General features: G+C 65.5%; 3 protein-coding genes across 3 annotated transcripts in view; 2 read left to right on the top strand and 1 right to left on the bottom strand.

Annotated features, from left to right (window-relative positions):
• Nucleotides 1-11956: 11956 nt before the first annotated feature.
• LOC308511308 (serine/threonine-protein phosphatase 2A regulatory subunit B'' subunit beta-like) lies at nt 11957-48218 on the top strand. Its single transcript, XM_081081344.1, has 13 exons — nt 11957-12672; nt 24197-24382; nt 32804-32907; nt 33124-33226; nt 33936-34010; nt 37376-37462; nt 38462-38618; nt 40932-40980; nt 42565-42654; nt 44474-44649; nt 45852-45970; nt 46259-46365; nt 47458-48218. The coding sequence occupies exons 1-13, from the start codon at nt 12379-12381 to the stop codon at nt 47600-47602; spliced, it is 1692 nt and encodes a 563-aa protein (XP_080937470.1). The 5' UTR covers nt 11957-12378; the 3' UTR covers nt 47603-48218.
• A 4393-nt stretch (nt 48219-52611) lies between these two features.
• Nucleotides 52612-64035, top strand: LOC308511220 (putative GTP-binding protein 6; the record flags this gene model as incomplete). Its single annotated transcript, XM_081081232.1, has 10 exons — nt 52612-52981; nt 53628-53765; nt 54129-54199; nt 54704-54834; nt 55810-55880; nt 56907-57065; nt 60017-60225; nt 62506-62654; nt 63005-63157; nt 63791-64035. The coding sequence occupies 10 exons, from the start codon at nt 52612-52614 to the stop codon at nt 63912-63914; spliced, it is 1575 nt and encodes a 524-aa protein (XP_080937358.1). The 3' UTR covers nt 63915-64035.
• A 3748-nt stretch (nt 64036-67783) lies between these two features.
• LOC308535954 (PI-PLC X domain-containing protein 1-like) overlaps nt 67784-68085 on the bottom strand; it is a 9720-nt gene continuing 9418 nt past the window's right edge. The window contains exon 7 of the mRNA XM_081114976.1: nt 67784-68085. This exon is cut by the window's right edge and continues 570 nt beyond it. The gene's annotated coding sequence lies outside the window, so the exon portion shown is untranslated.

Here is a 68085-nt window from a genome sequence, read left to right as displayed (position 1 = left end):
CTTGGGGCGCCTGGCTCTCTCCAACTCCCCCTCTCCAACCCCAGGAGGGGCAGGGCCAAGTCCTGGCAGCCCCAGCTCTCCTGAGAACGTTCCAGAATTCGGATAACGTCTCCATGTGATAGGAGCGTCCGTCCCTAATATCTATGGGTGTGGAGATGACGAGAAAAAAAGAAAAGAAAAAAAAAAGCCAGACTTCTCTCCTTCCAACTCACCGCTATTCCGAGTCCATGTAGGTTAAACGCATGGCCTGGGGGTGAGGGTGGGTGTGTGTGGGGGCGGGTGTTGGCTTGACCACAAACAGGTGGGTCACCCCGGCTGCTCTGAGACGGGGAGGGGTTCATTTAGTCCTTGACCACAAGGACTCACGCTTCCCGGAACCACCAGCCTCCAGCCAGCCTCGCCCCCAGCTCAGAGGGGAAACTGAGTCCGCCTATAAAGGAAGGAATAGGCTGCCCTGGCTGGTGTGGCTCAGTGGGTAGAGCATCGGCCTGTGGACTGAAGGGTCCCGGGTTCGATTCCGGCCAAGGACATGTACCTGGGTTGTGGGCACATCCCCAGTGGGGGGTGTGCAGGAAGCAGCTGATCGATGTTTCTCTCTCATGGATGTTACTCTCTATCCCTCTCCCTTCCTCTCTGTAAAAAATCAATAAAATATATTTTTTTTTTTAAAAAAAAGGAATAGGCGTGAAGGGCCAGTATCCCCAGGGGTTCATCTAAAAAAATAGACTTTTGCCCCGGCCAGGGTGGCTCAGTGGTGAGCGTCGACCTAGGAACCAGGAGGTCAGGGTTCGATTCCCGGTCCAGGGCACCTGCCCGGGTTGTGGGCTCGATCCCCAGCGGGGGGCGTGCAGGAGGCGGCCGATGGATGATTCTCTCTCCTCGTGGATGTCTCTCTCGCGCTCTCTCTCTCTCTCTCTCTCTCTCTCTCTCTCTCGTACTCTCTGAAATAAATCTTTTTTTTTTTTTAAGCGTCACCTTTGCAGATATCAGTCTGGCTGGGGACCCCCCGCCCCCCAGCTCTCCACCCTGAAATCAGAGGTTTCCTGCGCCAAAAGGAGGAAATCTAAAGTAATAATAATAATAATAATAATAATAATAATAATAATGGCAACAGCAGGCAAGGCCTGTCCGCGTCTCCACCCGGAATAGCCACCCTGCCCCCCGCCCCCGGGGCGCCGCCTTCCGCCAGCTGCCGCCCCGAAATAGAGCCGCGGGGCGCGCGCCGCTATCGGGTGACGGCGCGGGGGTGTGTCCGACCAACGCCGGCCCCTCCGCGCTCCGTCCGGCCTCAGGGCGCTTTGGGGGCGTTGAAATCTGGGCCGTGTGTCCTGTGGCCGCAAATAGACTCTCCCGGGGGGTCGGTCCGGGGCGTCCAGGAGCCGCGGGCTGGGCAGCGGCTGGGCGCCCTGGGTGCGCGCGCGGATGGGGGCGCAGGGCGCGCGGATGGGGGCGCAGGGCGCGCGCGCGGATGGGGGCACCCTGGTTGCGCGCGCGGATGGGGGCGCCCTGGGTGCCCGCGCGGATGGGGGCGCCCTGGGTGCGCGCGCGGATGGGGGCGCCCTGGGTGCGCGCGCGGATGGGGGCACAGCGCGCGCGGATGGGGGCGCAGGGCGCGCGGATGGGGGCGCCCTGGGTGCCCGCGAGGATGGGGGCGGCGCGCGCGCGCGCAAAGCGACCTTGACCGACCTTGACCTTGACCTGCCCGGCCTGAGGATCCACAGCAAAGATTCCCTTTTTGTAAAAAATAATTTTAAAAAAAAAGCAAAACAGCCCTGACCGGTGTGGCTCAGTGGGTAGAGCGTCGGCCCGCGGACTGAAAGGTCCCGGGTTCGATTCCGGTCAAGGGCAGGTACCTGGGTTGCGGGCACATCCCCGGTGGGGGGCGTGCAGGAGGCAGCTGATCGATGTTTCTCTCTCATCGATGTTTCTAACTCTCTGTCCTTCTCCCTTCCTCTCTGTAAAAAAAAATCAGTAAAATATATATTTTTCTAAAAAGCAAAACAGCCGAAACCTGTTTGGCTCAGTGGATAGAGCGTCGGCCTGCGGACTGAAAGGTCCCGGGTTCGATTCCGGTCAAGGGCAGGTGCCTGGGTTGCGGGCACATCCCCAGTGGGAGATGTGCAGGAGGCAGCTGATCGATGTTTCTCTCTATCTCTCTCCCTTCCTCTCTGTAAAAAATCAATAAAATATATTTTTAAAAAAATAATAATAAAAAATAAATAAAAAGCGAAACAGACACCCTCTCTGTCCCTCTGCCCGCGGTGGCCGGCGCCACGATCTTATTCTAAAACTAAACGGACGGTCGCCACGGGTTCGCAACATGATCTACACACTTTCCTGGGGGCAACCATCCTTCTTGTTTTAATGTGTTTTTATAGATTTCAGAGGGAGGAAGGGAGAGAGAGAGAGAGACATCCACGATGAGAGAGAATCATGGACCGGCTGCCTCCTGCACGCCCTTTACTGGGGGGTCGAGCCGGCAACCCGGGAATCGAACCCAGGACCCTTCAGACCCAGGGCCGAGGCTCTAGCCACTGGACCACACCGGCCAGGGCTCATCATTGATGTTTCCATCTCTCTCTCTTCCTATTTTTTTTTAAGTTAAACACCAGAGTCTGGGTCTGTGGGTTCCAATTTCCAAATTCATTTCAGCCACTCACGGTGGGCCCGACAGACAGGGTTTGAGGCCCAACAACCCCGGTCCTGCACCCCCTCCCTTCCATGGGCAGCCGGGAGCCCCCCTTCCCTGCGATGTTCACCCCCCAAACAGCGGCGGGCTTTTTGCTCGGAGCGGCTGTTGCGTTTCCCCTGGTGTCACCTACATTCATTCCTCACCTGTGACCACCTTCTCTCTCTCTCTCTCTCTCTCTCTCTCTCTCTCTCTCTCTCTCTCTCTCTCTCTCTTCATCTCGGCGGCGATGGAGCTGTTAGGGGCGAGGTAATAAGATGCCGTAATGTGCATTTCCGCGCTTTATGGGCATATTGAACAGACTTCATTATTCCTCCCGATGCCAGAGCACCAACCATTTGATTACGGGGACCAGACGCATTTCCATACGCCATCCATCACCCCGGCCGGGCCCCTGAGCCGCTAAATATTCAGATTAAATCGGGGCCTTTTCCCGATGAATAAGGGATTGGATTCTGTCCTCTCTACGCGCCGTCTCCGGGGACAGGAAATTGAGTTGAAGGTGGCTGAAGGCAAGGAAGGGAATTTTATTACCCAAACACGGGATTGCTCTTCCTCCCCCTCCAAGCCCCAGACACCGCCCTGGGGGAGCCGGGGTCAGGGGGGGATTCAATTAGAGATGAACAGGGAAAAAAGGGGCATTTTTCAACGCACCTTTCATTTCGACAAACAAGTGGCAGCGAGGAGCAGCGGGGGACAAAGAGGCATTTGTCAAGGGTTTGACTGGCTCCCCGGGGGATCGGGGAGCAGCCAGGATGAGTTAAAGGCGTCGGCAGGGCCCCGGCCGGTGTGGCTCAGTGGTTGAGCCTCGATCCATGAACCAGGAGGTCAGGGTTCGATTCCTGGTCAGGGGCACCTGCCCGGGGGGTTGTGGGCTCCATCCCCAGTAGGGGGCGTGCAACAGGCGGCCGGTCCGTGATTCTCTCTCATCATGGATGTTTCTATCCCTCTCTCTCTCTGAAATCAATAAAAAAATATCCTATATAATAAAGAGCTAATATGCTAATTAGACCGGACACAGGCGGAACGACCTTCCGGAACGACCAGTGGGCAGGGGGTGGGGCTGCAAGGGCGAAGCCCCTTGAACAAGTTTTGTGCATTGGGCCTCTAGTGTATATATACATATATACATATATATTTTTTTTTGCCCTGGCTGGTGTGCTCAGTGGCTAGAGCGTCAGCCTGTGGACTGAAAGGTCCCGGGTTCGATTCCGGTCAAGAGCACATGTCTGGGTTGCTGGCTGGATCCCCAGTAGGGGGTGTGCAGGAGGCGGCCGATCCATGATTCTCTCTGATTGTGGATGTTTCTATCTCTCTCCCTCTCCCTTCCTCTCTGAAATCATTAAAAATTTATTTTTTAAAATAAACAATAAATTTAAATATATATATATTATTAAACCAGCCAATGAATGCATAAATACGTGGAACAACAAATCGATGTCTCTCTCTCTCTTATCCAATAAAAAAACAAGCAAGCAGCCCTGACCGGTGTGGCTCAGTGGATAGCGCGTCGGCCTGCGGACTGAAGGGTCCCGGGTTCGATTCCGGTCAAGGGCAGGCACCTTGGTTGCGGGCACGTCCCCAGTGGGGGGGGGGGGGGGTGTGCAGGAGGCAGCTGATCGGATGTTTCTCTCTTATCCATGTTTCTAGCTCTCTATCCGTCTCCCTTCCTCTCTGTAAAAAAAATCAATAAAATATATTTAAAAAAAAATAAGCAAGCAACTCCACTTAAATACCAGGGCGTCTACCAGGCAATCCACCCCCCGCCCCCTCAGTCATTCATTCCCTCCTGTTTGTTTTCTGTCTTAATCCCACGTGTAGCTGGGTAATTGCCCATCGAATGGCCTAATTGTTTAATTCCCCGTCTCCCTCCCCGTGACGCCACGGGACCTGGGCAACCACGAACTGTTTTATTCATCTCTGTCCTGGGGCGTGAGGAGCCCCAGTTCTAACGAGTGTAATTAGGCCGCGTGCCAGCAGCACAAACAGGCTGCGGGTCCGTTAAAAGAGGAAAGGCGGGCGGAGGCCGCGAGCCGATGGGAAGGACTCACAGCTGATACGAAGCTTGGAGAGCCCTGGCCGGTGTGGCTCAGTGGGTAGAGCGTCGGCCTGCGGACGGAAGGGTCCCGGGTTCGATTCCCCGGCAAGGGCACATGCCCGGGTTGCAGGCTTGATCCCCAATGCGGGGTTTGCAGGAGGCAACCAATGATTCTCTCAGCATTGATGTTTCTCTCTCTTCCTCTCTGAAATCAATCTATCTATATCTATCTATTATCTATCTATCTCTATCTATCATCTATCTACCTATCTATCATCTATCTACCTATCTATCATCTATGTATCTATCTATCATCTATCTATTATCTATCTACCTATCTATCTACCTATCATCTATCTATCTATCATCTATCTATCTGTCATCTATCTATCTATCTATCTATCTATCTATCTATCATCTATCTATCTATACACTGGAGGCCCAATGCACAAAATTCGTGCATGGGCAGGATCCCTAGTGGCTGCCGGCCGGGGCGTTCCTGTGCTCCACGCTGCCCCCTGGTGGTCAGCGTACGTCATGGCGAGTGATCCAACTCAGGGGAGGTCGAACTCCCAAGGGGACACTTTGCATATTAGGCTTTTATATAGAGAGACATTTTAAAAGCTTTCAGAGGGGAGCTGGATGGGGGAAAAAAGTGCAGCCTTTCAGGGTCACGAGAGGGACCTCTGAACACCCCAGGCCCCACCATCACAGTTTGAAAGGGGGACGCTGAGGACAGAACATAGGTGGACGTCTGAAACGGTGCATCACAAACAGTAAGAAGAAAAGAAAAAGAAAAAAACAACCCTGGCCTGGCCGGTGTGGCTCAGTGGATAGAGCGTCGGCCTGTGGACCAAAGGGTCCCGGGTTCGATTCTGGTCAAGGGCACGTACCTCGGTGGCAGGCTCCTCCCCGGCAGGGGCCTTGGTCTGGGCGTGTGCAGGAGGCAACCGACTTCTGTGTTTCTGGCTGCCTTTCCCTCTCTCTTCCACTCTCCCTAAAAATCAATGGAAAAGGGTTCAGATAAATCAACAAATAAACAAAGCATACCAGAATGGACTCTATCAAAATAAAGTTAGTTTTTTTTTGTCTTGTTTTTAAATATGTTTTTATTGATTTTTTAAAATATATTTGTATTGATTTCAGAGAGGAAGGGAGAGGGAGAGAGAAAAGCATCCATGATGAGAGAGAATCATGGACTGGCTGCCTCCTGCACGCCCCCTACTGGGGATCGAGCCCGCAACCCGGGCCTGTGCCCTCGACCGGGAATCGAACCCGGGACCCCCTGGTTCATAGGTCGAGGCTCAACCACTGAGCCACACCAGCTAAAATTATTTTTTTAAATGACCAGGCCCACCTGGCATTTTACTTAACATGCTTGGTTCCGGCTGCAGCTCAGCGATAGCCCATAAGCCATGGCCATAAAACGGTCTTAGCTGGAAAAAAAAAAAATCTTCAAAGACCCTGTGATTCATGGCTCTGTCGTCTCTCTAAACCCGGCACAGAGAACCACTCTGCTTAGGATCAGGAAAGCAGGCGCTGGGCCCTGGCGGTCGGGGGGCCGGCAGGAAGGGGGCGGGGTGCTGGGTTCACGGGAAGGAAATGTTTCGGCGACAATATTCCAATAACGGGATGCGTCTGCCGGTCACCTGCACGGGCCCAGGAAAAGAGCACATTCCTCCACTTTCTTGTAAAATAGATTATTACTGATTTCAGAGAGGAAGGGAGAGAGAAACATCCATGATGAGAGAGAATCATGGACCGGCCGCCTCCTGCACGCCCCCGGCTGGGGATGGAGCCCGCAACCCGGGCATGTGACCTCCGGGTTCATAGGTCGATGCTCAGCCCCTGAGCCACCCCAACTGGGTTCCTCCAATTTAAAATTGCATGAAAGATCCTAGCGGGTGTAGAGCATGGGCCTGTGGACCAAAGGGTCCCGGGTTCGATTCTGGTCAAGGGCACAGGCCCGGGTTGCAGGCTCGATCCCCAGTGGGGGGCGTGCAGGAGGTGGTTGATCAATGATTCTCTCATTATTGATGTTTCTATCTCTCCTTCCCTCTCTGAAATCAATAAAAATATATTTTAAAAAATAAAAAATAGCCTCACCAGTTTGGCTCAGTGGATGGAGCGTCCGCCTGTGGACTGAAGGGTTCTGGGTTCGATTCCCGGTCAAGGGCATGGACCTTGGTTGCGGGCACGTCCCCAGTGGGGGGTGTGCAGGAGGCAGCTGATTGATGTTTCTCTCTCATCAATGTTTCTAACTCTCTATCCCTCTCTCCTTCTCTCTGTAAAAAGTCAATAAAATATATTTAAAAAAAATAAAAATAAGATTGCATGAAAGGCAGGCCGACGGAGCCACAAACGAAACCCACATGTTGAACAGGGAGCCATCCGTCAGCAGTAAAGCCGGCAGAAATGGGAAACCAGGAAGATGGATTTCCTAAGGGGCACCCAGACCCACCCATCGGAAAAGGGGGCCATGGGCTACCCCGACTGGCCGAGCAGAGACCTTGCAAACTCGAGGGACCCAGAGCAAGCACGCAGGATGGTCTGGAATGGAAACCTTTCCATTAAAACCGGTTTCTAGTTCAGGTGGTCATGGCCCCCGCCAGCATCTCCCCGGACGAAGATCAGCTAACTCCGATTTCTCCTGAGCGGACTGTCGATTTGCATCCAGGAGAGGACACCCCTGAAATGTTGGGGTCACTTGTCACTCCCCTTTTTCCTGGCCCCTTCGGGGCAGAACCGATGCGCCAGGGCAGAGACCACAAATCCCCTCATTTTTGTTTTGGTTTTTTTTTTTAATGTGAAGACACTTTCTCTTTTTTTCACAGTTTATTTCTTTTTTATTGATTTCAGACAGGAAGGGAGAGAGAGAAACATCCATGAGGAGAGAGAATCATGGATCGGCCGCCTCCTGCACGCCCCCTACTGGGGATCGAGCCCACAACCCAGGCCTGTGCCCTGGACCGGGAATCGAACCCGGGACCCTTCAATCTGCAGGCCGACGCTCTATCCACTGAGCCACACCAGCCAGGGCTATTGCATTGTTAACTATCCTGCACCCACCTAACCAAAGGAAGTGTCAATCATTTTCCGTTTCATCCAATCCCAGAAGTCCCCCCCACCCCCCACTTTGCTTTCTCCCGCCTCACTAATCTGTCAGCAATGGAGTTCATGAAACCCACTAACATCTCCTCTTTGGATTGTAACGTATACAACAAGGTCGTGGCTCAGTGGTTAGCGTCGCCTTTGAACCAGGAGGTCACGGTTCGATTCCCGGTCGAGGGCACAGGCCCGGGTTGTGGGCTCGATCCCCAGGAGGGAGCGTGCAACAGGCAGCCGGTCCATGATTCTCTCTCATCATGGACGTTTCTATCTCTCCCTCTCCCTTCCTCTATGAAATCTATACACACACACACACACACACACACACATATATATATATACTGCCCTAGCCAGTTTCGCTGAGTGGATAGAGCATCAGCCTTCAGTCTGAAGGGTCCCGGGTTCGATTCCTGGTCAAGGGCACAGGCCCGGGTTGTGGGCTCGATCCCCAGTAGGGAGCATGCAACAGGCAGCCGGTCCATGATTCTCTCTCATCATGGATGTTTCTCTCTCTCCCTCTCCCTTCCTCTATGAAATCTATATATCTATAATAATAAAAGGGTATAATATGCTAATTAGACCAGACGCACTTCTGGATGTCATCCCGGACCTCCTTCCAGACGAAGCTGGGGCTGGAGGGAAGCCAGCCCAGGTCCCAGGTGCCAGAGGGAAGCCAGTGCCGGCAGCTGGGGGAGGGAAGGCCTACTCTTGCATGAATTTCATGCATTGGGCCTCTAGTATATATATATATACATATATATATATATATATATATATATATATATATATACACACACACACACACACACACACACACACACACACACACTGCCCTAGCCAGTTTCGCTGAGTGGATAGAGCATCAGCCTTCAGTCTGAAGGGTCCCGGGTTCGATTCTGGTCAAGGGCACATGCCCGGGTTGTGGGCTTGATCCCCAGTAGAGAGCGTGCAACAGGCAGCCGGTCCATGATTCTCTCATCATTGATGTTTGTATCTCTCCCTTCCTCTCTGAAATCAATAAAAATATACTAAACAATAAAACACGGTGGAAAACCGCCATTCTCCGGAGCATTATCTCAATCCGCTTCCCTGCTTCCGGCAACTGTCGACAGTTCGGCTGCAATAAACTCGCACAAATTCTTCACAGGTTTGCACGTTCCCTGCGTTACCGCAAGGGTCCAGCTAAGCTCCCACAGATGCAAAGGGCAGACGCCTGCTCCCGCTGGGGCGGGCGGGGCCCCCCAGGTCCACAGCCCCTCTTTGTACCAGCACAGACTGAAGGTGCTGTCTGTGTTCCGTCCGGCCGTTTATTTCTGTCTCCTGGGCTCGCCCCTCTGCGCCCGGGCGGATAAAGCTGTCTTGTGCAGGGGCCCCCCAAACCCTCTTCCCTCCAAACCGCGGATGAATGGGACTCTCACAGGCAGCTCGTTCCAGACGCAGCGTGAAAGGCGCGTTTGTTCTCCGACAAGAGGTCCGTCTGTGATAAAGTCGGGCAGACGCAGTGTGGGTGTCTGCTTTCCCCGCAGCGGCCGACAGCTTCGCACACACAGGCGTGTGCGTCCTGATTCGTGGGCAGGACGTCACCGGACCGCTGCCCCCGGCGCTGTCACTGCCCAAGAGAGGCGGGCACCCGCCCCCCTGGCTGTGACATACACACTGAGTTTGAGGTCGTTCTGTTTGCAAAATAAAAGCGTATTATTTTATTTTAAAATATCTATGTTTGTTGTTGATTTCAGAGAGGAAGGGGGGACGGCATGGAGGGACCTGGAGAGCATGGTGCTGAGGGAAATAAGCCGGCCAGAGAAAGACGCGCATCCCAACGAGTGGAATCTAATGAACAACATGAATTGACCAACAAAGTAAGACCCAAAGCAGGGAGGCATGGAACAGACCGACACGTGAGGTTGCGGGGACGAGAAGAGATAAACCAGAGAACTTATATCCTTACTAGAGGCCCGGTGCACGAAACTGGTGCACGGGTGGGGTCCCTAGGCCCCGGCTGGCGATCAGGGCCTATGGGGGCCTCCTGGCTGCCGGCCGGGGCCTTCCTTCGTTCCGCACCGCCCCCTGGAGTTCAGCGCACGTCCTAGCCAGCGATCGGTCTCCCGGTTGAACTCCCGTGGGGACAATTTGCATATTAGGCTTTTATATATATATAGACGAAAGGGCCTGGTGCATGAAATTCGTGCACAGGAGGGGGGGGGGTGTCCCTCAGCCGAGCGTGCACCCTCTCCAATCTGGGACCCCACGGGGGAGTCCAACTGCTAAACCGGCAGTCGGACATCCCTCTCATAATCCAGAACTGCTGGCTCCTAACCACTCGCCTGCCTGCCTGCCTGATAGCCCCCTAACCACTCGCCTGCCAGCCTGATTGATGCCTAACTGCCCTGCCAGCATAATCGTCCCTAACTGCCTTCCCCTGTGGGGCTGAGGGAACTGGGTGTCGCCATCTTGTGAGGGCGTGATGGTCAATTAGCATATTCCCCTCTGTATTAGATAGGAGGACATGCATAGCCCATGCACATGGGCAATAGGGTAGAGAACTGAGGGTTGGGAGGGGGAAGGGATTGGAGGGAGGTGGGGAAGGGGATGAAAATGGAAGATCTGTAAGACTATCACCAATAAAATATATATTTAAAAAAATGACTTTCATTGATCAGCTGCCGCCTGCACGCCCCACACTGGGGATGGAGCCCGAAACCCGGGCATGTGCCGGCACCAGGAATCGAACCGGGACCTCCTGGTTCACAGGTCGATGCTCAACCACTGAACCACACCAGCCGGGCCCAAACCATATGTAAATGAGTTACTCCGCGAGTCTGGCGACACGTTTTCCCTGCTGACAAGTAGCAGCGCCCAGCCCACTAGACCCCAAGTGACCGCCCAAAAGGGGCCAAACCAAGCAAACACTTTAGTAAAATTTTATTTAAAAAATCGAACTAAACTTAAAAAGATGAGGAAAGGGAACAGGTGCATCTGTGAGATGCGGATCGAAAGAAGCCACGCAGGGGCACAGAAAGGTCATTTCCTGAACCTCCCTCCATCGGAACACGTTTATTATTTTTGCAATTACACAGGCAGCTCAGTCTCATCCGAAGGGGCCGGCGTCTGAAACAGCTGCACGCCTCCACCCCATCGCTATTGGTTGAAAAACAAAATTAACGCATTCGAGGCTCCCGTGGTCAGAAGTTGCCCATTTGAGCTCAAAACTGCAGCCCTAGGCTCGCGCTCGCTCCCGACCCCGCAACGCGCATGCTCGCTCCCGTTCCCGGCGGGCACCCACCGCGCATCCCGCTGGCTCCCGGGGGCGCGCACTGCGCATGCCCATCCTCCCCCGCCCATCCCCTCGCAAAGTCCTCAGCTCGCTCCCGTTGGGCAAGCAATGCGCATGCTCGAGCCACCGGCCTCCGCCCCCTCCCACCGCGACCCAGGCGAGCACGCACCCACCGCGCATGCCCATGCTCACCCTCCCTTTCCGCGCCCACCGGCAGGCCTCCAGCTTGCGCTCTGTGGGCAACACAGTGCGCATGCTCGTTCCACCGTCCTCCTCCCCCCCTCCCCCTCCCAAGACGGAGAGCACGGAGTGCGCATGCCCATCCTCCCTTCCCCTTCGCATTTCGCCAGGCCTCCGGCTCCCTCAGTGGGTGCGCAGTGCGCATGCTCGATCCACCCGCCACCTCCCCCTCCCACCCAGACCCTGGCAAGCACGCACCGCGCATGCCCATTCTCCCCCTCGCACTCCAGCTCGCGGTCTGTGGGCACGCACCGCGCATGCTCGCACCTCCTAGGCTCCAGGGTTGCCTCGCCGGCGCGGGTCGCTCCCCTAAAAAAAGCCTAAAAGCCCCAAAACCTGGCGTGGGGCGTCCGCTATCCCCATCCGCGCCTCCACCCCAGCTCCTAAACGCCACCTGGCGCCACCAAAGCCCCCCGGCAACACCGGGACAGCTGGCTACCTCTGCAAACATGGAGGCGTGCGTGCCGGCGTGCAGCGACGTGATGACGCCACGCGCCGCGGTGACGCGCGACGTAGACGACGTTGTTTGGGAGCGCGCCCGGCGCGGCCGTTTTGAAGCTGCCCTGAGCCGCCGTCTGTCACGTCCTCCTCCGCCCGAAACCCCGAGTCTGTGCAGCCCCCCGAGGCGCGGGTGACCCCACCTCCCGGACCCCCGTCAGGCCGGCCGCCGCCTCCTCCAGAGCCCTGAGCCGGAGACTCGCAATCCCCGCCTAGCGCCCCTGCACCTCGGACCCGGGCCTGCGCCCCTGCACCTCGGACCCGGACCCGGGCCTGCGACCCCAGCCCGGCCTGCGCCCCTGCACCTCGGACCCGGGCCTGCGACCCTGCACCTCGGACCCGGACCCGGGCCTGCGACCCCAGCCCGGCCGGCGCCCCTGCACCGCGGAGCTCGGGTGCACGCCCCGCCGGGGCTCGGAGCCTCTCGGGCGGCCGGGTCTGCACCCCGAGGCCCCCTGCAGGCCGGACCCTGCGCCGGGCGTGAGGACACGGCCCCCGGGCCGCCGGGCCTGCACCCCGAGGCCCCCCGCGATGCCGCCCGGCAAAGTGCTGCAGCCGGTGCTGAAGATGAAGGTGGACGAGCTGTTCCTGTGCTGGCTCAGCGAGGCGGGCACGCAGGCCATGCTCCGCGACTGTCTGCGGAGGATCCAGGCGCCCGGCCGCGCCGACCTGGGCGGCGGCGACTCGGCGCAGCCCGCGCCCCCGACGGCGCCCCCGGCGCCCGGCCCGGCCCCCGCGTCCTCCGCGCTGCCCCTGGGCGCCGCCTCGAGCCCCAGGGTCGGGCCGCACGTCCGAGGGACCCGCCGATCCGCAGGGACCCGAGTGGTGAGTTCCGCTTCCGGCTCCTGGACGCCGGCGCCGGTGACTCCCGTCGCCTAGCAACGTGGGGGCGGTGCCCGGGAGGCCGGTGGGGATGTCCGACGTGCAAACACCATCCATTTATCCTCTTCTTTTCGCCCAAAAGCCACACATACTGGGAACACGTGGTCCCTGCCATGGCAGGTGTTCCTTGGTGGTTAGAGCGCCTGCCCCGCATCCAGGGGTCGCGGGGCCAATTCTAGGTCAAGGTCACGCACCTGCTCGGTCCGGTCCAGGGCAACCAATCAACGTGTCTCCCTTCCCCCTGCCCCGCCCCCTAAAAAGCAATAAATAGCCCTGACCGGTGTGGCTCAGTGGGTAGAGCGTCAGCCTGCGGACTGAAGGGTCCCGGGTTCGATTCTGGTCGAGGGCATGGACCTGGGTTGCGGGCACATCCCCAGTGGGGGGTGTGCAGGAGGCAGCTGATCGATGCTTCTCTCTCATTGATGTTTCTAACTATCTATTCTTTCCCCTTCCTCTTTGTAAAAAATCAATAAAATATATATATTTTTTAAAAAGCAATGGAAAAAATATATCCTCAGGTGAGGATGAACAGCAACAACGTCTTCTTACCCTCGACAGAGCCCCCCGTTGGCTGTAATTTGGGGGTTCGATTTGAGGGGTCTGCGTTGGTTTGAGTTGGTGACGTCTCAGCAGTTTAATGTGGATCGACTGCTGAACTTGGAGGTTTCAGCCCTGATTCGTCTCCAATCATTAGGGCTGGACAGCAGGGTCATAAGAAAAAGGGTGCTTCCTGCCAATTAAAAAGGTTTTTTTAATACATTTTTATCGCCCTGGCTGGTGTGGCTCAGTGGATAAAGCGCCGACCTGCGGACTGAAGGGCTCCGGGTTCGAGTCCAGTCAAGGGCACATACCTTGGTTGTGGGCACATCCCCAGTAGGGGGCGTGCAGGAGGCAGCCAGTCCATGATTCTCTCTTCTCATGGATGTTTCTATCTCTCCCTCTCCCTTCCTCTCTGATATCAAAAAAATGTATTTTTTAATATATATTTTATTGATTTTTTTAGAGAGGAAGGGAGAGTTAGAGAGAGATAGAAACACCCATGATGAGAGCGAATTATGGACCGGCTGCCTCCTGCACACCCCCGACTGGGGATGGAGCCTGCCACCCGGGCCTGTGCCCTTGACCGGAATCGAACCTGGGACCCTCCAGTCCACAGGCCGATGCTGTATCCACCGAGCCACACTGGCTACGGCAACATTTTACATTTTCAGTGGGAGCAGCACCAAGCTCATCACGACTGGAATCACTTCGTCTACGGGGTTCCCAGCCAGAATGAAGCAGTCGCTAAGGAGTCAGGGACAGGTGGACTCCGTCCAAGGATAAGTCCTTTGGCCGGAAGTGATTGGTGGGTTTCTGATACGCTCTCGTGGATCCAGGACGTTCTCTGGGAAGGACGTGTCCAGGGGGAAGCTGGCAGCAGCTTCAGAGACACCCTGGCTAGACCCTCAGATACAGGCTTTCCCTTCAAATCCATCCTTTGGCAAAGCAAATCCACCCTTTGGCAAAGCAAATTTTCCCACTAAAATAAGTTTAAGTTCTGTAACAAAAATAGATGTTATGCAAAGTTGTTGTGACAGTTAAGTATTTTATTGCACGTACGTACGTAGTAACAAACACCCAACACTTTCTCAACGTCAGAAATACTTATTTGCTTATCAATTTCCCTTATAATCGTTCTCCCACCGCTGCTTGTGGCAGCTTCATATACATATTCATAAAGCAGTTGTGACAACCTTGAGGAGTGATAGTCGCTACAAAATGGCTAATAGCATCCCTTAAACCGGCGGTTCTCAACCTGTGGGTCGCGACCCCTTTGGGGGTCGACCGGCCCTTTCATAGGGTTCGCCTAAGACCATCGGAAAACACATCTGTAATTACACGTTTTTGTGATGAATCACTGTGCTTTAATGATGTTCAATCTGTAACAATGAGATTGGGGGTCACCACAACATGAGGAGCTGTCTTAAAGGGTCGCGGCGTTAGGAAGGTTGAGAACCACTGCCTTAAACTCTCATGGGCGAAGGACCTGCCAAAACGTTTCTCACGCAGACCCTAACTTCTGAAGAAACCCCCGTGGGATTCACCGTCGGAGGATGATGAGGGACGCCTCGTCTGGCCAACGAGGGCACACACTCCCTGGGCTTGGCGGAGGCTAACGTTGTCCCAAACCAACCGCACACCCTCCATCACGTCTTCATCCACTTCCCGCAGCCACCTTCGGAGAAGTTGGCAAAAAAAAAAAAAAAAATATTTGAAGTAACTGAGGATTTGCAAAAGGGTGGATTTTCTTTGCAAAAGGGTGGATTTTCTTTGCAAAAGGGTGGATTTTCTTTGCAAAAGAGTGGGTTTTCTTTGCAAAAGAGTGGATTTTCTTTGCAAAAGGATCAATTTGAAGTGGAAAACCTGTACGCCCAGAAGGAGGCTGGCCTGGATTTCCGGGACGCCCAGCCAATGGGCCCACCCCTGACCTCGGGCCGGTCCCCTTTCTCCCAGCCCTGCCCAGCCTCAGCGTGGCCAGAGCTGGTACCAGAACCCTCCCTTGTCCACGGCAGTGGCTGTGTGAGCAGGGCCAGGTGGCGTCCCTCCTGGGGCCGCTAAGGGAGTTTCAGCGGCAGCGCCCACACCACCCAAAGGCACGGCCTTGCGTCTTGGGACCCGTGACGGAGCCCCTGGAGACCGGGCGTGCCTGCAGGCCAGCCCTGCGCAGAGACGGCAGCCTGGGTGCATGTGCGAGGAGGCGGCCAGGCCTCGCACATCCGGTGCATCTGGGCCCGACCGCTGCAGCCATCGGGCTGTAACGTTGGTGCTGGAGAGCGTGACCCCGGGAACGGGTGCCTGTGGTCAGCTCTGCGGCCTGCTGGGGCCGGTCTCCTGGGGAATCCCTCCTGATCGGAGCCGTTCCGGGAGCCATTCCACCGCGAGCCGGCCTGGCTGCACCCTCGATCTTTTTTTATTTCTTAATCTTTATTGTTGAAAGGATTACATAGGTCCCCTTTCCCCCCATCGGCCCCCTCCAGCCCCCCCACCAATCACTGTCTGCGTCCACATGGACCTGGGTGTGTGTGGAACGGGGGTGCTGGGTGTCTGGTCGTCCTTGCTGCCCCCTAACCCCCCCTCCGTGTCCCGAGTGCCTGGGGGGCCCTGGTCCAGTCCCCGTCCCCGTCCAGTGTCTCCTGCCCTGCAGCCTCGGGCTGGGCAGAGTGTGGACCAGCCAGTGTGTGTGTGTGTGTGTGTGTGTGTGTCTGTCTGTCTGTCTGTCAGGTGACAGTCGGAGGCCTCTGGGTTGTATCTCTGAGTGGGACTCGCTCTAACCTTGCTCAGTCCGTCTGTCCGTCCGTCTGTCTGTCTGTCTGGGGCCTCTGTCTGTCTGCTGGGCCTGGAGCTGCTGCACTTGCTGTGGGTTTGTGTGTGGCAGACGTTTCCGTGTCTCGTGGGCAGACGGACCCGGCGTGGAGCCGCCGGGTTCTGTGGTCTGTGTAAGTGGAAAAGAAAGAACAGCCGGCCGGACGCCCGAGCTGTGCCCCGGCGGGTGTGCGCTGCGCCCAGCGGGGTGGAGTCTCCCCGTCCTCAGCACTGGGTGGCGCAGCCTTGGGGTGAGCCATGGCCTCCGGGTGAGCCGTGGCGTCCGTGTGAGCCGTGGCCTCCGGGTGAGCCGTGGCCTCCGGGTGAGCCGTGGCGTCCGTGTGAGCCGTGGCCTCCGTGTGAGCCGTGGCCTCCGTGTGAGCCGTGGCGTCCGTGTGAGCCGTGGCGTCCGTGTGAGCCGTGGCCTCCGGGTGAGCCGTGGCGTCCGTATGAGCCGTGGCCTCCGGGTGAGCCGTGGCCTCCGGGTGAGCCGTGGCGTCCGTGTGAGCCGTGGCGTCCGGGTGAGCCGTGGCCTCCGGGTGAGCCGTGGCCTCCGGGTGAGCCGTGGCCTCTGGGTGAGCCGTGCTCCCAACGTGTGCGTCTCCGGCTCCATTCCCACCCGAATTCAGTGATGTCAAGCGGCTGTGCACGGCCGGTCCGTACAGGAGCGTCTGTTCAGAGTTCGCCCGTTTACAGGGGGTGTCCTGTCCTCGCCGAGGGTGACGCCGTGGGGAGCGCCCGGGCAGCGGGGCCGAGGGCGTGTGACCTTCCCCGAGCGCCGCCGTGTCAGCCCCACCCTGGCCGTGCCCGTAGCGCGAAGCTCGGGGCCCTAGTCGGACAGACGGACGGATGGACGGATTGATGGAGGGACGGGTGCCTGGGCTGCCTCCAGCCTCACGGCGGCTGGAACGTGTCCTCCCTGCTGGGTGCCCTCCCGCGATGCTGGGTGCCCTTGGAGATGGTGGGTGCCCTCCCGAGATGCTGGGTGCCCTCCCGAGATGCTGGGTGCCCTCCGCGATGCTGGATGCACTCCCGAGATGCTTGGTGTCCTCCCGCGATGCTGGGTGCCCTCCCTGCTGGGTGCCCTCCCGAGATGCAGGGTGCCCTCCCTGCTGGGTGCCCTCCCGAGATGCTGGGTGCCCTCCCGCGATGCTGGGTGCCCTCCCGCGATGCTGGGTGCCCTCCCTGCTGGGTGCCCTCCCGAGATGCTGGGTGTCCTCCCGCGATGCAGGGTGCCCTCCCGAGATGCTGGGTGTCCTCCCGCGATGCAGGGTGCCCTCCCTGCTGGGTGCCCTCCCGAGATGCTGGGTGTCCTCCCGCGATGCTGGGTGCCCTCCCTGCTGGGTGCCCTCCCGCGATGCTGGGTGCCCTCCCGAGATGCTGGGTGCCCTCCCGAGATGCTGGGTGCCCTCCCGAGATGCTGGGTGCCCTCCCGCGATGCTGGGTGCCCTCCCGCGATGCTGGGTGCCCTCTCGAGATGCTGGGTGCCCTCTGCGATGCTGGGTGTCCTCCCGCGATGCTGGCAGCTCTCTCCACCTGGGACGGCTGTCCGTGCGCCCTCTGTGGGCGTCCATGTCGCTGCCACGGGAGAGCCCAGCAGGGCCACGCGGGAACCAGACCGACACGCGGGCCGTCGGGGCAGTGACGGGGTTGGCTCTCCTGCTTCCCTCCAGGATTCACACACGGAAAGGCTGTGTCAGTGCAAGCGCCCGTCTGCCCCGCGGGGCCACTGCCATTGGCAGCTCCATGCGCCCTGAGAGAGGTCAGCGCGCTCACGGCGAGTGCAGGCCCCGCCCACCGAGCCCACAGCTCCCTGCAGTCCCCGCCTGCCCTCCCGTGTGCACACGCACCTCGTGTCCGTCCCACAGCTCCCTGCAGTCCCCGCCTGCCCTCCCGTGTGCACACACACCTCGTGTCCGTCCCACAGCTCCCTGCAGTCCCCGCCTGCCCTCCCGTGTTTATTGGAACTGGTTTGAGTCAGACCTTTATTTTTTTTTAATGTGTTTTTATTGATGTCAGAGAGGAAGGGAGAGAGAGAGAGAGAGAGAGAGAGAGAGGATCATGGACCGTTGCCTCCTGCACGCCCCCACTGGGGATGGAGCCTGCAGGCCCAGCATGTGCCCGACGGGAGTCGAACCCTGACCTCCTGGTTCCTAGGTCGGCGCTCAACCCCTGGGCTCCACCGGCCGTGATACCCACAGCTGGAGAAGGGCCTCTCCCCGCCCCTCCCCCTCTGCAGCCGGCCTCTGAGCGGTTTTGGGAATAGTGAGCCCCTTTCTTGCTTCCGACCGGCTCTGCCCTGTCGGAACGGGGTCTCCCCCAGGGCGGGGTTCCTAGCCAAGGGAAACAAAGGCCGGGGCAGATGAGGACGTTCCCGTTTCTCTGGGGAGAGAGTCTGGGTTTGCGGCGAGACGTCCGTGGGGCAGGGCGGGCGTGAGCTGTGCGGCTCCTGCCTGACCGACCCCGACCGCGGTCGCTGGGCGCACGTTACCCTGAACCAGAGACGCTGTCCGTTACCCTGAACCAGGGACGCTGTCCGTTACCCTGAACCAGAGACGCTCTCCGTTACCCTGAACCAGGGACGCTGTCCGTTACCCTGAACCAGGGACGCTGTCCGTTACCCTGAACCAGAGACGCTCTCCGTTACCCTGAACCAGGGACGCTGTCCGTTACCCTGAACCAGGGACGCTGTCCGTTACCGTGAACCAGAGACGCTCTCCGTTACCCTGAACCAGAGACGCTGTCCGCAGCAGCCCTGGGGCCTCGGGCACCACAGCCGGGGCCGGGTCAGTCGGGACAGAGGCAGCAGGCGCCCGGCCAGGCTGTGCCGCGGGGTGAGCAGGCCCGCTCCTCTGGTCTGAGGGGTCCCCGTGGAGTCGTGGGGTCCCGTGGTCCAGAGCCCCAGTGAGCTCTGCCCGGCGCCCGGCCACACTTCCTCACGGATGGCCGTCCTCCTTACTCACCACGGCCGTTTCCCGGGGGCAGCGTGTCCCGGGCGGCGTCCTCCAGGCTGGCCGGGCGCCCAGACGTCATGGCTCTCGTCCTCCTGTCCCTGCGCCAGCACGGGGCGGCCGCCCGCGACCCAGGCCGAGCCCACGCTCAGGTGCAGGGCCACCTCCACCAGGGCCGGAGGGCATGCCCCTCCCCTCCCCTCTCCTCCCCTCCCTTCGATTGCAAACCCCTTCCTTCCCTCCCCAACCCCTTCCCTCCCAGGCGGCGTCATTTCTGTTATTTCTGTGCTGCGTCCTTCAGGGTCTGGTTCTGTTCCAGGTGCCGGGTTCTGCCCTGGGCCCGTGTGGCTCCCCGTCACTGCTGGGAGCTTTTCCCTCGGACTCTCCAGGCGGGACCTGGGGGGGCCTTTCTGCCCGTGGTGCCCAGCGTGGCCCGTCTCCTTCCCGGCGGGAGGGGAGCGGACGCCTGGGCTGTGAGCTGGGCAGGTCCCTCTGACCCCTGCCCCACCCCCTCGTCTGCAGGGCAATCGCGGGTCACATTCCAGGCTGTCCTCTGCCTCGCAGGGCACGTGTCGGGGTGGACAGCCCAGTGCCCCCCCCCCACTCCCCGCCTCCCCGTTGGGGGAGGGAGCGCCCAGGCCCGAGTTTACTTCCAGCTCCTCTCTCCTGCAGGGAGGGGCGGGCGCAGGCCGACGGCTCTGTGCTGGGGAGGGGCCAGCACCCAGCAGCAGCCCAGCTCCGTGAGGGGTCCAGTCTGTGGTGAGGGGTCCAGTCTGTGCGGGACGGACGGACGGACGGAGGGACTTCACTTCCCAGGAGCCGAGGGACCCTTTGTCCCCTCCCTCCAGACGGCCCGCGTGCGTCTCAGACCAGCTGTCCCTCCGACTGCTCACTTGCTGAGCCACAGGCAGGACAGTCGGACTCGGAGCCCCGGCGGCCACAGGAGAGCGCAGGGAGCCGGCTGAGGGGCCGCTGGGTCGCCGGTGCTCCCTCCTGTCGCCGCCCTCTGCCCGCCCGTCCTGCTCAGCTGCCCCCGGCGCCCCCGCCCCAGCATGTGCCCTCGGCCTGTGGAATGCGTGCGGCTCAGGCCCGGCCCCCACAGCGCCCGCCTGGCCCCGGCCGCGCATGGAGCGCGCTGAGCCCGGCCGCCCCGCCCGTCCCGCCCGGAGCGGCTGCCGCCCCGACCCCCCGGGCCCCCCCGGCCCCCCCCAGCCCCAGCCCCAGCCCCGCGAGCCCGGCGCCCGGCCCGGGCGGCCCATGCGCCCCGACATGCGGCTGCGGGAGCTGTCCCTGCGCCAGGACCCCGACCTGCGGCAGGAGCTCGCCGCGCTGGCCCGCGGCTGCGACTTCGTGCTGCCCTCGCGCTTCAAGAAGAGGCTCAAGGCCTTCCAGCAGGTGCCGCGCCGGCCGTGTCTGCGTGTGTCTGTGTGTGTCTGTGCGCGTGTGCACGCGTGTGTGCAAGTGTCTGTGAGTGTGTGCACGCGTGTGTGCGTGTGTCTGTGTGTGTCTGCGAGTGTGTGCATGTGTCTGTGAGTGTGTGCATGTGTCTGCGTGTGTGTGCACGCGTGTGACTCACCTGCCCCTCGCCCGTTCCCGGGAGGTCGGGCCTGGAGGACGTCCTCTGAAGTTTGCAGGGACCGAGCTCTTTAGAAAGCGCCCCCCCCTCCTGTGGTGGAGCCGCTGACACACGAGGGGCTGGAAACTCACCTCGGGGGCCGGGGGCCGGGTCGGGGGGTTCACGGGGGCTCAGCGATGTTCACACGCGGCACACGGGTGCGTGCGGCCCCGTCTATCCGTCTGTCTGTCTGTCTGTCCGTCCGTGACTGATGGCTGTGAGCTTCACCGCGACTCTGAGGGGCTCCGGAGTCTGTGTCCATCGGGCACATGAACGCCCTTAAGGGGCCACGGACTGTGAGGGGGAGCCCCCCGTGGCCTCCACAGAATCCCACGGTCACGGGAGACGGGGGGCGGGAGGCGGTGGAGGGTGACGGGGGCTCCAGACCTGATGGGGGCAGCCCTGCTGCCAGGTGTGTCCCGCTGTGCCCGGGGCCAGAGGGCTTCAGGGCGTGACCGTGGGTCCGTGTTTGCCACCACCGTGCACGGGAGTCCCTGTCCCAGGGTCACAGGTCAGCGGGTCCCAGTGCCGAGCAGGGAGGGACCTGCACACATCCCGTCCGTCTGTCCGTCCGTCCGTCCATCCATCCGAGCTCCCAGGCCCAGCACGTCAGGTCCCCGAGGCCAGGGACACGGGCCCCCACGCCCCTGCCGTCAACCCCACAGTGGCACAGCCTCAGCCCCCCGCCGTCTTCTCTGTGGGCAAGCGCTTCGTCTGCCCGTCGTCCATCCTCTGGCTGTGGGTGCCTGCTTTCCTCTCGCCGTCTGTACCCATCTGTCTGTTCCCTGGGTTCCCGTCCGTCCATCCTCTTGCCGTCGGTTCCCGTCCATCCATCCTGTCACTGTGGGTGCCCGTCCGTCCTGTCGCCGGACCTGTGCTCAGGTCGTGGGCCACAAGCAGAGCTGAGGTCCCTGTGGCCGGGCCATGGGGCAGCCAGGCCTGGTCTCCGCCTGGGCCCTGTCCCCTGGGCGCTTCCCCAGCCCCGTGGGGTGCGGCCCTGTCCCCTGGGCGCTTCCCCAGCCCCGTGGGGTGCGGTCCTGTCCCCTGGGCGCTTCCCCAGCCCCGTGGGGTGCGGTCCTGTCCCCTGGGCGCTTCCCTCAGCCCCGTGGGGTGCGGCCCTGTCCCCTGGGCGCTTCCCCCAGCCCCGTGGGGTGCGGCCCTGTCCCCGGGGCGCTGTCCTGGCTCCTGTCACCTCCTCCGAGAGGCCCTCCCCCTGGACGAGGCCTGTAAACAAGCGTCCACACGCCAGGCTGTCTCACCCTCCCTTCCGGCTCCGCTCACTCTGTTCCCCATCCCGTCCCGTGTGCAGGGCCTCCCGTCAGGGTGGGGAGGGCCGTCCCCGTGGGCGCTGAAATCGTGGGGTCCGGGGCATCGGCTCCCCTGGCTCAGGCGGGCATCGCCCCAGGCACCATGGAGCTTCCCGGCCGTCCCTGCACCCCCCTGGCCTCCTGGCCCCCGTGTGCTCCTGCTGCACAGCCCTTGCGGTCGGAGGGGGAACGAGCCCACTTCCCGTGTCCAGCACGTGGGACCCTCGGGGGCTGCCCTCTGAGGCTGGGCTCCCGGGGGCACCCCCAGAGGACGTCTCGGGGCCCCCCTGCACTCCTGGCCCCGGCTCCCCAACCAGCAGACGGCTTTACGGGCGCTTGTTTGTGGTCGGTGTGCACGCGCCTGCAGCCCATGCCGGAGCCCGGGCGTGACTGCCATTCCCGGGAAGGCGACGGCCGGACGTGGCTGGGCAGCGGGCGTGTCCTCCCCCGCCCGGTGCGGCCCCAGGGGCGGCGTGTGGCGCGGAGTAGGGCTGCGGGCAGCGCCAAAGCCAAACCCTCAGCCCTCGATGGCTGCCTGTCCGAGCCCCGGCCGCTTTGGAGCTGCTCTTACCCACGTGCACACACACGTGCACACACATGTATTTTTGCTGATTTTTTGCAGCCTCATCGCGGCGGCCGGGCGTGTGGGCACGGTCCCTCCAATCTGCTGAGCCGGTGGGGCCGCTCCCCACGGCGCCGGGTGCAGGAGCGGAATGTGTTCCGCAGCTGCCGGGACACGGGCTATTTATGTCCCGGAGATTAAGCCCGTAAATCCCCCGCGTCCGCACCGGCCTGTTCTGTGTCTCATCCGTCAGCTCGGTGCTGGGCCGGGGAGCTGGGCTCGGCCTCTCTGCTGGGTCCCTGCCTTTCCCGCCAGCGCTCACCCCGGTGCCGGGTGCCGGGCGGCTCAGGGTCCTCGCAGGTCCCACCACCCACCCTCTCAGCGTGGGGTGGGGGCCGTGCTAGCAACGTCCACGTCTCCGCCTGCCCTGTGGGGGTCTGTACACAGATGGGGTTACACACCGATAACCCACCCTATGTTGGAAATACCGGGCCCAACACTCAGTGATTGAGCATCAACCTAGGAACCAGGAGGTCACGGTTCGATTCCCGGTCAGGGCACAGGCCCGGGTTACGGGCTCGATCCCCAGCAGGGGGCGTGCGGGAGGCGGCTGACCCATGTCTCTCCCTCTCCCTCTGAAAGCAATAAACCACCCATATCTGTATCTGTAAAAGCCTAACGTGCAAAGTGTCCCCTCGGGCGTTCGACCAACCAGGAGTCTGATCGCTTGCTATGTCGTGTGCTGACCACCAGGGGGCAGCACGGACCGAAGGAAGTCCCGGCCAGCAGCCGCTAGGGACCTGCCCGTGCGCGAATTTTGTGCACTGGGCCATCCTGACCCGGGCCCCCGCCCGCTGGAGCCCTGGGCGCCTGTGCCTGTCCCGCCGCCGGCCGCATGTGTATGTATGTTACTTTCTCGTGGCTGATCACCCCCGTCTCCACCCGCTCCCTGGCTCCGTCCCTCTGCAGTTCGGGCCTCCCGTTGGGAGTATTTGCTCCAGCCGGAGGCACAGCCCTAGCATTTCCGTGGATCGGTGTCTGCTGATGGCAGACTCCCTCTTTCCTGTTTGCTTTTAGTTCTTTGTGCCTTTTCTCTGCTGTGCGCATCCTTCCCAGCTCCTCTCACGGCAGGTGGAGGGCCAGGTGGGCAGCCCTCCCTCCGGCTTCTTGGACCTGTTGCTTCTGTCGGAAAATCGTTTGCTCCTTGGATGGGATCCTCTTTTTGTTTCATTTTATTGTGGCTGTTTTTCTTTCTTTTTTTAAAATATATTTTTATTGATTCCAGAGAGGGAGGGAGAGGGAGAGAGAGAGAAACATCCACGATGAGAGAGGCTCATCGATCGGCTGCCTCCTGCACGCCCCCCACTGAGGATGGAGCCCGCAACCCGGGCCTGTGCCCTGACCGGGAATCTAGCCGTGGCTCCTGGTTCCTAGGTCGACGCTAACCACTGATCAACCTTGGCAGGTGGCACTCACTCTCTGAGCTCAGGTGTGTCCGGTCAGGTGTGTCCGCTCCTGTGGTCCCCTCACCTGTGTCAGCTCAGGTGCATGGCTCCGTTCTCGTGGCAGATCCTGGCCAGGTGGATTTGGCGCGTGCACTTGCAGATGGCTCCGCACCCCCCATCGCGCATCCGTGTGGAGGAGTCTCCCGCCCAGGTTCTGACCGAGGTGTCACCTGTCTTCCTCGCAGGTTCAGACGAAGAAGGAGGAGCCCCGGCCGCCGGCCGCCAGCCAGAGCATCCCCGCCTTCTACTTCCCCCGGGGCCGCCCGCAGGGCACGGCGGACAGCGACGCCATCATCGCCAGGATCGAGCGGACCTTCGCCCAGTTCCCGCACGAGCGGGCCACCATGGAGGACATGGGCAAAGTGGCCAAGGTGGGTCCCCACGGCTGGTGCAGCCTGTTCATGGCTGTGCCTCCTCACGGCCGGGCTGGGGTCTGAGCCCTGCCCGCATCAGGCCTTCAGCCAACACGCAGGACCTGGCGTGAGTTTTATCTAAAAACGGGAGGGCAGACGCGCCGGTTCTGACCCGGACACGGGAGGGCAGACGCGCCGGTTCTGACCCGGACACGGGAGGGCAGACGCGCCGGTTCTGACCCGGACACGGGAGGGCAGACGCGCCGGTTCTGACCCGGACACGGGAGGGCAGACGCGCCGGTTCTGACCCGGACACGGGAGGGCAGACGCGCCGGTTCTGACCCGGACACGGGAGGGCAGACGCACCCGTTCTGACCCGGACACGGGAGAGCAGACGCGCCCGTTCTGTCCCAGACACGGGAGGGCAGACGCACCCGTTCTGTCCCGGACACGGGAGGGCAGACGCGCCCGTTCTGTCCCGGACACGGGAGGGCAGACGCGCCCGTTCTGTCCCGGACACGGGAGGGCAGACGCGCCCGTTCTGTCCCGGACACGGGAGGGCAGACGCGCCCGTTCTGTCCCGGACACGGGAGGGCAGACGCGCCCGTTCTGTCCCGGACACGGGAGGGCAGACGCGCCCGTTCTGTCCCGGACACGGGAGGGCAGACGCGCCCGTTCTGTCCCGGACACGGGAGGGCAGACGCGCCCGTTCTGTCCCGGACACGGGAGGGCAGACGCGCCCGTTCTGTCCCGGACACGGGAGGGCAGACGCGCCCGTTCTGTCCCGGACACGGGAGGGCAGACGCGCCCGTTCTGTCCCGGACACGGGAGGGCAGACGCATCGGTGCCCCTCCCCCTGTGGGGAGGGTGACGTTCATGGCTCTCAGGGAGGTCCCTGAGCTCCCAGGCCTGTCTGCCATCCTGACCCCGGCCCCCCGCCTGCTGGAGCTCTGGGCGCGTGAACGGGGACCTCCCTCCACGCGTGTGATTGTTGCTGCGCCCGGATCTGTCACACTGTGCGTCGTCTTGGGGTTGGGCTTTCCTTCCAGCCGCGTGGACGTGCGGACGCAGCAGGTTCTTCAGCGTCTGCGCTGTCCCTGGGGGACCACCCGGCCGACCTCCTTCCCGGGTGCCTGTGCTGCAGGGAGCCGTGTGCCGGCCCCTCGGCGTTTGTCTGCGGCTCAGCTGGAGGTGCAGCCCTCACCTCCCTCCTCAGGCAGGTTCCTCACGTGTCGCCTGAGCCCAGCGCGTGCGGGTCCACCCCTGCTTCCCTCTCCTGTGCCCTGTGTCTGTCTCGGTGACCTCTGTGAGGTCACGGTGGTCCACTCACCCTGACCCGTGTTGTCACGGTGACCGTCCGTGTGAGGTCATGGGGGTCCAGACTCACCCTGACCCGTGTTGTCACGGTGACCGTCCGTGTGAGGTCATGGTGGGTCCGGACTCACCCTGACCCATGTTGTCACGGTGCCTCCTGCACGCCCCCTGCTGGGGATGGAGCCCACCACCCAGGCCTGTGCCCTGACCGGGGATCGAACCCTGACCTCCTGGTTCCTAGGTCGGTGCTCGGCCACTGAGCCACCCGGCCGGCCTGTGGTGCCTTTTATGTCCCCGTCCGCACCGCACTCGGGCTGCATCCCGCGGCTCCTGTTGGCGGGAGTGGAAGCCTGGAGATTCCGGCTGTTCATCGACCGGGGGAACCTCCCGTCCTCCCCCACCCGCCAGCATCGTGTGTGTGTGTGTGTGTGTGTGTGTGTGTGTGTGTGTGAGTGTGCGTGGGGGGGGGGCTCACTCCTGCCCCGGCCTCCTCCCGAACATCATGTGTGTGTGTGTGTGTGTGTGTGTGTGTGTGAGTGTGCGTGGGGGGGGGGGGCTCACTCCTGCCCCGGCCTCCTCCCGAACATCGTGTGTGTGTGTGTGTGTGTGTGTGTGTGTGTGAGTGTGCGTGGGGGGGGGCCTCACTCCTGCCCCGGCCTCCTCCCGAACATCATGTGTGTGTGTGTGTGTGTGTGTGTGTGTGTGTGTGTGTGTGAGTGCGCGTGGGGGGGCTCACTCCTGCCCCTCGTCAGGTGACGCCCCTCCCGGCCCCGGCTGCTGGCGTTTGCCCCGGGAAGGACGCTGTGTCTGTGAGGGGCTCCGCCGGGGCCCGGTGTCCGTCTGATTCTGCCGAGTCGTGGACGGACTCCCAGGACCCGGTCCCCTCGGGGTCCAGCCGACCTGCCTTCCGGCAGCGAGTGCCTGGTCAGCGGTGACCCCTCCCCGTGCTGCCGGTTCTGCGTCTGCGTTCACGATACCGGTTCCCAGCTGCCTGGCGTATCCTTCGTCTGGTCTGGTTTCCACGGCGATGGGAGCTAACAGCCTGCGGCAGCGGCTACACCTCACACCATCGCCCAGACCCTGTGCCCGTGGCTGACGGGAGCCGTGGGGGGGGAGGGGGCATCACCGGCCATGGACAGTGACCTGTGCGGCGAGGAGCTCGCGTGGGGAGGGTCCCTCCTTTTCACAGCTGTCAGCTGTGGCGGTGACGCTGCCGTGGAGCTTGTGTGTGATATGTCACGCCGTGTGCGAGCGTCCCGGGAGTGTGTTCTGTAAGGAGGGTCCCGCGTCCCGGGAGCGTGTTCTGTAAGGAGGGTCCCGCGTCCCGGGAGCGTGTTCCGTAAGGAGGGTCCCGCGTCCCGTGAGCGTGTTCTGTAAGGAGGGTCCCGCGTCCCGGGAGTGTGTTCTGTAAGGAGGGTACCGCGTCCCGGGAGCGTGTTCTATAAGCAGGTCCCGCGTCCCGGGAGCGTGTTCTGTAAGCAGGTCCCGCATCCCGGGAGCGTGTTCTGTAAGCAGGTCCCGCGTCCCGGGAGCGTGTCCTGTAAGGAGGGTCCCGCATCCCGGGAGCGTGTTCTGTAAGGAGGGTCCCGCGTCCCGTGAGCGTGTTCTGTAAGGAGGTCCCGCGTCCCGGGAGCGTGTCCTGTAAGGAGGGTCCCGTATCCCGGGAGCGTGTTCTGTAAGGAGGGTCCCGCGTCCCGGGAGCGTGTTCTGTAAGCAGGTCCCGCGTCCCGGGAGCGTGTTCTGCAAGCAGGTCCCGCGTCCCGGGAGCGTGTTCTGTAAGGAGGGTCCCGCGTCCCGGGAGCGTGTTCTGTAAGGAGGGTCCCGCGTCCCGGGAGCGTGTCCTGTAAGGAGGGTCCCGCGTCCCGGGAGCGTGTTCTGTAAGGAGGGTCCCGCGTCCCGGGAACGTGTCCTGTAAGGAGGGTCCCGGTCCCGGGAGCGTGTTCTGTAAGGAGGTCCCGCGTCCCGGGAACGTGTCCTGTAAGGAGGGTCCCGCGTCCCGGGAGCGTGTCCTGTAAGGAGGTCCCGCGTCCCGGGAACGTGTCCTGTAAGGAGGGTCCCGCGTCCCGGGAGCGTGTCCTGTAAGGAGGGTCCCGCGTCCCGGGAGCGTGTTCTGTAAGGAGGTCCCGCGTCCCCGGAACGTGTCCTGTAAGGAGGGTCCCGCGTCCCGGGAGCGTGTCCTGTAAGGAGGGTCCCGCGTCCCGGGAGCGTGTCCTGTAAGGAGGGTACCTCGTCCCGGGAGCGTGTTCCGTAAGGAGGGTCCCGCGTCCCGTGAGCGTGTTCTGTAAGGAGGGTCCCGCGTCCCGGGAGTGTGTTCTGTAAGGAGGTCCCGCGTCCCGGGAGCGTGTTCTGTAAGGAGGTCCCGCGTCCCGGGAGCGTGTTCTGTAAGCAGGTCCTGCATCCCGGAAGCGTGTTCTGTAAGGAGGGTCCCGCGTCCCGTGAGCGTGTTCTGTAAGGAGGTACCTCGTCCCGGGAGCGTGTTCTGTAAGGAGTGTCCCGCGTCCCGGGAGCGTGTCCTGTAAGGAGGGTCCCGCATCCCGGGAGCGTGTTCTGTAAGCAGGGTCCCGCGTTCCGGTAGCGTGTCCTGTAAGGAGTGTCCCGCGTCCCGGTAGCGTGTCCTGTAAGGAGGGTCCCGCGTCCCGGGAGCGTGTCCTGTAAGGAGGGTCCCGTATCCCGGGTGCGTGTTCTGTAAGGAGGGTCCCGCGTCCCGTGAGCGTGTTCTGTAAGGAGTGTCCCGCGTCCCGGGAGCGTGTCCTGTAAGGAGGGTCCCGCGTCCCGGGAGCGTGTTCTGTAAGGAGTGTCCCGCGCCCCGGGAGCGTGTTCTGTAAGCAGGTCCCGCGTCCCGGGAGCGTGTTCTGTAAGCAGGTCCCGCGTCCCGGGAGCGTGTCCTGTAAGGAGGGTCCCGCGTCCCGGAAGCGTGTTCTGTAAGGAGTGTCCCGCGCCCCGGGAGCGTGTTCTGTAAGCAGGTCCCGCGTCCCGGGAGCGTGTTCTGTAAGCAGGTCCCGCGTCCCGGGAGCGTGTCCTGTAAGGAGGGTCCCGCATCCCGGGAGCGTGTTCTGTAAGGAGGTCCCGCGTCCCGGGAACGTGTCCTGTAAGGAGTTCCCGCGTCCCGGGAGCGTGTTCAGTAAGCAGGTCCCGCGTCCCGGGAGCGTGTCCTGTAAGGAGGGTCCCGCGTCCCGGGAGCGTGTTCTGTAAGCAGGTCCCGCGTCCCGGGAGCGTGTTCTGTAAGGAGGTCCCGCGTCCCGGGAGCGTGTTCTGTAAGCAGGTCCCGCGTCCCGGGAGCGTGTTCTGTAAGCAGGTCCCGCGTCCCGGGAGCGTGTCCTGTAAGGAGGGTCCCGCGTCCCGGGAGCGTGTTCTGTAAGCAGGTCCCGCGTCCCGGGAACGTGTCCTGTAAGGAGTTCCCGCGTCCCGGGAGCGTGTTCAGTAAGCAGGTCCTGCGTCCCGGGAGCGTGTCCTGTAAGGTGGGTCCCGCGTCCCGGGAGCGTGTCCTGTAAGGAGGGTCCCGCGTCCCGGGAGCGTGTTCTGTAAGGAGTGTCCCGCGCCCCGGGAGCTTGTTCTGTAAGCAGGTCCCGCGTCCCGGGAGCGTGTTCTGTAAGCAGGTCCCGCGTCCCGTGAGCGTGTTCTGTAAGGAGTGTCCCGCGTCCCGGGAGCGTGTCCTGTAAGGAGGGTCCCGCGTCCCGGGAGCGTGTTCTGTAAGCAGGTCCCGCGTCCCGGGAACGTGTCCTGTAAGGAGTTCCCGCGTCCCGGGAGCGTGTTCAGTAAGCAGGTCCTGCGTCCCGGGAGCGTGTCCTGTAAGGTGGATCCCGCGTCCCGGGAGCGTGTCCTGTAAGGAGGGTCCCGCGTCCCGGGAGCGTGTTCTGTAAGGAGTGTCCCGCGCCCCGGGAGCGTGTTCTGTAAGCAGGTCCCGCGTCCCGGGAGCGTGTTCTGTAAGCAGGTCCCGCGTCCCGTGAGCGTGTTCTGTAAGGAGTGTCCCGCGTCCCGGGAGCGTGTCCTGTAAGGAGGGTCCCGCGTCCCGGGAGCGTGTTCTGTAAGGAGTGTCCCGCGCCCCGGGAGCGTGTTCTGTAAGCAGGTCCCGCTTCCCGGGAGCGTGTTCTGTAAGCAGGTCCCGCGTCCCGGGAGCGTGTCCTGTAAGGAGGGTCCCGCGTCCCGGGAGCGTGTTCTCTAAGGAGGTCCCGCGTCCCGGGAGCGTGTTCTGTAAGCAGGTCCCGCGTCCCGGGAGCGTGTTCTGTAAGCAGGTCCCGCGTCCCGGGAGCGTGTCCTGTAAGGAGGGTCCCGCGTCCCGGGAGCGTGTTCTGTAAGCAGGTCCCGCGTCCCGGGAGCGTGTTCAGTAAGCAGGTCCCGCGTCCCGGGAGCGTGTCCTGTAAGGAGGGTCCCGCGTCCCGGGAGCGTGTTCTGTAAGCAGGTCCCGCGTCCCGGGAGCGTGTTCTGTAAGGAGGTCCCGCGTCCCGGGAGCGTGTTCTGTAAGCAGGTCCCGCGTCCCGGGAGCGTGTTCTGTAAGGAGGTCCCGCGTCCCGGGAGCATGTTCTGTAAGGAGGTCCCGCGTCCCGGGAGCGTGTTCTGTAAGCAGGTCCCGCGTCCCGGGAACGTGTTCTGTAAGCAGGTCCCGCGTCCCGCGAGCGTGTTCTGTAAGCAGGTCCCGCGTCCCGGGAGCGTGTTCTGTAAGGAGGGTCCCGCGTCCCGGGAGCGTGTTCTGTAAGGAGGTCCCCGCGTCCCGGGAGCGTGTTCTGTAAGGAGGTCCCGCGTCCCGGGAGCGTGTTCTGTAAGGAGGGTCCCGCGTCCCGGGAGCGTGTTCTGTAAGGAGGTCCCCGCGTCCCGGGAGTGTGTTCTGTAAGGAGGGTCCCGCGTCCCGGGAGCGTGTTCTGTAAGGAGGGTCCCGCGTCCCGGGAGCGTGTTCCGTAAGGAGGGTCCCGCGTCCCGTGAGCGTGTTCTGTAAGGAGGGTCCCGCGTCCCGGGAGTGTGTTCTGTAAGGAGGGTACCGCGTCCCGGGAGCGTGTTCTGTAAGCAGGTCCCGCGTCCCGGGAGCGTGTTCTGTAAGCAGGTCCCGCGTCCCGGGAGCGTGTTCTGTAAGGAGGGTCCCGCGTCCCGGGAGCGTGTTCTGTAAGGAGGTCCCCGCGTCCCGGGAGCGTGTTCTGTAAGGAGGGTCCCGCGTCCCGGGAGCGTGTTCTGTAAGGAGGGTCCCGCGTCCCGGGAGCGTGTTCTGTAAGGAGGGTCCCGCGTCCCGGGAACGTGTTCTGTAAGCAGGTCCCGCGTCCCGGGAGCGTGTTCTGTAAGCAGGTCCCGCGTCCCGGGAGCGTGTTCTGTAAGGAGGGTCCCGCGTCCCGGGAGCGTGTTCTGTAAGGAGGTCCCCGCGTCCCGGGAGCGTGTTCTGTAAGGAGGTCCCGCGTCCCGGGAGCGTGTTCTGTAAGGAGGTCCCCGCGTCCCGGGAGTTTGTTCTGTAAGGCGGGTCCCGCGTCCCGGGAACGTGTTCTGTAAGGAGGGTCCCGCGTCCCGGGAACGTGTTCTGTAAGGAGGTCCCGCGTCCCGGGAGCGTGTTCTGTAAGCAGGTCCCGCGTCCCGGGAGCGTGTTCTGTAAGCAGGTCCCGCGTCCCGGGAGCGTGTTCTGTAAGGAGGGTCCCGCGTCCCGGGAGCGTGTTCTGTAAGGAAGGTCCTGCATCCCAGGGTGACCGCCCGTGTGACCCTGTGGTCACCCCACAGGACCGCACCCCGTCACTGTCAGGTGTGGGGAGTCCTGTGCGGCCACGTCATCGCCGTCATGTTGCTCCTGTGACGAATCGTCACGGAAATATCTGAGATGCGGGATGGTCTCAGGCGACCCCTGGGAAAGGGTCGTTCGACCCCCAAAGGGGCCGTGACCCACAGGTTGAGAACCGCGGGCCTGGTCCACCGGTGGACACTCAGGCTCTTCCTTCTCGTCTGACGTCCGATCCGGAGGCTCCTGCCCCGGGGCCCTCCCTCCCGGGTCCTCGTTTCTGCTCCGAGTGCCCCGCCTGCTGGACGGGTCCCTCCGGCCTCTCCCAGCCCAGGGGTCACTGTGACTCGTCCCATGAATCTGCCCTCGTCGTTGTCAGCCTCTCTCTGGCTAATTCTCACCCGAGTCTGTTTTCCATCGAGTTTTTAGAGCGTGGAAGTGACGGGGGGGGGGGGGGGGGGAGGACATCATGTGACAGACAGTGATCAGCTGCCTCCCACACGCACCGCGACCGGGGCCAGGGGTCAAATGCCCCGTGTGGGACCTGCACACCAGGCCCCGCGCCCTCGGCTGCGTCTGGGTTCATCCGTGTCCCCGTGGGACCTGCTGCGTGTCCCGGAGGTGGGAGTCCCGGTTGCCGAGGGCTGTGCCTCACGTGGGCGGGGGGAGGGTCTGCAGACGGGGGAGGCGGACCATCATACATGTTTGCGTGTGGACCTCAGTCCATGGAGAAGTGTGTGTGTCCTCCCCACCCCCCGTTGCCTGGCGGCTTCACACACCTCCTGACCACGTGTGGGGCCGGGTCCCGCCCTGGCTGTGGGGGCGGGTGGGTTGCCCCCCATCCTGGCCCCACCAGACCAGGGACTGAACCGCTGCCTGTGCCGAGCCCGACCTCCACCCGCCCAGCCCCGGGCAGGACAGCCGATTCCACACGTGACTGTGAGCGGGCACAGGGGGCACAGGGGGCACGGAGAGATGCAGGGAAGGGGGCGGTCCCCATGCGCAGCCTCTGCCCCGGGCCTGGGGGTGCGCCCCCCCCCTCCTGGCCTCCAGGCCCCGGCGGAGCCCTGACCCGCGGGCTGTCGGCCGTGGCTCCCTCCCGTGGACCCTGCCGTCTGCCTGTCTCTCCTGTCCGCCGTCAGCCTCCCACCTTCTCTTGCTGTTGTGAGAAGCTGGACGGTGGGTGTCCCCCCTTTCCTAGTCCTGCACCCCAGTCCCAGCCTCAGTCCTGGCTGCGTCCGTCCGCGAGGTGTGATGCGCAGTGTCTCCATCCTCACAGCCGCCTGCCCTGGGCCCGCCGGGGTCCATGCTGCCCTGCTCGTCTGTCCCCGAGGGGGGCGGGGTGCGTCCCCGCATCACGTGACCATCTGGGCCGCCCCGTGCGGGGTGGGGGGGGTGCGGAGGAGCGCTCACACACACCACCCCCCCCTCCCCCGCAGGCCTGCGGCTGCCCGCTGTACTGGAAGGGGCCGCTCTTCTGTGCCGCCGGCGGAGAGCGCACAGGCTCCGTCTCCGTCCACAAGTTCGTGGCCATGTGGAGAAAGTGAGTGCGCGCCTCTTCCGGGCGGGGCGGGGCCTCTTCCGGGCGGGGCGGGGCCTCTTCCGGGCGGGGCGGGGCGGAGGTGGGATGGGCTGGGGAGGGGGAGAGGAGGGGAGGGGGCCCAGGCCAGCCCTCCGTCGGGGCCCCTCCTGCTGGGCGGGTGGCGAGGACGGGCGGCGCTGGACGCCCAGGAGTGAGGACAGGCCGCCCTCTGCCCAGGATCCTGCAGAACTGCCACGACGAGGCCACGCGGTTCGTGCACCTGCTCATGAGCCCGGGCTGCAACTACCTGGTGCAGGAGGACTTCGTCCCCTTCCTGCAGGTGGGTCCTCCCCGGCCTCACCCCGGGCCCGCACCCCGTGCCCACACCCGCACGCACCCCACCCCGTGCCCGCACCCCGTGCACACACCCCACCCCGTGCCCGCACCCCGTGCCCGCATCCACACCACGCGCCTCCCCCTTCTCCCGTGCGCTCAGCGCGCAGACCACACAGGCTGGGAGCCGGGCTCCCCCTCGGGCCCCCCCCTCGTGCTGCCAGGGTGGAGTGTGGGAGCTGGCTCAGGGACAGCCCCTCAAACGTCATGTGGACGGAGGGCACACACGTCCCCCCAAACCCTGACCTGTGGGCTGGTGTCCGTGGGAGGAGGGAGGAGGGCGTGGCTCGCTCCCTGAACCAGGTCGCGGGGTCAGAGGACGTGGCTGAGCAGATGCTGCTGCTGCTGGGGTCCAGGGCCGTGTCGGGGTGCACGGGGTGTCCCTGGGACTAGTTCTCCTATGGGGGGGTCTCCTGGGGGAGGGGTGGCCCCTGTGTGTCCACGAGCTCGACAGGGAGTGAGAGGTGCTTCCCTAGCCCGTCCGGCTCTCGGCCTGTGGACCCCGTGGTCTTTCCCCATCACGTCTGTGACGGCAGCGGGCACACTGCTGGGGGGGGCGGTGCAGGGCGCGGGTGGCCTGTGGGAGCCCCGGGGGGGGGGGGGAGTGGGGGATTGTGGGGGCTCTGGGTGCCTCATGCCGGCACCGTCTCCTGCAGGACGTGGTGAACACGCACCCGGGCCTGGCGTTCCTGAAGGCGGCGTCGGAGTTCCACTCGCGCTACATCACCACCGTGAGTGCCGGGGCGCCCCCCAGTGAGCGAGGACCTGGTGCACGGCGTCTGTCCCCGCCAAGGCCGTCCAGTGAGGAGGGCGGGCCTCCGGGCCCCCAGCACCGGGCTCAGCGGGCTCTCCCCGGGCTCAGCGGGCTCTACCCGGGCTCAGCGGGCTCTCCCCGGGCTCAGCGGGCTCTCCCCGGGCTCAGCGGGCTCAGCGGGCTCTCCCCGGGCTCCCCGGGCTCAGCGGGCTCTCCCCGGGCTCCCCGGGCTCAGTGGGCTCTCCCCGGGCTCCCCGGGCTCAGCGGGCTCTCCCCGGGCTCAGCGGGCTCTCCCCGGGCTCCCCGGGCTCAGCGGGCTCTCCCCGGGCTCCCCGGGCTCAGCGGGCTCTCCCCGGGCTCCCCGGGCTCAGCGGGCTCTCCCCGGGCTCCCCGGGCTCAGCGGGCTCTCCCGGGCTCCCCGGGCTCAGCGGGCTCTCCCCGGGCTCCCCGGGCTCAGCGGGCTCTCCCCGGGCTCAGCGGGTCTCCCCGGGCTCAGTGGGCTCTCCCCGGGCTCCCCGGGCTCAGCGGGCTCTCCCCGGGCTCCCCGGGCTCAGTGGGCTCTCCCCGGGCTCAGTGGGCTCTCCCCGGGCTCCCCGGGCTCAGTGGGCTCTCCCCGGGCTCAGCGGGTCTCCCCGGGCTCAGTGGGCTCTCCCCGGGCTCAGTGGGCTCTCCCCGGGCTCCCCGGGCTCAGCGGGCTCTCCCCGGGCTCAGCGGGCTCTCCCCGGGCTCAGTGGGTCTCCCCGGGCTCAGTGGGCTCTCCCCGGGCTCAGCGGGCTCTCCCCGGGCTCAGCGGGCTCCCCGGGCTCAGCGGGCTCTCCCCGGGCTCAGTGGGCTCTCCCCGGGCTCAGTGGGCTCTCCCCGGGCTCAGCGGGCTCTCCTCGGGCTCAGCGGGTCTCCCCGGGCTCAGTGGGCTCTCCCCGGGCTCCCCGGGCTCAGTGGGCTCTCCCCGGGCTCAGCGGGCTCTCCCCGGGCTCAGCGGGCTCTCTCCGGGCTCCCCGGGCTCAGCGGGCTCTCCCCGGGCTCAGCGGGCTCTCCCCGGGCTCAGTGGGCTCTCCCCGGGCTCAGCGGGCTCCCCGGGCTCAGCGGGCTCTCCCCGGGCTCAGTGGGCTCTCCCCGGGCTCAGTGGGCTCTCCCCGGGCTCAGCGGGCTCTCCCCGGGCTCCCCGGGCTCAGCGGGCTCCCCGGGCTCAGCGGGCTCTCCCCGGGCTCAGCGGGCTCTCCCCGGGCTCAGTGGGCTCTCCCCGGGCTCAGCGGGCTCTCCCCGGGCTCCCCGGGCTCAGTGGGCTCTCCCCGGGCTCCCCGGGCTCAGTGGGCTCTCCCCGGGCTCCCCGGGCTCAGTGGGCTCTCCCCGGGCTCAGTGGGCTCCCCAGGCTCAGCGGGCTCTCCCCGGGCTCAGCGGTCTCTCCCCAGGCTCAGCGGGCTCTCCCCAGGCTCAGCGGGTCTCCCCGGGCTCAGTGGGCTCAGTGGGCTCAGTGGGTCTCCCCGGGCTCAGCGGGCTCTCCCCGGGCTCAGTGGGCTCCGTGGGCTCAGCGGGCTCCGTGGGCTCAGCGGGCTCTCCCCGGGCTCAGTGGGCTCCGTGGGCTCAGCGGGCTCTCCCCAGGCTCAGCGGGTCTCCCCGGGCTCAGCGGGCTCTCCCCGGGCTCAGTGGGCTCCGTGGGCTCAGTGGGCTCCGTGGGCTCAGCGGGCTCTCCCCGGGCTCAGTGGGCTCCGTGGGCTCAGCGGGCTCTCCCCGGGCTCAGTGGGCTCCGTGGGCTCAGTGGGCTCTCCCCGGGCTCAGTGGGCTCCGTGGGCTCAGCGGGCTCTCCCCGGGCTCAGCGGGCTCTCCCCGGGCTCCCCGGGCTCAGCGGGCTCTCCCCGGGCTCAGCGGGTCTCCCCGGGCTCAGTGGGCTCTCCCCGGGCTCCCCGGGCTCAGTGGGCTCTCCCCGGGCTCAGCGGGCTCTCCCCGGGCTCAGCGGGCTCTCCCCGGACTCCCCGGGCTCAGTGGGCTCTCCCCGGGCTCAGCGGGTCTCCCCGGGCTCAGTGGGCTCTCCCCGGGCTCCCCGGGCTCAGTGGGGTCTCCCCGGGCTCAGCGGGCTCTCCCCGGGCTCAGTGGGCTCTCCCCGGGCTCAGTGGGCTCTCCCCGGGCTCAGCGGGCTCTCCCCGGGCTCAGTGGGCTCTCCCCGGGCTCAGTGGGCTCCCCAGGCTCAGCGGGCTCTCCCCGGGCTCAGCGGTCTCTCCTCAGGCTCAGCGGGCTCTCCCCGGGCTCAGCGGTCTCCCCGGGCTCAGTGGGCTCTCCCCGGGCTCAGTGGGCTCCCCAGGCTCAGCGGGCTCTCCCCGGGCTCAGCGGTCTCTCCCCAGGCTCAGCGGGCTCTCCCCAGGCTCAGCGGGTCTCCCCGGGCTCAGTGGGCTCAGTGGGCTCAGTGGGTCTCCCCGGGCTCAGCGGGCTCTCCCCGGGCTCAGTGGGCTCAGTGGGCTCAGTGGGTCTCCCCGGGCTCAGTGGGCTCTCCCCGGGCTCAGTGGGCTCTCCCCGGGCTCAGTGGGCTCAGTGGGCTCAGTGGGTCTCCCCGGGCTCAGTGGGCTCTCCCCGGGCTCAGTGGGCTCTCCCCGGGCTCAGTGGGCTCAGTGGGCTCAGTGGGTCTCCCCGGGCTCAGTGGGCTCTCCCCGGGCTCAGTGGGCTCTCCCCGGGCTCAGTGGGCTCAGCGGCTCTCCCCGGGCTCAGTGGGCTCTCCCCGGGCTCAGTGGGCTCTCCCCGGGCTCAGTGGGCTCAGTGGGCTCAGTGGGTCTCCCCGGGCTCAGTGGGCTCTCCCCGGGCTCAGTGGGCTCTCCCCGGGCTCAGTGGGCTCTCCCCGGGCTCAGTGGGCTCAGTGGGCTCAGTGGGTCTCCCCGGGCTCAGTGGGCTCTCCCCGGGCTCAGTGGGCTCTCCCCGGGCTCAGTGGGCTCAGTGGGCTCAGTGGGTCTCCCCGGGCTCAGTGGGCTCTCCCCGGGCTCAGTGGGCTCTCCCCGGGCTCAGTGGGTCTCCCCGGGCTCAGCGGGCTCTCCCCGGGCTCAGCGGGCTCTCCCCGGGCTCAGCGGGCTCTCCCCGGGCTCAGTGGGCTCTCCCCGGGCTCAGTGGGCTCTCCCCGGGCTCCGTGGGCTCAGCGGGCTCTGAGAGCCCGTGGTCCGGCCTCGTGTCCACAGTCAGCAGCGCCGTGAGCCCAGCCTCCTCCGCCCTCGTGTGGGGAGGCCGCCCCCTGCCCCCTGGTGCCTCCCGGCCTCCCGCAGGCCCTCCTCCCTGGCCGAGCCTCACGTGGGGAGCGGGCGCCCCCTGCGGGCACCGTGGTCCCTGCAGCCCCCGCGGCTGAGCTGCCCCCTCCCCCGCCCGCAGGTCATCCAGCGGATCTTCTACGCGGTCAACAGGTCCTGGTCCGGCAGGATCACCTGTGCCGAGCTCCGGAGGAGCTCCTTCCTGCAGGTGGGGCTGCGGGGGGTGGCGCACCCACCTGTCTGTCCACCCGTCTGTCTGTCCGTCCTTCCTTCCTGCAGGTGGGGCTGCGGGGCGGGTGGGGGGGGCGCACCCACCTGTCTGTCCACCCGTCTGTCTGTCCGTCCTTCCTTCCTGCAGGTGGGGCTGCGGGGTGGGGGGGGGGGGCGCACCCACCTGTCTGTCCGCCCGTTTGTCCACCCGTCTGTCCGTCCTTCCTTCCTGCAGGTGGGGCTGCGGGGTGGGGCGGGGGGCGCACCCACCTGTCTGTCCGCCCGTTTGTCCACCCGTCTGTCCGTCCTTCCTTCCTGCAGGTGGGGCTGCGGGGGGGGGGGGGCAGCACCCACCTGTCTGTCCACCCGTCTATCCACCTGTCTGTCTGTCCGTCCTTCCTTCCTGCAGGTGGGGCTGTGGGGAGGGGGGGGCGCACCCACCTGTCTGTCCACCCATCTGTCTGTCCGTCCTTCCTTCGAGGGGGGGGGCATGGGGCCAGCACCCACCTGTCTGTCCACCCGTCCGTCCTTCCTTCCCGGGGGCGGGGGGGTGGGGCATGGGGCCAGCACCCACCCTCACCTCCCTTCCTTCCATCCGTCCGTCTTTCCTTCTGCTGGTAGGGGCACAGGGCTAGCACCCACCCACCAGCCGTCCACCCTCACCCACCCTCCCTCCATCAATCTGCCCATCCATCATTCCTTCCTCCCATCCGTCCGTCCATCTGTCCTTCCGCCGGCCCAGGAGGCACAGCTGAGGGCCTGGGAGTGGCCCACGCAGAGGCTGGGCTTCGGGGGATGAGGACGAGGCTCCGTGTGCGGGTCCCCAGCACCGTCCGTGGGGGGCGGGCGGCCCTGACCCGACGCTGAGCTCCTGACCCTTGAACGGGTCCCGAACGGTCCTGAGCTCAGCTCCCTGTGAGCTTCTGGGGTCCCCTACACCCCCCCCCCCGTGGGAGGCCGTGCCTGGGACCCCAGCCCACGCCCGGTGTGTCTGCAGAATGTGGCGCTGCTGGAGGAGGAGGCGGACATCAACCAGCTGACGGAGTTCTTCTCCTACGAGCACTTCTACGTCATCTACTGCAAGTTCTGGGAGCTGGACACCGACCACGACCTGCTCATCGGCCAGCAGGACCTGGCCCGGCACAATGACCACGGTGAGCGGGACGAGGGGGACACGGCAGATTAGGGACGGGGACAGACAGCTGTGCACGGGGGACAGGGGATGGGCAGGTGTGTGCACAGGGGACAGGTAGGTGTGTGTGCACAGGGGACGGACAGGTGTGTGTGCACAGGGGACGGGGGATGGGCAGGTGTGTGTGCACAGGGTACGGGTAGGTGTGTGTGCACAGGGGACGGGCAGGTGTGTGTGCACAGGGGACGGGGGATGGGCAGGTGTGTGTGCACAGGGGACGGGCAGGTGTGTGTGCACAGGGGACGGACAGGTGTGTGTGCACAGGGGACGGGGGATGGGCAGGTGTGTGTGCACAGGGGACGGACAGGTGTGTGTGCACAGGGGACGGGGGATGGGCAGGTGTGTGTGCACAGGGGACGGGCAGGTGTGTGTGCACAGGGGACGGACAGGTGTGTGTGCACAGGGGACGGGGGATGGGCAGGTGTGTGTGCACAGGGGACGGGCAGGTGTGTGTGCACAGGGGACGGACAGGTGTGTGTGCACAGGGGACGGGGGATGGGCAGGTGTGTGTGCACAGGGGATGGGCAGGTGTGTGCACAGGGGACGGGCAGGTGTGTGTGCACAGGGGACGGGGGATGGGCAGGTGTGTGTGCACAGGGGATGGGCAGGTGTGTGTGCACAGGGGATGGACAGGTGTGTGTGCACAGGGGACGGGCAGGTGTGTGTGCACAGGGGACGGGCAGGTGTGTGTGCACAGGGGAGGGGCAGGTGTGCACAGGGGACGGGCAGGTGTGTGTGCACAGGGGATGGGCAGGTGTGTGTGCACAGGGGATGGACAGGTGTGTGTGCACAGGGGACAGGCAGGTGTGTGTGCACAGGGGACGGGCAGGTGTGTGTGCACAGGGGATGGGCAGGTGTGTGTGCACAGGGGATGGGCAGGTGTGTGTGCACAGGGGATGGACAGGTGTGTGTGCACAGGGGACGGGCAGGTGTGTGTGCACAGGGGACGGGCAGGTGGGTGTGCACAGGGGACGGACAGGTGTGTGTGCAGAGGGGACGGGCAGGTGGGTGTGCACAGGGGACGGACAGGTGTGTGTGCACAGGGGACGGGCAGGTGGGTGTGCACAGGGGACGGACAGGTGTGTGTGCACAGGGGACGGGCAGGTGGGTGTGCACAGGGGACGGACAGGTGTGTGTGCACAGGGGACGGGCAGGTGGGTGTGCACAGGGGACGGACAGGTGTGCACAGGGGACGGGCAGGTGTGTGTGCACAGGGGACGGGCAGGTGTGTGTGCACAGGGGACGGGCAGGTGTGTGTGCACAGGGGACGGGCAGGTGTGTGTGCACAGGGGACGGGCAGGTGTGTGTGCACAGGGGACGGGCAGGTGTGTGTGCACAGGGGACGGGCAGGTGTGTGCACAGGGGACGGACAGGTGTGTGTGCACAGGGGACGGGCAGGTGTGCACAGGGGACGGGCAGGTGTGCACAGGGGACGGGCAGGTGTGTGTGCACAGGGGACGGACAGGTGTGCACAGGGGACGGGCAGGTGTGCACAGAGGGGATGGGCAGGTGTGTGTGCACAGGGGACGGACAGGTGTGTGCACAGGGGACGGACAGGTGTGTGTGCACAGGGGACGGGCAGGTGTGTGCACAGGGGATGGGGGATGGGCAGGTGTGTGCACAGGGGACGGACAGGTGTGTGTGCACAGGGGACGGGCAGGTGTGTGTGCACAGGGGATGGGGGATGGGCAGGTGTGTGCACAGGGGACGGGCAGGTGTGTGTGCACAGGGGACGGACAGGTGTGCACAGGGGACGGGCAGGTGTGCACAGGGGACGGGCAGGTGTGTGCACAGGGGGGAGGGGAGTCCTTATTCGAAGGGAGGTGAGGACACAGGCTCACAGAGGGCGGCCCTGGGAGGACACGGGGAGGAGACGGCGTCTACACGCCACGGAGAGGCCTCAGGCGGGACCAGCCCCGCCCCCACCTGGTCAGACCCAGGACGAGGATACGTCTCGTTCGGTGACCGTCGGGGCCTCCGTCACTGCTGCCCCTGCTCTCCCTCCCCGCCACCAGGGTCTGGGCGGCATTTATCGTCTCCGCACCGGCAGGGTCTGGAGGGGAGGCCCAGCCTGAGGGGTGGCTGCAGACCTGCCCTCTGGGCCCCTCTGGTCCGAGGGCCCATCAGCTTCTCCTGTGCCTCCCGGCCGGCTCAGCCCTGGGCCTGGAGAGCGGGGGGCGGGGGGCATTTGGGTGCCTGGGTGCACCCCGGCCTCGGCATTTCAGAGGCCCCCACAGTGCGGGCACTCACCCCGTCTCCCCCCCCCCCCCCCCAGCCATCTCCACCAAGATGATCGAGAGGATCTTCTCGGGAGCCGTGACGCGGTACGTCTCGGGCGCGTTCCCTCCGCGGTCGGCCCTTCTCTCTGTGTCCAGCCCGCCCTCCCTCTCCCTCCGGCACCTCCTGCTCGGGCAGCGGGTGCCCCGTCTCCTGAGGGCCCAACGGGACAAATGACCGTCACATGTCACTCAAGGTCATAGATAAGGACCCGGGTGCCCTGAGTCACGGGGACACGCCTGGCACCCAGGGCGGTAGGTGAGGACACGCCTGTCACACGGGGTGGTAGGTGAGGACACGCCTGGCACCCAGGGCGGTAGGTGAGGACACGCCTGTCACAAGGGGTGGTAGGTGAGGACACGCCTGGCACCCAGGGCGGTAGGTGAGGACACGCCTGTCACACGGGGTGGTAGGTGAGGACACGCCTGGCACCCAGGGCGGTAGGTGAGGACACACCTGTCACACGGGGCGGTAGGTGAGGACACGCCTGTCACACGGGGTGGTAGGTGAGCACACGCCTGTCACACGGGGTGGTAGGTGAGGACACGCCTGGCACCCAGGGCGGTAGGTGAGGACACGCCTGTCACACGGGGTGGTAGGTGAGGACACGCCTGTCACACGGGGTGGTAGGTGAGGACACGCCTGGCACATGGGGCGGTAGGTGAGGACACGCCTGGCACCCGGGGCGGTAGGTGAGGACACGCCTGTCACACGGGGCGGTAGGTGAGGACACACCTGTCACACGGGGTGGTAGGTGAGGACACGCCTGTCACACAGGGTGGTAGGTGAGGACACGCCTGTCACACGGGGTGGTAGGTGAGGACACGCCTGTCACACGGGGTGGTAGGTGAGGACACGCCTGTCACACGGGATGGTAGGTGAGGACACGCCTGTCACACGGGGTGGTAGGTGAGGACACGCCTGTCACACGGGGTGGTAGGTGAGGACACGCCTGTCACACGGGGTGGTAGGTGAGGACACGCCTGTCACACGGGGTGGTAGGTGAGGACACGCCTGTCACACGGGGTGGTAGGTGAGGACACGCCTGTCACACGGGGCGGTAGGTGAGGACACGCCTGTCACACGGGGTGGTAGGTGAGGACACGCCTGTCACACGGGGTGGTAGGTGAGGACACGCCTGTCACACGGGGTGGTAGGTGAGGACACGCCTGTCACACGGGGCGGTAGGTGAGGACACGCCTGTCACACGGGGCGGTAGGTGAGGACACGCCTGTCACACGGGGCGGTAGTTGAGGACACGCCTGTCACACGGGGCGGTAGGTGAGGACACGCCTGTCACACGGGGTGGTAGGTGAGGACACGCCTGTCACACGGGGTGGTAGGTGAGGACACGCCTGGCACCAGGGCCACGGGTCGTAAAGGACACACGCTGTGGCCACGTGAGTCGTCAGTGAGGGACCGTGGTGCCGGCGTGTCAGGCCCGGCGTCTGTGACCCTGAGTGACCCTGGGCCGCCCCGAGGCTGCGAGCGAGGCCCCGGCTGTCACTGCCCACCGGGTCCAGTGTCCCCCCTCTTCCCGCCCCCCCCCCCCCCATGGGGACCGAGCTCCCAGCAGCGGACGGCTCCTCCTGGAGCCGCTCCCCACGGTCCGTCTCGCTGCCCGGCTCCAGGGGCCGGAAGGTGCAGAAGGAGGGGAAGATCAGCTACGCCGACTTCGTGTGGTTCCTCATCTCCGAGGAGGACAAGAGGACCCCCACCAGGTGGGCGAGCGCCCTGCGCCCTGTCCTGCTCGGGGGGTGCCCCTGGGAGCCATGGGGGGTCGGTCCCAGGAGGGATCAGTACTGGGGGCCATCGCCAGGCAGACTCGGTCCCGGTAGGGTCAGGAGTGGCAGAGGGCCTTGGTCTGGGAGGGGGGTCCCAGGAGGGCCTTGGTCTGGGAGGGGGGTCCCGGGAGGGCCTTGGTCTGGGGGGGGGTCCCGGGAGGGCCTTGGTCTGGGGGGGGGGTCCCGGGAGGGCCTTGGTCTGGGGGGGGGGTCCCAGGAGGGCCTTGGTCTGGGGGGGGTCCCGGGATTGACCTTGGTCTGGGGGGGGTCCCGGGAGGGCCTTGGTCTGGGGGGGGGTCCCGGGAGGGCCTTGGTCTGGGAGGGGGGTCCCGGGAGGGCCTTGGTCTGGGAGGGGGGTCCCGGGATTGACCTTGGTCTGGGAGGGGGGTCCCGGGAGGGCCTTGGTCTGGGGGGGGGTCCCGGGAGGGCCTTGGTCTGGGAGGGGGGTCCCGGGAGGGCCTTGGTCTGGGAGGGGGGTCCCGGGAGGGCCTTGGTCTGGGAGGGGGGTCCCGGGAGGGCCTTGGTCTGGGGGGGGGTCCCAGGAGGGCCTTGGTCTGGGAGGGGGGTCCCGGGAGGGCCTTGGTCTGGGGGGGGGGTCCCGGGATTGACCTTGGTCTGGGAGGGGGGTCCCGGGAGGGCCTTGGTCTGGGAGGGGGGTCCCAGGATTGACCTTGGTCTGGGAGGGGGTCCCGGGAGGGCCTTGGTCTGGGGGGGGGTCCCGGGAGGGCCTTGGTCTGGGAGGGGGGTCCCGGGAGGGCCTTGGTCTGGGAGGGGGGTCCCGGGAGGGCCTTGGTCTGGGGGGGGGTCCCAGGAGGGCCTTGGTCTGGGAGGGGGGTCCCGGGAGGGCCTTGGTCTGGGGGGGGGGTCCCGGGATTGACCTTGGTCTGGGAGGGGGGTCCCGGGAGGGCCTTGGTCTGGGAGGGGGGTCCCAGGATTGACCTTGGTCTGGGAGGGGGTCCCGGGAGGGCCTTGGTCTGGGGGGGGGTCCCGGGATTGACCTTGGTCTGGGGGGGGTCCCGGGAGAGCCTTGGTCTGGGAGGGGGGTCCCGGGATTGACCTTGGTCTGGGAGGGGGGTCCCGGGAGGGCCTTGGTCTGGGAGGGGGGTCCCGGGATTGACCTTGGTCTGGGGGGGGTCCCAGGAGGGCCTTGGTCTGGGGGGGGGTCCCGGGATTGACCTTGGTCTGGGGGGGGTCCCAGGAGGGCCTTGGTCTGGGGGGGGTCCCGGGATTGACCTTGGTCTGGGGGGGGTCCCAGGAGGGCCTTGGTCTGGGGGGGGTCCCGGGATTGACCTTGGTCTGGGAGGGGGGTCCCGGGAGGGCCTTGGTCTGGGGGGGGGTCCCGGGAGGGCCTTGGTCTGGGAGGGGGGTCGCAGGAGGGCCTTGGTCTGGGGGGGCGTCCCGGGAGGGCCTTGGTCTGGGAGGGGGTCCCGGGAGGGCCTTGGTCTGGGAGGGGGGTCGCAGGAGGGCCTTGGTCTGGGGGGGCGTCCCGGGAGGGCCTTGGTCTGGGGGGGGGTCCCGGGAGGGCCTTGGTCTGGGAGGGGGGTCCCGGGAGGGCCTTGGTCTGGGAGGGGGGTCCCAGGAGGGCCTTGGGCTGGGAGGGGGGTCCCGGGAGGGCCTTGGGCTGGGAGGGGGGTCGCGGGAGGGCCTTGGTCTGGGAGGGGGGTCCCGGGAGGGCCTTGGTCTTGGGTGGGGGGGTCCCGGGATTGACCTTGGTCTGGAGGGCGTCGTGGGCGCTGGCTGACGGCCGCCCCCGCAGCATCGAGTACTGGTTCCGCTGCATGGACCTGGACGGGGACGGGGCGCTGTCCATGTTCGAGCTGGAGCACTTCTACGAGGAGCAGAGCCGCCGGCTGGACAGCATGGGCATCGAGGCCCTGCCCTTCGAGGACTGTCTGTGCCAGATGCTCGACCTGGTCCGGCCCCAGAGCCCAGGTCGGCCGCGCCGGGGGAGCCCTCGGGGGCCCCATCTGAGGGGAGACACCGTCTGAGGGGGGACGCCCTCTGGGGGGGGGCACGGATTGGACGGGCCACCGGGAGGGACCCAGGACCCCTGAGGTCAGACGGACAGACAGACGAGAGGCCGTCTCGGGGTGGGTCTGGGCCTGGGGCCGAACCTCCCTGGGGCCCTGCGGTCCCTCCTGTTGGGTCCCGGGTCCCAGCAGCTCAGGGCTGTGGCGCCCCCTGGTGGCCAGTTTCTCGTTTCCTGTTCTGCCTGTGGATGTGGGGTGTGCATGGGCACCCCCTCTGTCCCCCACCTCCCCCCACCTCCATCCAGGCCCCATCCCCCTCTGTCCCCCCACCTCCCCCCCCACCTCCATCCAGGCCCCACCCCCCCTCTGTCCCCCCACCTCCCCCCATCTCCATCCAGGCCCCACCCCCCCTCTGTCCCCCCACCTCCCCCCCATCTCCATTCAGGCCCCATCCCCCCTCTGTCCCCCCACCTCCCCCCCATCTCCATTCAGGCCCCATCCCCCCTCTGTCCCCCCACCTCCATCCAGGCCCCATCCCCCCTCTGTCCCCCCACCTCCCCCCCATCTCCATCCAGGCCCCATCCCCCCTCTGTCCCCCCACCTCCCCCCCCACCTCCATCCAGGCCCCATCCCCCCTCTGTCCCCCCACCTCCCCCCATCTCCATCCAGGCCCCACCCCCCTCTGTCCCCCCACCTCCCCCCCCACCTCCATCCAGGCCCCACCCCCCCTCTGTCCCCCCACCTCCCCCCCCACCTCCATCCAGGCCCCACCCCCCCTCTGTCCCCCCACCTCCCCCCCCACCTCCATCCAGGCCCCACCCCCCCTCTGTCCCCCCACCTCCCCCCCCACCTCCATCCAGGCCCCACCCCCCCTCTGTCCCCCCACCTCCCCCCCCATCTCCATCCAGGCTCCATCCCCCCTCTGTCCCCCCATCTCCCCTCTGTCCCCCCATCTTCATCCAGGCCCCATCCTCCCCTCTGTCCCCCCCAGGCCCCCCCATGTCCAGGCCCACCCCCCCACCCCCACCCCGTCCTCAGCTAGACGCCCTCCCGCGTCTGTGTGTCCGTCTCGGGGTGTCAGGAAGCACAGCTGTGCCGGGGTTTGGGGTGCGACCGGGTGGGACCCCTGAGGGCGCTGCCGTGACCGTGCCCCCCCCCCCCCAGGGAGGATCACGCTGCGGGACCTGAAGCGCTGCCGGCTGGCCCACGTCTTCTTCGACACCTTCTTCAACATCGAGAAGTACCTGGACCACGAGCAGAGGGAGCAGGTGTCCCTGCTCAGGGTGAGTGTGGGGGGGGCCCTGTGGGGGGGAGTGAGGGGGGGTCCCTGTGGGGGGGGGGCTGTGTGGGCGAGGGGGGGGTCCTTGCTCAGGGTGAGGGGGGTCCCTGTGTGGGTGAGGGGGGTCCCTGCTCAGGGGGAGGGGGGTCCCTGCTCAGGGAGAGGGGGGGTCCCTGCTCAGGGTGAGGGGGGCCCTGTGTGGGGGAGGGGGGTCCCCGTGGGGGTGGGGGGGGCCGGAGCCGCAGGGCCGGGCGCTGAGGCCGTGTCCCCCTGTGACCCGCGGGCCCCGCAGGAGACGGAGGCGGAGGGCCCCGAGCTGTCGGACTGGGAGAGGTACGCGGCCGAGGAGTACGACCTGCTGGTGGCCGAGGAGGCTGCGGGGGAGCCCTGGGAGGACGGGTGAGCGGATGGGGAGACGGGGGGGGGGGGGGGGGCGGGGAGGGAAGGGGAGACCAGGGGAGAGGGGGGAGATGGGGGGAGACAGGGGGGAGACGGGGGGGCGGTAGTTGGGAGGCAAGGGGGGGCCAGCACCCAGGATGACGGACGAGGGCCCCTCTTGGCCGCACGGTCCTGGGCTCGGGGCCGCAGGTCCTCACTCTCGGGCGGCGGCCTTGGGGTTCCCTGCCTCAGTTCCAGGCGTTTTCTGAACCGAAGCCATGGGGTCATCCCCTCGTGTGGGGGTGGGTCTTCCTCCCCTTGGGTCCCCCCCGCCGTCCCCGGGCGCGGCTCTGGGCCCAGTCCGGGTGCTCCCCTCGGGGCGCCCCCCCTCCCCCCAGTCCCTGTGAGTCCGGGACGGGCACCGGCAGGTCCTCGCCGCCCGATCGTGGTGGGCAGCCCGGCCCGCGTCCTGCAGGTCCTGCTTGTCGTTGTCGCCGCCGCCGACGGGCGGGCTGGTGTGGGTGCCGGCGGCTCCTGGGTCTTGGGTTCCGGCTCCTGGGTCTCGGTTCCGTCCGTCCCCCTCCCCCCGTCTGGGTTCTTGTGGGGCCTCGGCCTCCCGTCCGCACGGTCACGGCCCCCGGACGGGGGACTGTCCTGCCCCCGAGGGTCCTCGCCTGCGTCCCGTCCCGGATCCGACCGGCAGCCGGGCCCCGAGCCCCCAGGGGGTCCTGCTCGTGGGGCTGAGCCCTGGGGCCGAACCGCAGCCGGAGGCGGGTCCCCCGCTGGGGGGGTCCGCCCGGCATCGGGGCGTCCAGGGCCCGGGGCGCCGCTCCAGCCTGTGGGCGTCGGCTCCACGGCCCCCTGATGGCAGGCACCGCCCAGGCCGGCGTCCTCCCTGGGATCCCTGACTCTGGACCCCCCCCCGTGTCCCCCGTGTCCCCTCACGAGTCCAGGGCCCCTGTGTCCCCCCCGTGTCCCCTCACGTCCCCTCAGGAGTCCAGGGCCCCCATTCAGCCCCCCCCCCGTGCCCCCCGTGTCCCCTCAGGAGTCCAGGGCCCCCGTGTCCCCCGTATCCCCCGCACTCACCGCGGCCCACCCCCCCACCCCCCGCAGGTATGAGGCGGAGCTGGGCCCCGCGGACCAGAAGCTGGGCGGCCTGCACGCGTCCCTGGCCCAGAGGCCCTTCCTGGAGGCGCCGGCGCTGGGCGCGGTGCACCTGTTCGACTGCGAGGCTGACGAGGAGCTGCAGCCGTCCTGACCCCCGAGTCCTGAGCCCCGAGTCCTGAGGGCGTCCTGAGCCCCGAGTCCTGAGCCCGGGCGTCCTGAGGGCGTCCACGGCCCGGCCCCGGGGGACAGCGTGTGCATGTGGGTGGCTGAGCTTCTACAGACGTGAGCTGCGTGTGCGACGGCGACCTGTTTATTCACACGGAGGCCGGTCCCGGGGGTCCCCGGAGGCCGTGTCCCCGCCCCCCTGGCGGGCAGAGCAGGCGCCCCGGACCCGGGGGACGCGGTGGGACCCCCGCAGCCCTGGCTGGCTGCCCCGGGGAGGCGTTTGCAGAGACGGGCCCAGGACGGTTCGCACCCCAGGGTCCGGCGTCGGCCCCGGAGGCCCTGCCTGACCTTGGCCGAGTGCGCCCGAGCTGGAGCCGCGCGGCTCTCTGCACGCGTGTCCCTCTGCACGCGTGTCCCTCCGCACACGTGTCCCTCTGCACGCGTGTCCGGGCACGGGGCCGCCCACACGGGCGCTGAGGTGGCCGCGTCCTCCTGAATGTACAGACCGTGTAAAGTGAACTGTTATTTGCTGTGCAGAGCGATTTTAAAACGTTTTACGAGATCACATTTGTATTTTCGAATAAATAACTCGAGGGTTTTCAGCCTTAGGCTCCGCGCACCCAGCCAGCAGCCCACGGCCCCCCTGACACAGGTTCGGGGGCCTGGGGTGCAGGTCCCGTCCCCGCGGCTCCTGGTCCTGGGATATGGGGTCCCCCCTGGGGGCATGGGGTGTGTCTTACGTGATCCCCGGGTCGTGGGACCTGGGGTCCCCCCAGGGGCACGGGGTATGTCTTACCTGATCCCTGGGTCCTGGGATGCGGGGTCCCCCCTGGGGGCACGGAGTGTCTTACCTGATCCCGGGTCCTGGGATGCGGGGTCCCCCCTGGGGGCACAGGGTGTGTCTTACGTGATCCCCGGGTCCTGGGATGTGGGGTCCCCCCTTGGGGCACAAAGTGTTTCTTACATAATCTCAGGGCCTGGGACCTGGGAGTGGGTCCCCCCTGGGGGCACGGGGTGTGTCTTACCTGATCCCCGGGTCCCGGGATGTGGGGTCCCCCCTGGGGGCACGGGTGTGTCTTACCTGATCCCCGGGTCCCGGGATGTGGGGTCCCCCCTGGGGGCACGGAGTGTCTTACCTGATCCCGGGTCCTGGGATGCGGGGTCCCCCCTGGGGGCACAGGGTGTGTCTTACCTGATCCCCGGGTCCCGGGATGTGGGGTCCCCCCTGGGGGCACGGGTGTGTCTTACCTGATCCCCGGGTCCCGGGATGTGGGGTCCCCCCTGGGGGCACGGAGTGTCTTACCTGATCCCGGGTCCTGGGATGCGGGGTCCCCCCTGGGGGCACGGAGTGTCTTACCTGATCCCGGGTCCCGGGATGTGGGGTCCCCCCTGGGGGCACAGGGTGTGTCTTACCTGATCCCGGGTCCTGGGATGCGGGGTCCCCCCTGGGGGCACGGAGTGTCTTACCTGATCCCGGGTCCTGGGGACGGAGAGACAGGACTGGCCCAGGGCCGACACCTGCGGGTCAGACGCTCCCCTTGAGCCGCGTGCCCCCCACTCAGGGACCCCCTCTCCTGGGAAAACCTAAAATACGAGCTCTGAGCCTCCTCTCTGCCCGGGAGCAGGTTCCCCCTCCTGCCAATGTCCCTTCCAGCCCCCCGCCTGCTCCGCCTGCCTGCCCCCTGGCCTGAGCCCCCCACCCCCACCCCCACCCCCCCACCCCCCACGCACACGGGCCCGGACCGCCCGGGGAACAGACATGACCTGGTGGCCTCAGCCCTCCCGGCAGCCCCCGGACCCACAGGAGTTGGTCCCCCTGGTCCTGTCCCCGTCTCATCGGGGGGAAGGCCCTGGCTGGTGCTGCTCAGTGGTTACAGCACCCCCTCCCACAGAAGGTCCCGGGTTCGATTCCAGTCGATGTCTCTCTTCCCCTCCCCTCCCCTCCCCTCCCCTCCCCTCCCCTCCCCTCTCTCTAAAAGTCAATGGGGAAATACCCCTGGGGAGGACTGAAAAGAGAAGGGCCCCCCCACTGATGGCTCAGACCAGCACCCCCTCATGCGGGTTTCGGACCCACATCCAGGGGAGGGGTCTCTCCGGCACCTGCGACCTCAGCAGAGAAATTGGGGGAAACCAACACGCCCCACGGACCCTGACCCCAGGGTCACGGGGACCCGGCTTCCAGGCCCCGCAGCCCCGCCCCCGCCCCCCCACCTCGGGGCGCCCAGCCGTCGCCACCAGACACCCGCCCGGACTCACCCTGCGCTGCTCGCGCTGCGGGAATCGGGAAGCCAGCAGATGTGGGGCGCCCAGTGGGTGTCCACGGGCAGGTCCCCCGTCTCCCCCTGCACCCCATCCCCATGCCCCTGTGGCCCTTGGCGTCACCCCCATGAGCCTCTGTGACGTCTCCGGCCGGAGCGCCACGCCCACTGGTTTCCCAGGTGCCCCCCCAGCCGCAGCCCTCCCCGCCCTGGCCGCCCGCACACCCCCTGCTGCCCCCACACCCTGGTACCTGCCCTCGTCCACCCCACGCCTGGCGCGCCCTGCGCCCCGCGGAGGCCCGGTAACCGCTCCGGTGCACGCACATTCCCACGTCCCCCACAGGGGGCTCCTCACCTCCAGTTACGGGGTCCCCGCCCCCCGGCAAAGGTACCCCCTGCCCCCCAACCCCAGCGGCCCCACCGCAGGCTCCGGAGACCCCACGGGAGGGAGGCGAGCCCAGCGGGACCAGGTCTCCGAGGTCGGTCCCGCCTGGACCGCGTGCGCCCTGCGCGGCGCATCTCCAGCTCCGGCCCCGACGGGAGGGGCGCGTCCTGCGGACAGAGCGCCCTCGGCTGGCGGTTCTTCCGGCACCAACTACAGACGGAATTTTCCTACCGACCCCGGGCTCGGCGGGTGCGACGAGGCTGTAAAAGGGTACGATGCTGCCCCGGCCGGTGTTGCGCAGTGGATAGCGCATCCCGCTGCGGACTGAAAGGTCCCGGGTTCGATTCCGGTCAGGGCACAGGCCCCGGTGGCGGGCTTGATCCCCAGAGCGGGGCGTGCAGGAGGCGGCCGGTCCATGATTCTCTCATCATTAATGTTTCTCTCTCTCCCACTCGCTTCTTCTCGGAAATCAATAAAAATTTTTTTTTTTTTTAAAAAAGGATGAGATGCCTCCGGGTCCATGGCTCAGAACGGAAACACGTTTAGAGAAACAGACCCGGACAGGGCGCGCTTTGACCGGGTGGCTGTGCCGGGGCCTGACCGCTCCGGGAGGTTTTCTCCGGAACCGCTGACCATTCTCGCCCGGCACCCCGGGCGCGAGCTGAGCTGCGGGTGACGTCACAGATGAGCCCCTTGTCATCGGGCTCAGAGCTCCTGCAGGCGGGACTGCAGACCCTGCCCTCCCCTCCCCTCCCCTCCCCCCCTTTCCTGTTACACTTTTTCTCGCAGCTGCACGGAGCTGCCTTCTCCCTCGTGTGTCGATAACCAGCCAAGTAGCGAGGGGCTCGGAGCAGGTTTTTGTGGGTGACCTGGGCCCCCCGCTGCCCGCAGAGAGAATAAACGCTCCTACAGGGTCACCCCCGTCGCCGCTGGATTGGCCTCAAGGGCGACAGGCGGCCCGGACCCAATTGTGTCGTTTCACGCGGGGAAAGCGGACACGTAACACGTTTCCTCCGCTGGACGCGGGAGACGCTGGTGAATGAACGCGGGGAGCCCCACGCGGCCCGTCCGCGGCCCCAGGAACCCCGGGACTGAGGCGGGAGCCCGGCTGGTGCGTCCCGAGCGGGTGCGCTCGGGGGACGCCCCGCGGATAGATGTTGGGCAGGTCCCGCACGTGCCAGGGCGCCCCAACTCCACCCCCTTGCTCACCGGCCCCCTAACCCCGTGCACCTCCTCCTCCCCGCCCCCCACCCCCCACCCTTTCCCGGCACTCAGCGCCCAGCGCTCCCCCTGGCGGGCACCAAGCCGGCCCGGTCCTCCGCGCCCCGTCCCCGTGCAGCCTCCGGTGTGACTTAAAGGCTCCGGTTCACGCTAAAACCCCAAATTAGCCTGACGGTGTGGCTCAGTGGTTGGGCGTGGATCTAGGAACCAGGAGGTCAGGGTTCAAGTCCCGGTCAAGGGCTCAGGCACGGGTTGCGGGCTCCATCCCCAGTGGGGGGCGCGCAGGAGGCAGCTGGTCCATGATTCTCTCATTCTGGATGTTTCTTTCCTTCTCCCTTACTCTCTGAAATCATTAAAAACATAGTTAAAAAGTAAAATAAAATTCCTCCGTGCCTTTAAAAAATAATAAAGATAAATAGCGCAACCCAGCCACTCCTCTAATATTATTAATCCTTATCGGGGAACATTTATTATTATTATTATTATTTTATTTATTTTATTTTTATTTTATTTATTTTATTTTATTTATTTTATATTTTATTTATTTTATTTTATTTTATTTTTTATTTTATTTTATTTATTTTATTTTATTTTATTTTTAGAGAGTGAAGGAGGGGGAGGGAGGGGGAGGCCATGGACCGGTTGCCTCCGAACGCGCGCGGCCGGGGCAGGACCGGCACAGACACGGCCAAACCTCCCCCGGCAGCTCCGCGCGGTCGCCGCGTCACCTTCATTTCCGGTCCCGCACCTGCTGCCGATCGGCAGGAAGACGCCGCCTTTTCCTGGAGCAAATGCTTCCACGGTTTCCCTGCCAACGCCGGGCCGAGTCTAGCACGTGACCCATCTCCTTTAGGCTCCTCCTTGACAGGTACCGTCTGCAGAGCCCGGTCCCCGTCGGTTCCGACACATCCCGCCGGTAACCATGGAAACCGTGTCAAACGGGGCGCGGAGGGCAGGGGCCGGAGCCTCGCCCCCTCGAGGGTCCCCTAGCGCCCCGCGTTCCGTCTCCCGACCACCGCGACCGCACGTCAATCACACGGCGGCGAGCACGTGACACGGCCCGGCCAATGGGGAGCCCGCACGGAAGCACGCCCCCGAGGCCCCGCCCCTTGGCGTTCGGCCGCGCGCGGGATGTGGACCCTGCGGGCCGCCGTCCGCCGGGGGGCCTGGCTCTCCCGCTTGGTTCGCGGCCGCCCGGTTCCGAAGGCCGCGCCGCCGCCGCTGCCGCCACCGCCCTGGCCCGGGCGCGCGCTCGCCGCCTTCGGTACCGGGAAGGCGGGGGGCCTGCAGGGGCGCGGAGGCGGAGGCCGCGGGCCGCGGGCGCATGGCGGGACTAGCGGAGCCGGGGAGGCGGAGGAGGAGCCGGAAGATGAGGAGGAGGAGGAGGAGGAGGAGGAGGAGCTGCTGCGCAGGGAGCCCTTGCTGCCCTCGGGGACCCAGCGCGTGTGCCTGGTTCACCCCGAGATCAAGGGGGGACCGAGGAAGCCGACGCTGACTCGAGGTGACCCCGCGCGGGAGGGGGCGTGGCCTCGAGGGCGGGGCTCACGGGGGCGGGGCTTCTGTGGCTGGAACTCCGGGCGGGGTTGGAAGACTGGACCTCATAGGGCGGGGCTTTGGGGGGCGAGGACGAGCTGAGTGGGCGGGGCTTCGGTGAATTGACCTTACGGGGCGGGGGCTCCGATGGCGGGAAGCCTGGGGGCGGGGCTTCGGGGATTGGAAGTCGACTGGGAGCTGAGGGGCGGGGCCTCGGAGGCGGGGATGCCAAGGGCTGAACTCATAGGATAGGTGGCTAAGGGGCGGGGCTCTCATGATGGACTTCGGAGGGCGGGGCTTGAGGGAGGGATGGAGAGGATTGGAATTCATAGGGCGGGGGCCAAGGGGGCGGGGCCTCATGGGCTGGAACTCGGAGGATAGCTCAGGGGGCGGGGCTTCGGGCGGGGCTCTGAGGGGGCGTGGCTTCAGGGGCCTGACCCCTAGTCCCTGAGCTCCGAGGGGGGAAGTTTGAGGCTCCAGCTTTGGGGCTGGACTCTGAGGCTCGAGCTTTTAGGCGGGGGTCCCTGTGGGGCGCAGGGCTCCGAGGGGCCGGGGCTGGGGGCCTGAGGTGCACCCCCTTCCTACCCGCCCCTGAAGCCGCGTCTCTCCCAAAGCCGAGTGGCAGGTGGCGGAGGCGAAGGCGCTGGTGCACACGCTGGACCACTGGTCGGTGGTGGAGTCGATGGTGGTGCCGACCAAGGCGCCCGACCGGAAGCTCATCTTCGGCAAAGGCACCTTGGAGCAGCTGACGGGTGGGTCCGCTGCCCCTGCCCCCCTCCCTCCTCCCCCCTCCCAGCCACCCAGTCTCAGCGCCTGATGTGGGTCCTGCCCGTGAACCCCGCTCTCCTGGGACACCCAGTTGTGGGCTCATGATCAGAGCATGGAGCTGGCAGGACCCTGCCTGTCTCCCCGAGTCTTAGCTGCATCCCCTCCCCGCGGGGTCATGTCCCGGGGTCACGTCCCCTCCGTGTGTGTGTGTTGTGAGACCCACGCGCCCTGAACACGGACCCCGGCTTCCCCTGGACCCTGTCCACACCCCAGCCTCTGGGGACGCAGCCAAGCAAAGGGTGATGGTGCCCGTGGGGCGGAGCCCCTGACAGGCCTCTGTCCCTTAGAGAAAATTAGGAGCCTGTCGGAGGTCACCGCTGTCTTTCTGAACGTGGAGCGGATGTCCATGCCCGCGAAGGTACCGGGGTGCGCGGGGTGCTGTCCACTCCCTGGGCTGGGGCCTGGGGTCACCTCCTCACCTGAGGTCTGGGGATGGGGTGGGCTCCTTTTTTATGTTTTTACTAGAGGCCCGGTTTGCAACATTTGTGCACTGGTTGGGGGGGGGGGGTCCCTCGTAGGCCCTCTCCCCATGGAGCGCACTGACCACCAGGGGGCAGCTCCTGCATTAAGCGTCTGCCCCCTGGTGGGCAGTGCATGTCACAGCGATCACTTGTCCCACCATGTGGTCGATTTGCATATTAGCCTTTTATTATACGGGATTGATTTGAGAGAGAGGAAGGGAGAGAGAGAAGCATCCATGAGAGAATCACGGATCGGCTGCCTCCTTGCACGCCCCCCACTGGGGATCAAGCCCACAACCCGGGCCTGTGCCCTTGACCGGGAATCGAACCCAGGGCCCTTCAGTCCACAGGCCGACGCTCTATCCACTGAGCCACACCGGCCGGGTTCTCTCCTTTTCTAGAAAGAACTGGAGGCCGCCTGGCGCGTGCAGGTGTTCGACCGGTTCACCGTGGTCCTGCACATCTTCCGCTGCAACGCCCGGACCAAGGAGGCTCGGCTGCAGGTGGCCCTGGCCGAGCTGCCCCTCCTCAGGTACCGGGCACCGAACCGGGGGTCGCAGCACACAAGCCCCCTTCCTTTTTTCTTTTCTTAAAAAAATATATATATATTTATTGATTTCAGAGAGGAAGGGAGGGGGGAGAGAGATAGAAACATCCGTGATGAGAGAGAATCACAGTCGGCCGCCTCCTGCACGCCCCCTGCTGGGGATGGAGCCCGCAACCCGGGCCTGTGCCCCAACCGGGAATCGAACCCTGACCTCCTGGTTCCTAGGTCCACGCTGAACCCCTGAGCTAAGCTACGGGTGGGACATTCATGATGGACTCCATAGGGCGGGGCTTGAGGGGAAGGGAGGCAGAGGGTTAGGACTCAGGGCGGGAGCAGAGGGGGCGGGGCCTCTGGGGGGGGCAGAGGGGGCGGGGCCTCAGAGGTTGGAACCAATGGGGCAGGGAGTAGGGGCGTGGCCTCAGCGACTGGAACTGAGGGCGGGAGCTAAGGGGGGGGCCTCAGGGCGGGAACTAATGGGGCGGGAGTAGGGGGCGTGGCCTCAGGGGCTGAAACAGGGGGCGGGGCCTCGGGCTGGAACTAATGGGGCGGGGTGTAGGGGGCGTGGCCTCAGGGGCTGGAACTAATGGGGCGGGAGCTGAGGGGCGGGTCTTTCTGGACGGACTTCATGGGGGGGCAGCATAGCTTGTTGGACGCCTGATGGGGCTTCCCCTCCAGGAGGGCCCGTCCCTGTGGGACCCTGTGCCTTTGAGAGTGAAGGCCCAGCAGAGCGGGGACCCCACGCAGGAGGGGGGACCCCATGCAGGAGGGGGACCCCACGCAGTAGGGGGGCCCCATGCAGGAGGGGGGCCCCATGCAGGAGGGGGGACCCCGGTGCACTCCTCCCTATCAGACACCCGCCCCCCGTTCTGCCCCCCTCACTTGGGACGCGTGAGGCGCCCCCTCGCGCCCCCCACGGCCTCCGCATCCGCTCCATCTACTGAGCTGCCGTGTCCCCGGCAGGTCCAACATGAAGCACGACCTCGCGCGCCTGGACGGACACGGAGGCAACTCCCGCTACATCATGGGGTCGGGTGAGTGCCCGGGGCGCGTCTCGGGGGCGGGAAGGAAGGGCCGCCGCTGGGGAGGGGACGCGGCCCCGGGCGACCCTGCTGGGGCCCGGCTGCGCCTCCGCCTCGTCCGTGGACACATCGAGCCAGCAGGGACCCCGGGGGCCTCGGGCGGGTGCGACAGAGGACCCCAGACCTGGGGTTGGAACAACAGACATTCACCCCTCCCCCCCCTCGTCCTGGAGACCAGGCGTCTGAGGTCCAGGGGTCCCAGGGCGGGTCCCTCCAGAGGCTCCAGGGAGGGTCCCCCCTGCGTCCCCCAGCTCCTGGGGCTCCAGGCCTCCCCGGGCTGGTGGCCGCCGCTGCCTCCCTCCTCTGCCTCCCTCCGTCTCCACGTGGCTGCTCCTCTGTGTCCGACAAGGACCCTGTCCCTGGAGGGGGGCCCCCCCGACCCAGGACGGCCTCGGCTCCGACCCTTCACCCCATCCCACCTGCAAAGACCCCGTTCCCATAGGAGGACCCGTTCCCCGATTCTGGGGGTCGGGATGTTGGGGGAACCACTCAGTCCACTGAGGATATCGGGGCTCCCAGCCGAGTGGACGGGAACCCAGGTGGCCTCAGACGGCAGAAGTTGGAGGCGCGGCCACCTTTCCTTTCCTTTTCTTGTTGTTTTTTTTTTTAATATTTTTTATTGATTTCAGAGAGGAAGGGAGAGGGAGAGAGACGTGTCCGCGATGAGAGAGAATCATGGGTCGGCTGCCTCCTGCCCGCCCCTCCTGGGGACGGAGCCCACAACCCGGCCACGTGCCCGGACCAGGAACGGAGCTGTGACCTCCTGGTTCCTAGGTCGATGCCCAACCACTGAGCCACACCGGCCGGGTGGCGAGACTGCCTTTCTCCGGCCAGAGCTGGGCCTCAGAGCAGAAGGGGCTGGGCTGGCAGCTGCCTGGGGCCGTGGGTGCCCCGGCCGCGTCCCTCAGGGCCCGGCACACGGCTGGCCTTGCCGTCCTCCCCGTCCGCTCCCCGACCCCCCGCCTTGGCTGTTTCCAGGGGAGTCGTTCGTGCAGGTGCAGCAGCGTCTGATGAAGGAAAAGGAGACGAAGATCCGCAAGGCCCTGGAGAGGCTGCGGCAGAAGAGGCAGCTGCTGGGCCGGCAGCGCAGGCGGCGGGAGTTCCCCGTGGTCTCCGTCGTGGGGTACACCAACTGCGGTGAGCAGGCCTCCGTGGTGGGGTGCACCGGCTGCGGTGAGCGGGCCTCCGTGGTGGGGTACACCGACTGCGGTGAGCGGGCCTCCGTGGTGGGGTGCACCAACTGCGGTGAGCGGGTCTCTGTGGTGGGGTACACCGGTGCTGGGGTCCAACCCCAGCAGGTCCAGGGGTCCCCAAAGGTGTGGACGGAGTCGGCGAAGAAGGAATGACATGGAGACAGCATTCAGTTGATCACCAGGTTCTAGTCAGGTTCTCTTGCCAATTTCTGTAGTCAGGTTCAGTCCAGGATCTTTTGCCATGTTCTCTCGCTAGGTTCTGTCTCTAGGTTCTGAGGCCAGTCTCTGTCCAGGATCTTTTGCCATGTTCCCTCCAGCGAAGTTCTTCTGTCTCTAGAGAACGTTCTGTGTAGGTTCTGTGCCTCCTGGTTCTGTCTCTCTCTGTCTCTTGCTGTCTTGTTACATCTGTATTTATACCAGTTGATTCAATCCTATCAATCTCTATTACAAAGGTTAGGGCGTTTCTTATCTCCATTCCAGGGAGTAAAGATTATGTAGCTTAAGCATGATTGTTCGTAGTTAAAGTGACTAATTACCCGCCTGGCACTTAGTTAAGAGGTTTTATTCCCTCCCTAACTTCAGGGGAAAATCCCTACCTGGGGAAACAACCTTTCTCAGAGACCTTGGTTAAAGCACATAGTGCCTAGAAGGTGAGCAAACATATTAAGAACAGTATGCCATATATGCCAGGTCCCTTGAAACAGCAAGCATGGACCGGCTCCCGGCAAATTCCCCCTTTTTTATTTTTTAAAAGCAGGCATTAAAAAGAAAAACCTGAAATGCTCTCTTTTATCCATTTTAAGAGTAGGATTGGCGCTTTCCGCTATTACCTGAGTCCTGATCTATCACCCCAGGGAGAGCTTGCCAATCCTGCACTTTCCTGGGGTGGAAAGGCTGCAGTGGGGTTAAGGATAAGGCTCCTTGGGCCTACCTCCTCCCATGCCTTTACATTTACCTTTCCTTCCTCAGAAAAGCATGGACATACTTCTTGTATAAAACGTTCTGTCTGACTGGGAGTAACCTTAACTCCTCTGCTAGCAAGTATATGTGTTAAAAGATCAATACAGAGTCTTCTTTCTTTGGACTCAGTATGGCACATCTTCTCAATCTAAGTTCTGTACTATCCACCTTCTTACCCTACTTATCCTCTGTAGGGGGGTCTGCAGTACCCTGGTGGAGTCCTATCCATCCCGAGTGTGGGGTTCTCAATGGGGGGGAGGGCTTACCTAGGGGAATCCTGTTCCAGGGGTTCCCAAAGGTGTGGACGGAGTCGGCGAAGACTATCCACCCTCTTCCTACGGTGGAGTCCTATCCGTCCCGAGTGCAGGGCGCTTACCTAGGGGTCCCTGTTCAGGCGCCAGATGCCGGGGTCCAACCCCAGCAGGTCCAGGGGTCCCCAAAGGTGTGGACGGAGTCGGCGAAGAAGGAATGACATGGAGACGGAGTTCAGTTGATCAGCAGCCTAGCCCGGATCTCTAGCCAAGTTCTGGTCAGGATCTCCAGCGAAGTTCTGGTTAGGATCTCTAGCCAGGTTCTGTGTCCATGTTCTCTTGCTAGGTTTTCCAGCCAGGTTCTCCAGGTTCTCCAGCCAGGTTCTGTAGCCATGTTCCCTCGCTAGGTTCTCCAGCCGGGTTCTGTCCAGGTTCTCCAGCCAGGTTCAGTCACCAGGTTCTAGTCAGGTTCTCTTGCCAATTTCTGTAGTCAGGTTCAGTCCAGGATCTTTTGCCATGTTCTCTCGCTAGGTTCTGTCTCTAGGTTCTGAGGCCAGTTTCTGTCCAGGATCTTTTGCCATGTTCTCTCCAGCGAAGTTCTTCTGTCTCTAGAGAACGTTCTGTGTAGGTTCTGTGTCCTGTTGTCTTGTTACAACTGTATTTATACCAGTTGATTCCAATCCTATCAATCTCTATTCCAAAGGTTAGGGCGTTTCTTATCTCCATTCCAGGGAGTAAGGATTATGTAGCTTAAGCATGATTGTCCGTAGTTAAAGTGATTAATTACCCGCCTGGCACTTAGTTAAGAGGTTTTATTCCCTCCCTAACTTCAGGGGAAAATCCCTACCTGGGGATTCAACCTTTCTCAGAGACCTTGGTTAAAACACATAGTGCCAAGAAGGTGAGCAAACATATTAAGAACAGTATGCCATATATGCCAGGTCCCTTGAAACAGCAAGGATGGACCGGCTCCCGGCACACCGGCTGCGGTGAGCGGGCCTCCGTGGGGGGGTACACCAGCTGCGGTGAGCGGGCCTCCGTGGTGGGGTACACCGGCTGCGGTGAGCGGGCCTCCGTGGTGGGGTACACCGGCTGCGGTGAGCGGGTCTCCGTGGTGGGGTGCACCGGCTGCGGTGAGCGGGTCTCCGTGGTGGGGTGCACCGGCTGCGGTGAGCGGGCCTCCGTGGTGGGGTGCACCGGCTGCGGTGAGCGGGCGTGGAGGAGGGGGGTCCCGCCCCGTGCGGGGCTGCTTCTCTCTCTCTCCCCTCCTCCCCTCCCTCCCTCCGCTCTCTCTAGAAATCAATGGGAAACTATCCTCGGGTGAGGATTAGCGTAGGTATGTGAGTATAGATCAAGTAACCAAATACAGGAGAAATAGGTGTCGATAAACGTGATTTTTTAAAAACCATATGTATATGCGTCCGAATTTTCACCCTCGAGGAAGTGCAAGTACTGAGCCGGCTGTCACACAAACACCGGGCCCTCCTTCCGCAGGAGCCAGGGGCGTGGGCGACTCTCACACACGTGTGTCCTGTCCCCGACGTGTGTCCTGTCCCCGACGTGTCCTGTCCCCGACGTGTCCCGTCCCCGACGTGTCCTGTCCCCGCCGTGTGTCCCGTCCCCGACGTGTGTCCCGTCCCCAACGTGTCCCGTCCCCGACGTGTGTCCTGTCCCCGACGTGCAGGGAAGACCACGCTGATCAAGGCTCTGACGGGCGACGGCGCCATGCAGCCCCGGGACCAGCTGTTTGCCACCCTGGACGTCACCGCCCACGCGGGCTCCCTCCCGTCCCGCCTGGCCGTCGTCTACATGGACACCATCGGCTTCCTGTCCGAGCTGCCCCACAGCCTCATCGCGTCCTTCTCCGCCACCCTGCAGGACGTGGCCCACTCGGTGAGCCGGTGGGCGGGCGGGCGGCTGGCAGTGCCGGGCCAGGGGCCGATCCCCTGACACAACGCATTGGGGGCTGGTCCCCCACATGGGACACCAGCCGGGCTGGGTTCCCCACATGCAGGACTCAAGCCGGGCTGGGTCCCCCCACACACAGGACACCAGCCGGGCTGGGTCCCCCACACACAGGACTCAACCTGGGCTGGGTCCCCCCCCACACACACACAGGACACACCCAGGACCCTCACACACACACACACAGGACACACCCAGGACCCTCACACACACACACACAGGACACACCCAGGACCCTCACACACTCACACAGGACACACCCAGGACCCTCACACACACACACAGGACACCCAGGACCCTCACACACACTCACACAGGACACACCCAGGACCCTCACACACACACAGGACACACCCAGGACCCTCACACACACTCACACAGGACACACCCAGGACCCTCACACACACACAGGACACACCCAGGACCCTCACACACACTCACACAGGACACACCCAGGACCCTCACACACACACAGGACACACCCAGGACCCTCACACACACTCACACAGGACACACCCAGGACCCTCACACACACACAGGACACACCCAGGACCCTCACACACACACAGGACACACCCAGGACCCTCACACACACACAGGACACACCCAGGACCCTCACACACACACAGGACACACCCAGGACCCTCACACACAGGACACACCCAGGACCCTCACACACACACACACAGGACACACCCAGGACCCTCACACACACACACAGGACACACCCAGGACCCTCACACACACACAGGACACACCCAGGACCCTCACACACACACAGGACACACCCAGGACCCTCACACACACACAGGACACACCCAGGACCCTCACACACAGGACACACCCAGGACCCTCACACACACACACACAGGACACACCCAGGACCCTCACACACACACACAGGACACACCCAGGACCCTCACACACACACAGGACACACCCAGGACCCTCACACACACACAGGACACACCCAGGACCCTCACACACACACACAGGACACACCCAGGACCCTCACACACACACACAGGACACACCCAGGACCCTCACACACACACAGGACACACCCAGGACCCTCACACACACACAGGACACACCCAGGACCCTCACACACACACAGGACACACCCAGGACCCTCACACACACACACAGGACACACCCAGGACCCTCACACACACACACAGGACACACCCAGGACCCTCACACACACACAGGACACACCCAGGACCCTCACACACACACAGGACACACCCAGGACCCTCACACACAGGACACACCCAGGACCCTCACACACACACACACACACACAGGACACACCCAGGACCCTATGCTCACACAGGCCAGGTCCTGGATGGGGTCCCGGGACGGGAGGTCGGGAGGAGGGTGAGTGGCATCGGCCTCGCTGGGCTTGCTCAGGAGGATGTCCGCGCCCCTGGGAGTGGCCGCCACCTGCAGGGACACCTCAGGCTCAGCCGCGGGGACTGACCCCGGGCAGCGCTCCTGCCTCCGCACTTTCTGAAAATCTGAGACTTTTCCGAGATAAAACATTTTAATAACTGAAGTCTCCTCCTGAAAACGAGCCCAGAAGCAAACACCCCAAATACCAGGGCACCTTTCCGGGGGGGTGGGGTTCTCAAGTAGCTTTTCTGCATCTTCCTGTTGCACAGAGACCAGCCCGTGAATTGTTTAAAATTGGGCAGGAAGCTCCTTAAATTGTGAACAGATTGAAGGTGTCATGGGGGGTGCAACAGCCCAAAGCTTGACTGAAGCCCTTGGGTGGCTGGTCGGCCAGCACCTGCGGGTGGGGGTGGAGACAGGCCTAGCGGGGCCCCAAGTCCCAGGAATAGCCCCCCAGTCCCTGTACAGGAGGGACCCCAAGTCCCAGGAATAGCCCCCCAGTCTCTGTACAGGAGGGACCCCGAGTCCCAGGAATAGCCCCTCAGTCCCTGTACAGGAGGGACCCCGAGTCCCAGGAATAGCCCCCCAGTCCCTGTACAGGAGGGACCCCGAGTCCAGCGCCCGGAGCAGCTGGGGCAGGACCTGAACAAGGGGCCTCGCCCCCAGGGACCAGCTCAGCTCTGTGGTCTCGGGCGCCCCACCCAGGGTCCCACCCGGGCCTGGGGCAGCCCCCCTCCGTCCTGCGGGTCCCGAGTGGGCGGGGGGGGGGGGGGGGGGGAGACCGTTCCCGGCCACGAGCCCCGCTGCCCGCAGGACGTGATCCTGCACGTGCGGGACGTGAGCCACCCCGAGGCCGAGCTGCAGAAGGTCAGTGTGCTCGCCGCCCTGCGCGGCCTGGGGCTGCCCGCGCCGCTGCTGGACTCGGTGCTGGAGGCGCACAACAAGGTGGACCTGGTGCCCGGGTGAGTGGGCGGGGCGTCCCCCTGGGGCTCCCCATCCGCGGGGACCGGGTGCCGGGTGAGTGGGCGGGGCGTCCCCCTGGGGATCCCCATCGTGGGGACCTGGGTGGGCGCCATCCGGGGATCCGGCTCTACCCTAGCCCCTCCCACAGCCCCGTCTGTCCCTACACCCGCCCCAGAGCGGCCAGTTGGGGTGACGCGCTCCGCACCGCGCGCCCCCATTCCCCCCCCCCCCCGCCTCCGGGTTGACCCTCTGCCCCTCCCGCTGCCCCTCCCGGGAGGACTCGGGGTCCCAGGTGGGGCCGTGGGGGCCTCGGCCTCGTCCTCGCTGAGCGGGGTCTGCCCGCCGCCAGGTACCGGCCGTCGGGGCCGCGCGCCCTGGCCGTGTCCGCGCTCCGCGGGCTGGGCCTGGAGGAGCTGAAGGCCGCGCTGGAGGCCGCCGTGCTGAGCGCCACCGGGAGGCGGCTGCTGACCCTCCGCGTGCGGCTGGCCGGGCCGCAGCTCAGGTGCCCGGGGCTGCGGGACGGAGGGGGCGGGGCTGGGGGCGGGGCCGGGAGGCGGGAGGGGCGGGGCCGGGAGGCGGAGGGGGCGGGGTCTGGGGATGGGCGGAGCCATCAGACCGATGGGCGGGGCCGCAGCTCAGGTGCCCGGGGCTGTGGGACGGAGGGGGCGGGGCCGGGGGGCGGGAGGGGCGGGTCCACGAGGCGGAGGGGGCGGGGCTGGGGAGGGGCGGAGCCACGAGGTGGAGGGGGCGGGGCTGCAGGACGGAGGGGTGACAAGTCTGAGGGGATGGGCCGGGCCACCCAGGAGAGGGGGCGGGGTCTGGGGATGGGCGGGGCCGCAGCTCAGGTGCCTGAGGGGTGATGAGTGAGGGGGCGGGGCCTGGTGGGGCGGGGCGGTGGCTTGGAGAAGGGGGCGGGGCGGGGCCATCCGGGGCGGGGGCGGGGGCGGGGCCGGTGGCTGCTCCCAGGGACCTGCGGGTTCGCACACCTGAGTCATCCCCACGTGCGTCCCGGGCCCGCGGGCGGACCCACCGGGAACGCGCAGGTCCGAGTGGCTGGCGCCCGGGGCAAACGTCACCCCGAGCTCCCTGCTCCCCGACCGCGTTCCTGACCCGCCCCCCGCCCCCCGCCCCCCAGCTGGCTGCACGCCGAGGCCGTGGTGCAGGACGTGCAGGTGGTCCCCGAGGCCGGGGTGGCCGACGTCACCGTCATCATCAGCGACGCCGCCTACGGCCGGTTCCGGAAGCTCTTTCCAGGGTGACCGGCCGGTCCCCGGAGGACGCAGGTCCCGCGGAGGTCGGTGGGCGGACACGCGGGCTCCCACCCGCCCGGCGGTGCATCGAGGGCGCGTGGAGGGGACCGCCTCCCTCCTGATGGTTCGGCCACCGGCCGCTCCCCCCGGGCCCCCGTGTCCAGAGGAAACCAGACTTCGGGCCTCGTGTCCACTCCAGGAAGTCGGTTCCTGCAGCATCGGCTGCTCCAGGTGCCGGGGGTCCTGGACCGAGGCCTGCACCCCGGACCGTGGCCTGCACCCCGGACCGTGGCCTGCACCCCGGACTGACGCCTGCACCCCGGACCGTGGCCTGCACCCCGGACCGAGGCCGGCACCCCGGGCCGACGCCTGCACCCCAGACCGAGGCCTGCACCCCGGACCGACGCCTGCACCCTGGACCGCGGCCTGCACCCCGGACCGACGCCTGCACCCCGGACCGACGCCTGCACCCTGGACCGCGGCCTGCACCCCGGACCGACGCCTGCACCCCGGACCGAGGCCTGCACCCCGGACCGAGGCCTGCACCCCGGATCGACGCCTGCACCCCGGACCGCGACCTGCACCCCGGACCGACGCCTGCACCCCGGATCGACGCCTGCACCCCGGACCGAGGCCTGCACCCCGGACCGAGGCCTGCACCCCGGATCGACGCCTGCACCCCGGACCGAGGCCTGCACCCCGGACCGACGCCTGCACCCCGGACCGCGGCCTGCACCCCGGACCGAGGCCTGCACCCCGGACCGAGGCCTGCACCCCGGACCGCGACCTGCACCCCGGACCGACGCCTGCACCCCGGACCGAGGCCTGCACCCCGGACCGACACCTGCACCCCGGACCGACGCCTGCACCCCGGACCAAGGCCTGCACCCCGGACCCAGCTGCAGAACCGGCCCAGGTCCATCCGGTCCTGGACACTCCGTGTTTCTCCGAGAGGCTGCGAGCTGAGTGTGTTGCCAAGGAGACGCTCAGGGAAGGGGGGCCCTTCCCTGGCCTCACCCTGAAAGCTTGCATGTAATTTTCTTAGACGTGTGCCCCCCGTTTCCGGCTGGTCCTTGAGCCAACCCCGAGCGCCCGCTCCCTGGGGTGTAGGAAAGGGCCCGGACCCACCTCCAGCATCGGCAGCTTTTCCGGGAAACGGTTATGGGTGTCCCCCCCAGACCCCCGACCCCCGCCCCCCGCCCCCCAACCAGACGGGAGGGGCGGCAGCCGGAAAAGGCCTCGCCGTGTCCCAGTGGCGAGTGGGGGGCGGAGAGGAGGCTGCTGTGGGGGATCAGGCGGCCCAGGCGCTCGGCCGAGGACCCGGGAGGGGCTCGCACCCCACACCCCGCACCCCACACCCCCCACCCCGCCCCCCGGATCAGCAGCTGCGATGGCGGCTCCGATGCCGTCCGACCGGACACCCGCTCTGGGCTCCTGCTCTCGAGGCAGAAAAAGTCTCGTTTCAGCCTCACTTCTGTCTCCGAGTCCGTTCAGAACTCGGGCGGGTGCGCGTTTCCCACAGAAATCGGGGGAGCCCTGGTCGCCCTGACCTTCAGGAGGCCGGTGAGCCTCCCCACGCGGGGCGGGGCGCGGCTCTTGTTCTGGGAGACGCCGTGACACAGCCGACAGGCCCTCACGACACCCCAAACCTGTCCCCGCCCACACCTGCCGCCCACACCTGGCGGCGAGCTCAGCGCCGGGAAACTCACCTCGGGTAGGTGTGGCCGACAGAGCAGTGTCCCCCAGGACACCCACACCCCGATCCCCATCCCCATATGACAGAGCAGTGCCCCCAGGACGCCCACACCCCGATCCCCATCCCCATATGACAGAACAGTGTCCCCCAGGACGCCCACACCCCGACCCATGTAGCAGAACAGTGTCCCCCAAATGCCCACACCCCAACTCCATGTGGCAGAACACTGTCCCCCAAATGCCCACACCCCAACTCCATGTGGCAGAACACTGTCCCCCAAATGCCCACACCCCGATCCCATGTGGCAGAACAGTGTCCCCCAAATGCCCACACCCTGATCCCCATCCCCATATGACAGAACAATGTCCCCCAAATGCCCACACCCCGACCCCATGTGGCAGAACAGTGTCCCCAGAGACGTCCACCTCCCCACCCGCATCACCTGTGATGTCACCTGAATGGCAAAGGGACCCGCAGGTGTGACCAGGTCAGGCCTGAGACGGGGTGACTGTGCCTTCCCCGGTGCCCCGATGTCATCAGGGGGACGGAATGCAGGGCGGCAGCCAGGTCAGGGGCGGACAGGACGTGAGGACGGAGCAGAAGCTGAGTCAGAGCCCAGCTCCGCGGTGCTGGCTGAGCAGACGCAGGAGGGGCCGCCAGGACACTGTCCCCCCCCAGGGCACTGTCCCCCCCCAAGGCACTGTACCCCCAGGACACTGTCCCCCCAGGACACTGTCCCCCAGGTCACTGTACCCACCATTACACTGTACCCCCAGGTCACTGTCCCCCCAGGTCACTGTCCCCCCCAGGTCACTGTCCCCCCAGGACACTGTCCCCCAGGTCACTGTCCCGCCAGGACACTGTCCCCTCAGGACTCTGGCCACCCAGCTCACTGTCCCCCAGGACACTGTACCCCCCAGATCACTGGCCCCCAGGACACTGTACCCCCAGAACACTGCCCCCCAGGACACTGTACCCCCAGCCCCGGGACCCACTCCTGACTCCAGAGCTGAAGGTGCTCCGAGCTGCTGGGAGCTGCCGGCCGTGGGCCTGTGTCAGCGGCCGCACAGCCGCACACGCGGGGTCCCGGGGGCCGGACAGGGGCTCCCGAGAGCCGCCCACGGGGGACACGGCCTCACCCAGCTGCCAGGAGCTGGGCCAGCCGCCCCGCAGGCCGTTGGGGAGCGGGTCGTGGTCGAGGCACCCGGTCCACGCGGGGGAGGGGGCCCGCCCGGCTCCAGGGGGGCAGGACCTCCCTCTTGGGGGTGAGCCCGTCCTGGCTGCAGGGCAACCGCCTGTCCGTCGGCTCCGACGGGACGCGCTCCTCCGGGGCCTCTGAGCTCGAGGCTTCGAGGGACCCCGTGGGCAGCGGGCACCCCGCGGGCAGGGCTGCCATGGCTGCACCTGAGAGGCGGGCGCCCCGTGGGCACACACCAGCTCCAGCTCCAGGGGCCTGCGTGTCTGCGTGTCCCGGGGCTGGGGGACCCGGAGGGCCCGTGTGTCCGCGTGTCCCGGGGCTGGGGGACCCCTAACCCCGTGTGTCTGCGTGTCCCGGGGCAGGGGGACCCGGAGGGCCCGTGTGTCCGCGTGTCCCGGGGCAGGGGGACCCGGAGGGCCCGTGTGTCCGCGTGTCCCGGGGCTGGGGGACCCCTAACCCCGTGTGTCTGCGTGTCCCGGGGCAGGGGGACCCGGAGGGCCCGTGTGTCCGCGTGTCCCGGGGCAGGGGGACCCGGAGGGCCCGTGTGTCTGCGTGTCCCGGGGCTGGGGGACCCGGAGGGCCCGTGTGTCCGCATGAGAGAGCGGCCTGAGCAGACGGAACAGCTCTCGAGTTGGTGATGAGGTAGCCCCAGCCAGCCCTGAGGGTCCCCGCCCCCCCCCGTGTGCACCTGCGTGGGGAAGCCCTCAGGAGGCCGCTGGGAAGGGGGGCCTGGGCCTGTGCTCAGAACCACTCCCGTTCATCCTACGAGACTCCCCAATTCCTGAAGTTCCTTCGACCTTCACAGCCAGAAACAACAGTCACAGCAGCCGCCCCGGGAAGCCTGTGGCCAAGATGGGGGGACGGGGGGGGGGTGTGGGGAGAAGGGGAGCGGATGGGGGGCAGGGGAGTGGGGAGAAGGGGACGGGCCCTGATTTCACTGGAATTGGAAACAGTCCTTGTATTTATGTATTTATTTATTTATTTATACTTTGGGGGGTTGATCCTCCCCTGAGGACACTTACCCGCTGATTTATTTAGAGAGAGCGGGTGGACGGAAGGAGGGAGGGAGGGAGGAGAGAGAGAGAAACGTGGATGTGACACAGACACATCGATGCAGGGGTGCCTCCCGCACAGCCGAGCCCGGGGATCAAGCCGGCAGCCCAGGTCCTCGACCAGAATCGAACTCGAGGCCCCTCGATGCCCCGGCCGGTGCTCTAACCACTGCGCCACCGGCCAGGCTCCCGGCTTTCTGACGAAGGGTTTGCTCAGTAGATCCCATCGCGCTC

Source organism: Myotis nattereri (assembly GCF_964212035.1).
Source record: "Myotis nattereri genome assembly, chromosome: X".
Taxonomy (NCBI): Eukaryota; Metazoa; Chordata; class Mammalia; order Chiroptera; family Vespertilionidae; genus Myotis; species Myotis nattereri.
This window is presented reverse-complemented; position numbering and strand designations above follow the sequence as displayed.

Bases quoted from the DNA above. Each gene is read 5' to 3' on its own strand.
- LOC308511308 (XM_081081344.1), top strand. From the start codon at position 12,379: ATGCCGCCCGGCAAAGTGCTGCAGCCGGTGCTGAAGATGAAGGTGGAC. The intron at 38,619-40,931 runs GTGAGCGGGACG...CCCCCCCCCCAG, and splicing joins GGCCCGGCACAATGACCACG to CCATCTCCACCAAGATGATC. The intron at 40,981-42,564 runs GTACGTCTCGGG...GCCCGGCTCCAG, and splicing joins TTCTCGGGAGCCGTGACGCG to GGGCCGGAAGGTGCAGAAGG.